The 52,772-nt window shown below is 43.4% G+C and overlaps 2 protein-coding genes across 3 annotated transcripts; one reads left to right on the plus strand and one right to left on the minus strand.

Moving 5' to 3' along the window:
* The first annotated feature begins 10,819 nt into the window (after window positions 1-10,819).
* On the plus strand, window positions 10,820-16,157 carry IGFBP1 (insulin like growth factor binding protein 1). Its single transcript, XM_017880310.1, has 4 exons — window positions 10,820-11,503; window positions 13,027-13,196; window positions 14,441-14,569; window positions 15,462-16,157. Exons 1-4 carry the CDS (start codon window positions 11,083-11,085, stop codon window positions 15,591-15,593), a joined length of 852 nt encoding a protein of 283 aa, XP_017735799.1. The 5' UTR covers window positions 10,820-11,082; the 3' UTR covers window positions 15,594-16,157.
* An 18,642-nt stretch (window positions 16,158-34,799) lies between these two features.
* IGFBP3 (insulin like growth factor binding protein 3) lies at window positions 34,800-44,007 on the minus strand. 2 transcript variants are annotated; one of them, XM_017880312.1, is made up of 5 exons: window positions 43,454-44,007; window positions 39,945-40,171; window positions 39,271-39,390; window positions 37,232-37,372; window positions 34,800-36,262 (listed from the first exon to the last, which is right to left on the minus strand). In XM_017880312.1, exons 1-4 carry the CDS (start codon window positions 43,854-43,856, stop codon window positions 37,247-37,249), a joined length of 876 nt encoding a protein of 291 aa, XP_017735801.1. In that variant the 5' UTR covers window positions 43,857-44,007; the 3' UTR covers window positions 34,800-36,262; window positions 37,232-37,246. The 2 variants fall into 2 exon arrangements, with proteins under 2 accessions (XP_017735801.1, XP_017735800.1); XM_017880311.1 differs by having other exon boundaries at window positions 43,436-44,007.
* Window positions 44,008-52,772: the final 8,765 nt, after the last annotated feature.

The following is a 52,772-nucleotide window of genomic DNA, read 5'->3' on the forward strand; positions in this document are numbered from 1 at the left end:
AGGGTTGCCCTGACCTCCTGACTTAAGGGTTGCCCTGACCTCCTGACTTAAGGGTTGCCCTGACCTCCTGAATCTCAGGTCTCTGTGATCTCCTGGCACATAGGTATCCTGGTTTGGGCATGGTGTAAAGATATTTTGTTTGTGTCTGTGAATAATATAATTGGGAAACCAAAGTGTGTTTCCACAGAGTGGTGTAGCCTGGCACTGGGTGGCAGCTGTCAGCTCCTGTCATGGCCATGATTGGACAGCCACCAGGGGAGAAGCCATGCATGCACCTGCAAGCTCCTGGGTCCGAGCTAGAGCCCAACACATTCTCTTCATTGGATCCCAGGAAAGCTCTGCAGCACAGAATCCCAAACCCCTCACTGCACAGGACATGCAGGCTCTGAATTCAGACGCGATCCAAGTCCAAGCTGCCAGTTTGGGTATGGCTGTTAGTCAGCCATGTTGAAACCCCATTAGGGTTACATACAGTGGTTTGTGGCAGTGGTGGCAGGACTAGGTTCAGAGCCCAGCTCTTATCATCTTGCTGACATGGGCCTTGGAGGGGACACACAACCCTGGACAATAAGAGCCCCTTGCTGGGTCTTGTGATGAGGTATAGAAAATCCTCAAGACAGTGCATGGCATGTGGTAAACTCAACAACTTTTAGCACCTTCTGTCACTACATCTTCTACCCACATTGTTACAGTCATGATTTTCCACCAGCATTTCCCTTCTCTGACCCCATTTCCATTGAATATGTTTTGTGGAAACTCCACCACAACAGATAACATGTTGTTTTCTACACAATCAGTGTGCTCTAGGTTGCTTTTGACCCCAGGATGTAAATAAGTGGTCAGTACTCTTTGTAAAGCACCACAGGGTGGGGAAAACTATTGTATTAGTCTGTTCTCACACTGCTATAAAGAAATACCTGAAACTGGGTAATTTATAAAGAAAAGAGGTTTCATCGGCTCATATTTCTGAAAGCTGTACAGGATTCTGCTTCTGGGGTCATCTCAGGAAACTTACAATCATGGCAGAAGGCAAAGAGGGAGCAAGCACTGTCTTCACATGGTAGAGCAGGAGAGAGAGAGGGAGAGAGAGAGAGGAAGGGGAGGTGCTATACACTTTCAAACAAGCATCATTAGGGGATGGTGCTAAACCATTAGAAACCACTCCCATGATCCAATCACCTCCCATTGGGACCCTCCTTCAACATTGGGAATTGCAATTTAACATGAGATTTGGGTAGGGACACAGAGCCAAACTGTATCATTCTGCTCCTGCTCCCTATGAAATCTCATGTACTTCTCACATTGCAAAATACAATCATTCCTTCTCAATAGTCCCCAAAGTCTTAACTCATTACAGCATTAACTGAAAAGTCCAAGTCCAAAATCTCATCTGAGACAAGGCAAGTCCCTTTCACCTTGAGCCTGTAAAACCAAAATAAGTTAATTACTTCCAAGATACAATGGGGTACAGGCATTGGATAAATGCTCCCATTTCAAAAGGGAGAAATTGGGACTTTAGGCCCCATGCAAGTCTGAAACCCAGCAGGGCAGTCATTAAATCTTAAAGCTCCAAAATAATCTCCTTTGACTTCACATCCAGGTGACACTGATGCAAGGGGTGTGCTCCCAAGGCCTTGGGCATCTCTTCCCCTGTGGGACTGCAGGGCTCAACCCCATCATCTTCTTTCAGAGGCTGGCATTGAGTGCCTGCAGCTTTTCCAGGTGCACAGTGCAAACTATCAGTGGATCTACCATTCTTGAGTCTGGAGAGTGATGGCCCTCTTCACACAGCTCCACTGGGCAGTGCTCCAGTGGGCTCTTTGTGTGGGGTCTTCAGCCCCACATTTCACTTCCACACTGCCCTAATAAAGATTCTCCATGAGGGCTCTTCCCCAGTAGCAGACTTCTGCCTGGACATCCAGACATTTCCATACATCCTCTGAAATCTAGGCAGAGGCTCCCAAGCCACAACTCTTGCCCTCTGTGCACTCGTAGGCCCATCACCACATGGAAGCCCCTAAAGCTTGGGGCTTACACCCTCTGAAGCAATGGCTGGAGCTGTACCTTGGCCACTTTTCACCATGGCTGGAGCTGGATCAACTATAATACTGGGCACTATGTCCCAAGGCTGTACAGAGCAGCAGGGCCCTGGGCCTGGCCCACAAAGCCATTTGCCTCACCTAGGCCTCTGGGCCTGTGTTGGGAGTGGCTGCCCTCTTAGGTCTCTGAAATGCCCTGGAGGCATTTTCCCCATTGTCTTGGCTATTAACATTTGATTCATCTTTACTTACGCAAATTTCTGCAGCTTTGAATTTCTCTCTAGACAATGGGTTTTCTTTTCTACCACATGGCTAGGCTGCAAATTTTCCAAACTGTTTCACTCTGCTTCCCTCTTAAAATAATTTCCAGCTTCAGATAATCTCTTTGCACATGCATATGAGCTGATGCTGTTAGAAGCAGCCAGGTTATGTCTTGAATGCTTTGCTGCTTAGAAATTTCTTCCAGCAGATACCTTAAATCATCTCTCTCAAGTTCAAAGTTTAACAGATCCCTGGAGCTGGGGCAAAATGTTGCTAGTCTTTGCTAAAACATAGCAAGATTGACCTTTACTCCAATTCCCAATAAGTTCCTCATCCCCATCTGAGAACTCCTCAGCCTGGACTTAATTGTCCATGTCAATATTAGCATTTTGGTCACGACCATCCGAAAATCTTTAGGAAGTTCTAAACTTTCCTTCATCTTCTGTTTTCTTCTGAGCCCTCCAAACTGTTCCAATCTCTGCCCCTTTCCCAGTTCCAAAGTAATCTTTGGATTGCTTTTCCACATTTTCAGATATCTTATAGCAATGCCTCACTCCTGGCACCAATTTTCTGTATTAGTTCATTCTCATGCTGCTATAAAGAAATACGTGAAACTGGGTAATTTATAAAGAAAAGAGGTTTAATCTCTTCATGGTTCTGTAGGTTGAACAGGCTTCTGCTTCTGGGGAGACCTCAGGAAACATACAGTCATGGCAGAAGGCAAAGGGGAAGTAAGCATCGTCTTCACATGGCAGAGTGGTGGGGAGGAGGAACTACACACTTTCACACAAGCAGCATTAGGGGGATGGTGTTAAACAATTAGAAACTGCCCTCATGATCCAATTACATCCCACCAGGCCCGTCCTCCAACAGTGGGAATTACAACTTTACATGAGATTTGGGTGGAGACACAGAGCCAAACCATATCAACTATAAACTTCATTAATAATGAACTAAGTACAAAATAACCTAACACAGTATTGCTTTAAAATTACTGTATCTGCTGGGTGCAGTGGCTCATACCTGTAATCCCAACATTTTGGGAGGCCGAGGCAGGCAGATCACTTGAGGTCAGGAGTTTGAGACCAGCCTGGCCAACAAGGTGAAACCCCATCTCTACTAAAAGTACAAAAATTAGCCAGGCATGCTGCCCCTGTGGGGTGGCCTATTGTGGACTGGGTGAGTGGTAGCCCTGGTGTTTGCATTGGACTGATGGCCTCACAAGCACACTGAGGTTTCTTGCTGAGAGAATCCCCATGGGGTTCATGGGGTGAGTTCACGGGGCCAACCTGGTATGGGATTTTCACCTCATCAAAATGATGGACACTTCCCACTGTCTAGTGAATTCAGGGTTAATCAAACAACACTGCCCCTAATGTAGTAGAGTCATGACTTTCCTGAAGCCCATGCATGGTCCAGGTAAGTGTCATCTACCAAATCATCTTAGTTTGTATATAGGTGGCAAAGATTCTTGGGGGAATGAGATGCATGTGTCTCCTGGGAGTGAGCAACAGGGAACTCTGGTGTCCTGGTGGCTCCTCCTCATTTCCCTCCACCACCCAGGACCTCACCACCCAGCTACAGCAATGATAGCTCTGCCTCTTCACTTCTTCCCTCAAAGTATCCATTACCCTAATCTCTCACTTCTTATGGACTTTTTTTTTGTGTAAGTGCAGGCCCAGAAGTGCTTTGTGAACTCGTGGCCTCAGAGTTGAGCATACAACAGATTCTCCTAGGGGGCTTGCCAAGTAACGGAGTATGGGATGCACCCCCAGAGGCCGGAGTCTGGGGTTGGTGTAGCGCCTGGGGATGGGCCTTTCTACTCATCTAGGTAGAAATGCCAATTAGTGAGTGACCCTGGTCTAAACCACCCCACTTTACACAGAGGTAAGTGATTAGGAGGGGTCTGTGGCCTGAGCAGCCTTGATGTGGGGGAAGCACAACAGAATGAAGATGAAGAGCACCTGCCCTTTTTCACCCAACCCACAGCACCCTGAATGCAAATGCCTCAGGATGGCCTTGGCTTCCACTACCAACACTGAGATTCAGACCCTGGTCTTCTGACAGGGCCCATTAGGCTCTTGCCTGGACACATTTGTCCTCCTCCTGTGTTTAGAAACTGGGTTTTGTTGACGTGACAAGAGCTAGGTGACTTTTCCACTTTGATTAGTGGGGAGTGTGGGCGTGAGCTATTTTTTCAAACTTTCCCATGAGTTTGCCAAGCGGTGCCCTTCATCAGCTTGGGAGATAAGGGCAGCACGTTGGGCCGTTGCACAAATTTACATCATCCCCTGTGTTGATCATGGAACATAAGCAAAACATCACCTTGTTTTTTTTTCCCCATGTGAAAAACAACTTCCTTTCTGAGGTGTCCCTGGATTGCAGCATTTCTTCCCTTTGAAAGTTTAACTTTGCCCTTGACTCTTGTATTGTTTTTCAGAGTATCGATTGCCCAATTTTCAGCTGCTGGTGAGTAAGCAGCACATTGCGTGAAGGCAGAATTGGGAAGAGCAGATGATGGAAGTGCCCGTGTGACTGCACCACCCCAGAGGCTCTCCAGCCTCTGCCCTTGGCAGTAACGAGCCACTGTGCAGCTCAGGATGACAATAGCTCCTGTTCATGCAGTACTTTCTTGTATCAGACATCCATCATTCCTATCTTATGGTGAAGAAACTGAGGCCAGGGACTTTATGCAGCATGCTAGGACATAGAAATCTAAGGCACAAAAACAAACAGTCTTGCTCCAGAGCTGCTCTGCTGTTGATACTTCCCAGCTTTCATGACCTCCCCTTCAAGGGCTAACACAATTGTCAGAGTTGAGTTGTTGAGTTCAATGGTCAACACTTGTTCTTGCAGCTCCCACAACGAAAAGACAGATGGATTATGAAGTGCCATCAGATTACTGGCAGAGGCCGTGTATGGCCCTATTCATAGGCACCCCCGGAGTGACACAATGGGACTGCTATGATTATGTGTCTCTCACCTTTTCTGAATCACTGATAGTGGTTTCCTTTTCTTTGCAGCACAGAGAATTTGCAATGAGGCAGGTGGTCTCCTGGTCCCTGATTTAACACCTTTTTTTTGCTCAGTTGATTTAATACAAATTCCATGTCTAGCACTAAAAGCTTTCCACACTTACCCCAAACCACTGTTCATCCCTGCCTCCCAAAATATGCTCCCAGTTGCCCCTGCACATACAGACACTTTTGGTCCTAGCCTATATAAAATGCCTGTATGGTATGGCAGGAAGGGTAAAGGCTTTGATTTGGGTGAAGAAGGGGCTTCACCTCCAGCTGGTGGTGATGAGACCTACTGGCAACTTTGGCATGTGTGGCTTGGCATGAGGTATGCCCAGTACAGTAAACGTTTATGAAACACTAGCTCCCCCGCCCCTCCCTGCTCTGGAGCTCTGATTCCAGTGCCCTGTGAAATTGGATTCATAGTTCTTTATCAAATGGGCATGGGGCAACTATTGGTGCCTGTGTGGTGCTGGACCGAGGGACATCTATGTGCTTGTCCCCTGTTCACTAAGCCAGGTGAGACACACACACACACACATACACACACACACATAGATAAGCATTTATTTTAGCTCTTCAGCATGAGTATAACCCAATGTGACATTAAGTATCAGGAATGCACAGGGGGCCACTGAAGTCAGGCTGTGCAGGGGCAAGGACATTTATGGTGGGTCCTCAGGGATGTAGAAGGGGTCATAGGAGGAAGGAATAGTGCCATGAAGATATAACTGAGCCCTGAATGGTCCTCAACCTTTGGGTGGCCAAAGGCCCCTTAGAGTCAATGATGACTCCCAAAGAGGCACACGGTTATGCAGGTGGCTCCAGGGAGTCCGAGGGGCCTATAGCCAAGGCATGGACCTTATATATGGCTCTCTGGCTTTTCTTATCTGTCTCTAACTCTTCCTCTCACCAGTTTTGGTCGCTATGTGGGCCATCCCATCTGAAGCATCGTTCCATAGTCCCCTTCCTGATGCTCTTTTCTTTCTTTCATGCATTAATCATAAGCTGCAGTGCATTTGTTAAAGTATTTGTTTACTATTTTTCCCCCTCTACACCTTTGAGGGTGGGTCTCTGCCTCCTTCATGGCCGATCCTCAGCTTCTGTCTGGGTGTCTGGCTCGTGCTTGGAAGGGGTGCAGAAATGAGGGGTCCCCAGGTGCCAGCTCCCTCCCTGGTGATCTTCCAGAACCAACCTACCTTCCTTCCTTCCTTCCTTCCTTCCTTCCTTCCTCCTCCTTCCTTCCTTCCCTCCCTCTCTCTTCTTCCTTCCTTCCTTCCTGCTCCCCTCCCTCCCCCTCCCGTCCCTCCCTCCTCTCCCTCCTTCCTTCCTTCCTTCCTCTTTCTCTCTCCTTCCTTCTTTTATTCAATTCTTTCTTCCTTTCATTCTCTCCTCTCTCTTTTTTTTTCTTGAGACAGGGTCTCACTCTGCCACCGAGGCTGGAGTGCAGTGGTGTGATCATAGCTTACTGTAGCCTCAAACTCCTGGGCTCACATGATCCTCTCACCTCAGCCTCCTGAGTAGCTGGGACTACAGTCATGCACCACCATGCCTGGCTAATTATTTTTATTTTCACAGAGACGGGGTCATGCTTTGTTACTCAGGCTGGTCTCAAATCCCTGATCTCAAATGATTCTCCCATGTCAGCCTCTCAGTGTTGGAATCATAGGCAGGAGCCACTGTGCCTGACTCAGAACTTCCTTTCTAAGGATGTCCACTCTCTTAGCTAGCTTATACCCCTGTGGTGGTGGCCTGCTGCCTTAATGAGGAGTCTAAACCCCTTTGCACAGCCTCCAGGCCTCTTCGTGCCTGCTCCCCTGCCACTCCCTGCCTGTTATTCCAGCTCCCAGCAGGTAGAACTACTGGCTCTTCCCTGAACACACTGCACTCTTCCCAGCTGTCTGCCGTCACTCCACCATCATATCTATTCTCCCACATTGAACACCCCATTCCTTTGCTGCTTGGGGGAAGGCCACTTACCCTCCAAGACCAGCCATGGCCAGCAGCTTATGGAGACATACCCAGACACAAATAGATCTACTATCTCTTCCCACCTCACTTATCCTAGGTAGGTTGTAAGTAGCCCGCCCTTGACAGACCATCCTTTTGCTAGATGGGGGCAAGACTGTGGCTCAGTGTAGGGCATTCCATCACCCCTTTCCCTCACACCTAGCTCAGTACCTGCCCCACATTGGAAGAGTACCTCTCCTCCACTCCACTGCGGTCACTGTTGGGTGAGGAAAAGAATGCAGACAGAAGCTTGGGAGCTTGAGATGGAGAAGCTGGAAGGAAGAGCAATTCATTCTGAGGGGGCAGCTGTAGGAGGTGGGGGCTGTCAGGATAGATTCCTGCAAGAAAGAGTTTCCGGAATGGATGGAAGAGACCATGGACTTGATGAGCATAACAGGGTGATGGAAGTTCAGGCACTAAGAACAGCAAGACCAAAGTCATGGGGTTAGGGTCAGGCTTCCCCAGCCTCCCCAATCAGCCATGAGTCAGCACTGGGAGCACCAAAGATTACAGAGAAAGGCAGGCCAGGCTGTGACCCCTGCCAGGGGGCAGTGGGGCTTGGGGATTCACGAATGTTCCCAGAAATGGCTGTGTGAGCAGTCACATCATCAGCTGTGACTCTGACCTGCCAGGGCAGGGCTGCTCACTCCCACACAGGATGGACGGATAGACAGACGGCTTACACAGGCCTGTAGGGAGGGGCCTGGCTCCATCTGTGTTGACAGAGGGTCAGGAGTAGGAGGAAAGCTCTGTCTCGATTTGGGGGCTGTTTGGTTTGCTGTTGCTATGAAGCAAGCAAGGAAAACATTTGGGAAATCGATCCTTGAGGGGACGAATTTTCACTACATGCAGGAGAAGTAAGACCTCAGGGAGGATGGGTGGGACGAATGCTGAGCAAGTGCACAACAATCCAGGGCCGAGTACACTGCCCGGCACGCAGCAGGTGGCCTCCAGATATTTACCAAAGAATTGCCTCTTTCATGTGTTTCATTAAGAAAACATTTCAGGTGTGGGCACGGATTGCAAACTGAGGAACTCAGAGAGAAAATCCAGAGCACACATTCTTCTTCTGGAAATCAAATTGCTTAGGGATCTACCCTAAAAATGTCAAAAAAATTCAAAACTGTCGGTCAGTTCCTTTACCAAATGCCAAACTCTGCTCTGTAAAGAAATAATGACAAATAATCATAAACTTCCAACTGCCATGACCTCACTGACCTTATTTTGATTTTTGCAGGAGATGCTGGGGCCATCACTCTTTGGAGACTTTAGAGGTAGAACAAAAGCCAGCTTGGCAAATCCAAGTCACTTCCCGGAGGCCACAGAAACAGGAAAGTGGTGAGAAAAGGAGGTCATCAATTGATTTCAACTCGGTTATTTTTTTATTTTTATTTTTTGAGTCGGAGTCTCGCTCTTATCTCCCAAGCTGGAGATCTTGGCTCTCTGCAACCTCTTCCTCCTGAGTTTAAGCGATTCTCCTGCCTCAGCCTCCTGGGTAGCTGGGATTACAGGTGCCTGCCGCCACGCCCGGGTAATTTTTATATTTTTAGTAGAGATGGGGTTTTGCCATCTTGGTCAGTCTGGTCTCGAATTCCTGATCTCTGGTGATCTGCCCACCTCGGCCTCCCAAACTGTTGGGATTATAGGCGTGAGCTACTGCGCCCGGCTCCTTGGTTATTCTTTAGATTGATAGTGTAATAGACAGTGTAAGTATATCTACAAATTCAGAAGGTTAAGAAAGGGTATGCAAGGAAAACCAGTCTGTCCCTCAGTCACATTTTTCACCACCACCCACAAGAAGGCATTGCTATCAATGTATGTATTCCTCCCAAAACATCCAATAAGTGTAGAATCAGTTGTGTACATTCATCTTACTTTTATTGTACATAAACAGTACCACACTCTGTACTTTCTTATTTGTACTTAGCTAGGAGATTTTACTTTTGAATCACTTTACTTAAATTTTAGAGATTTTTCCCTATCAGAAAATCAGAATTGCTCCTTCTTGTTGGTAGCTCTCTATCTTACAGTGGAAGGATGCCCCAGGATTTATGTATCCAGCACCTAGAGATGGGCATTTAGGTTGTTTGCACTGTGGCTTCAGGATAGGGATTGGCTCGTGTATTTTTTCACGTAAGTTTAAAATGATCTCTCACGTCTGTCTCATCATCTGTAGGATAAACAGCTGAGGGTGGCATTGTTAGAGCAGACCGGTCTAGCTCCAGCTTCAGAATTTCAGGACAGTTATTATTTTCACCTGCCCTTACATTTCCTGAAGGGCACAGCAGGGGTCATTTCCTTGAATGTAAGAATGACTGTCGCTTGAGGTGATTCAGCAGTGCTCTACTATTTTAGAGTGTTTTAGCCAGATTACAGAGAAAGGCAGTTACTTAGGGCTTGCTTACGGTAAGCAGGACTGTGTGGGCATCAGAAAAGTGAATTCTAGTTCAGGATGCACTATTATAGCCTCTGTGACTTTGACCTGGCAATATCCTTCCTTCTCTGGCCTCAGTGTTCTCCTCTATAAAGCAAGGGGCTGGACAAGCCACCTCCAATTTCCCAGTTTGGCAACACCACTCCTAAAGGATCTGAAGGGGCAACAGGAGACCCAGGCCTGGAGGTAGGGTAGCCCAGAGCCTGTGCCTGGAATGGGAGGCAAAGATGGTGCCAGGTCGGTGGGAAAATGTGGGGTTTGGGGATCACAGGAGAGGCCAAGGGGCAGGCCTAGAGCGTGGCATGCTCCCTGATCACAGCTCTCCCCTGGAAGGCCATGGAGGGAGTCACGGGGAGAGCCTGCAACTCCTGGAGATAAGCGTGATTCTAACTTTCTCTGAAGGATTTTTTTCTTGTGACTTCTTTCCTGTGAAAGGGAATATCCAATAAATGAGAATTTTAACTAAAGAGAAAACCATTGCATTTGCTACTGATAAATGTCTGGCCTGTGCCTGAAAGTCACAGGTGCCCTGGGATCCTGGCTCCACTGCTGACAAGGCCTTGTTAGACCTTATTAACTGCCCCTCCAAAGAGGAGAAAGGCTCTTGGAGGTAGAGATTGGGGAGCTTGGCAGAGCCCTAGGATGAACTGTGTTTTTTTGTTTTGGGTTGTTTTTGTTTTTTTGCAGGTTGGAGGCTTTTTCCTGCAGAAAGAGAAGCAATTCTGGGCTTTTCCACAGATAACCTGCTAGGGCTTGCAGAGACCCGGATTCTAACCCCATCTCGCCTTTCCTCACGCGGGACCTTGGTTTCTGCATTTGAGAACTGCTGGGTGGGCTGGTGTTACCCAGGAGTTTTTGATTTTTGCAGGAGACGCTTTGCAGGAGATCTCTAGGGCTTTTTCTGTGTCAATTAAAGAGCCTGACCAGCTGGGCCTGGGCTGTCGTTTTAACAAAACAAACGCCATCCCCCTCCCAGCTGAGCACTTGTTAGAACTGGACTTTAACTCAGGGCCTGAACCCCCTAACAACAGGACAAACAGTATGAAATCAAAACCGTTTACCCTCCTCCCACCTGCGGTTTGCGTAGGGCCTTGGGCGCACTAGCAAAACAAACTTATTTTGAACACTCAGCTCCTAGCGTGCCGCGCTGCCAATCATTAACCTCCTGGTGCAAGTGGCGCGGCCTGTGCCCTTTATAAGGCGCGCGCTGTGTCCAGCGAGCATCGGCCACCGCCATCCCATCCAGCGAGCATCTGCCGCCGCGCCGCCGCCACCCGCCCAGAGAGCACTGGCCACCGCTCCACTGTCACTTGTCCAGAGTATGGGCCACCGCCCGCCGCCACCAGCCCAGAGAGCCTCGGCTCCTGTCTGCTGCCCGCGCTTGGAGATGTCAGAGGTCCCCGTTGCTCGCGTCTGGCTGGTACTGTTCCTGCTGACTGTCCAGGTCGGCGTGACAGCCGGCGCTCCGTGGCAGTGCGCGCCCTGCTCCCCCGAGAAGCTCGCTCTCTGCCCGCCGGTGCCCGCCTCGTGCTCGGAGGTCACCCGGTCCGCCGGCTGCGGGTGCTGCCCGATGTGCGCCCTGCCTCTGGGCGCCGCGTGCGGCGTGGCCACTGCACGCTGCGCCCGGGGACTCAGTTGCCGCGCTCTGCCGGGGGAGCAGCAACCCCTGCACGCCCTCACCCGCGGCCAAGGCGCCTGCGTGCAGGAGTCTGACGCCTCCGCTCCCAATACCGAGGCTGCAGGTACCACAGTCCCGCCCCTGCCCCAGTACCTCCTTGCCCACCGGCACCTGCGGTCCCCACTCCCCTAACTACTGGGTGGGGCTGGAGCCGGGCAGGGGCTTGTCCACAATTAGAGCTTGAAACTAGAGCACGTAGTTGGGGAAGGAGCTTGGAGTGGAGACCGATCATTGCATGGTCTTGGCAGGACGTGCCCTGGGAAAAGAAGGAAGATGTTCCAGGGCACACATAGCTTAGTGGAGACTCAAGGAGGAAGCTTGCACTTGGCCCTCGTAGCCCAGTGATCTTTAGATACCCAGACAGCAAGAGTAGAGGGAGGCGGTGGGGCTGCCTCCGCGGTTGGGCTGCCACCCTGGGTCCCCCACCAGTCTCCTTGCCAGCACGTGGGCAGACCCAGTGGCTGGAGCATCCGGGAAGGCCTAAGAAGGGAATCCCTCCTGCTGGCCTCCCCAGGAGGTGTTTGGAATGTCCTTTGTAATATACGTCCTGGATACAGTATGTGCTACCCAGATGTTTACAGAACATAATGTGAGAGTTGAGGCTAAAAGCTTCACTTCCATTCATTGCCATAGAAAAACAATGTTTGATGTGTATGTTGCCCCCTAAGAACATGACAATCAGGTTCTTTCCTGGATTTAAGCAGGCATTTGTTTGTAGCGGGAAGTGGAGGAAATGCCTCTTTCTCTACTCCAGCCCCTATCTCCTCATCTGGGCTGCTTGCACGTCCTGTGCCATTCTGGGAGGAATCAGGACTTCCATACCCTGATAGGGTGTTAGAGTGAGTGTGTGAGAGTCAGTGACCCTTCCAAGGAGGGAACAGGGTTTTCCTGCGATTCTCTGCCCTTTAGAGGAAATGAAAGGGAGTCCTCTCACTGATCCTCAAGGAGAGGAATTTCCACAGGGGGTCCCTTATAGCTGGTTTTCTGATTCTGTTCATGCACCTTTGGACTCTATCTGCAAGATCCTCTTGGCACGAGGGTGGGTTGGCGTTGTTGCAGAGAAGTCCCTTAGGATGTGGGAAGGCAGGGGTCCCAAAATAGAAGAGGGTAGTACTTTGGGTCAGGAGAGCTGCATTCTAGACTCCTCTTCTAGATGAACTGTACCATTCATTCAGGGATATTAGTAAAATCCCCATTTTAAGGATGGGGAAGCTGAGGTTACAAGGCTCCCCACTAATGCAGTTAGGAATTGAACTCTAATCCTGGCTTCTTTAGGGTTGTTCTCAGCCTCAGCAAATGCGTTTGTTGCTCTGCTCCTCTGCTGCTTTAAAAGCAGAAACGTGGGGCATCCTTGCCAGTCCCCAAAACTTACTATTGTCAGGAACAGAGCTGGCATTGCTGTTGTCATTCCTCTTCCTGGAAACCATGACAAGGTCCTTTACGGTGAGAGTCAGTGAAAATCGGGTTAAGGAATGTGGCCATCCTCATGATCCAGACTGGTTTTGAGGGAAGGAAGTGATCTTGTGGGGGCCCAGAGGTACAGATGCTTTGAGAGGGCTCATGGGGTCTGCAATGTTTCCTTTCCAGAGGCAGGGAGCCCTGAAAGCCCAGAGAGCACAGAGATAACTGAGGAGGAGCTCCTGGATAATTTCCATCTGATGGCCCCTTCTGAAGAGGATCATTCCATTCTTTGGGATGCCATCAGTACCTATGATGGTTCAAAGGCTCTCCATGTCACCAACATCAAAAAATGGAAGGTGAGGCCCAGCAGGTGGGTGGTGGGAACTCTCCTGTCAGAGGCTGTAGCTTGAGTCAGCTGTGACAAGCAGACCTGGTCCACTCCTTCCTGGTCCTGATGTCCTGGAAAGAAATGCTTTCCCCCCAAACCTAGTGGCCATTTCTCAGCTAAACTTTCTCAAGCTGTGAACACAAGGACTTTCAGGAGAGATGCCTACTGGATGCAAAGAAAATGTAGTTCCTGATAATAGGTTACTTCATGTCTCTGAACTCCTCTCAATAAGGGTGTCAGAACATTGAATTACATTATTCCAAAACGTAGTACAAGGCCCTGACTGCTTTCACCTCCATTGTATCATTTGCTTCCCTTTAAACAATTGTCATAAAATAGACATAAAATTTACTGTTTTAACTATTTTGAAGCATAGGTTTCTATGGCATTAAGTAATATACATCATTAACTATTTTAAAGCATAGATTTCTGTGGCATTAAGTAACAATAAGTAATGCACGTTATTCTGCAACCACCACCAATATCTACCTTCAGAATTTTCATCTTCCCAAACATCAACTCCCCATTATCTTAATTAATGTCTGTTTTGAATTCTACCACTTGAGGGCGACAGAGAATCAAAGTCGGAGTGACTTGATTTGAGAAAAAAAATTACTTCCACAAACATGCCCACCCAGAAAAAGGGAGGATTAAACCATTTTCTCAACACTTTGGAATTTAATCTGAGAATAATGATAAATGGAGGAAAGTTAATTCTTAAATTATCCAAATGAATGCCTTAATCCTCATTTGATTTAGTTTATGTAAAATAACCTTGTAGATTGCAGAGGAAAGTTATTCAAAATCTAGAAATCTCTTCTGCTAAATTCTTAATTAAGAGCTATGCCCACTCTTCTTCTAACCAGACAGCAGGTGCCAAAAGTATTCAGTAGGTGGCAGGAGGAGTTGGGAAGAGTTTTGTGGTGTTGGTGAGGTTCTTGCCTGGGGATGTCTCTGTGCAGGTGTTGAGAGAGTGCTTGGTGAGGGAGAGAATGGTGTTCTTGTTCTTTATCTGAACAACTCAAGACAGACTAACCACAGGTGGGAAAAAGAGGCCCAGCAGGAGCACATCACGTGACACCTAGTCGCAGGTCCCCATGGCCAGATCATAGGGCCACTCCTGCTTCTACAAAACCTCTTCCATCTGTCATTGTCTAAGCTGATAATTCACTGTGTCTTGTTAGATATCCTAATGTAAAGTTATTCTCTTAGGAGCCCTGCCGAATAGAACTCTACAGAGTTGTAGAGAGTTTATCCAAGGCACAGGAGACATCAGGAGAAGAAATTTCCAAATTTTACCTGCCAAACTGCAACAAGAATGGATTTTATCACAGCAGACAGGTAGGTGGCCTTGCCAGTGTGTGTCGTCAGGGTGAAAGGGACTCCTGCCCTATATTCCTGCCAAGCCATGGTCATTCATGGCAAAGAATGTCCCCTCCAAAGTAGACACCAGAACTGGTTGTCTTGAGCCAGATCCACCCCTCTGGGAACCTGGAACATCTAGGCAAAGATAGCCTATTGAACAGGTCAATGTGTCACCGCCAGAGGAGGAAAACCTGTACTGGACCAGGGGCCCTGGGGCTAAGCCTGAGCTCCATCACTCAGCAAGCCAATAGCTATGGAAGACTTTCCTAGGCTCCATAATGCTTGGATCTCAGGTTCCTCACTTATACAAAAGAGTAAGGGAACATACTTAACATAGAAAAGCAAGTATCTATTTGTACAGCTTTATCACTGTTTTCTCTCTGAATTGTCTAATAAAACACAACAACATTTTTGTGGCTTGCCAGATAATAAATGAAATCAAACAGACCAAGATTTCATGTTGAGTTTCAGGCCTCAGTGAAGTACAGGTTCTGTAGATTTTATTGAGAGAAACTGAGGACTAGGCCCTGCTTCACAGGCAATGAACAGTGGGGTACACATGAGACATGTTCCCTCTGGGTTGGGCTCCCCTGACATTGAGCTATGAAGCAGACAGCTGTGCACACGCTGCGCTGTTTAACACACGTGAGAAGTCATTATTGCATGTGCCACTCAGTCACTGTCTCTATTTTATCATGAGAACCAGGAGGGTGTGAGATTTGCTGGCATCATTGGCAGCTGGTTTCACAGCCAGGACTATTGGCTTGGCTCTGCAGTGCTTGGCTGCACTGAAAAAAGGACCAGCTATGGCTCTACATTCCCGTCAGCTTGTCATCTGCTGATCTTGACCTTGGTCTTGTCTTTGCAGTGTGAGACATCCCTGGCTGGAGAGGAGAGGCTCTGCTGGTGCGTCTACCCTTGGAATGGGAAGAGGATCCCAGGGTCTCCAGAGATCAGGGGAGACCCCAACTGCCAGACGTATTTTAATGTACAAAACTGAAAACAGATGAAATAATGTTCTGTCACGTGAAATATTTAAGTATATAGTATATTTATACTGTAGAACACACACACTTATATATATGTATATGTATATATATAAAACTACTTTTTATACTCCATATATGACTTGATACATAAAGCTGTTAGTTTATTTATTCACTGTAAGTTTATTTTTTCTACACAGTAAAAACTTGTACTATGTTAATAACTTGTACTATGTCAACTTGTATATCATGAAACACTTCTCATCATATTGTATGTAAGTAATTGCATTTCTGCTCTTCCAAAGCTCCTGCATCTGTTTTAAAGAGCATGGAAAATACTGCCTAGAAAATGCAAAATGAAGTAAGAGGGAGTCATTTTTCAGGTAGTTTAATGCAGGACGGTTAACTTGTATATTCCACCATTCACACTTGATATACATGTGTAGGAAAAGTTAAAGTGTTGATTATGTAATCAAAACCTGTGGTGATGTTGCCACCGGTTAAAATGTACACTGGATATGTTGTTAAACACGTGTCTATAATGGAAATATTTACAATAAATATTCTGCATGGAAATACTGTTATGTCTGTGGATGTTTATTTAGTGGTATTATCTTTGTTTCTGAAATCCCTTTGTCCTTCACCCTCACCTTCCTTATACATTTTGTGCTTTTGTGATATCAAGATGGTGTTTTGGGTCCGCAGAGCCCCTTGTCCCAATTACCCTAGATCTTGCCCCGGCTGCCGCAGGGTTTCCACTTCCCAGTGGCATTGGGACCTTCCTCCTCTGCCCCGGCAGGCTGGGCATTCCTGTGTCCCACCTCTCCATTAGTCCCCAACCTCCCCAGGGTCCTTAGCCTCTTCCTCTTGGTTTGGTTTGTCCCTTCCATTCAACTTATAAATAGGAACATGGTTTCTTTCCTCTTAAACACAAGACAGAGTGCTTCCTTGTTTTGCTCCCTAGCCTTTCCCTTGCTTGCCCTCCCTTCCTGCTAGCCTCCTTCTTCCACAGGGCTCCCAGCATCCTTTTGTCACTTCTGTTTCCATGACTGAACCCTGATTGCAGCTCTCTTTTCTGCTCCTCAGAGCTCTTCTTCCTTAACACTGTGCCCTGCTTGGTGTGCCCAACGCTACCCCTCCTAATTCTTGAGCACCCTATTGATTGCTGCTTTCCTCCCCTCCACATCCCTCCACATCTTTCCTGGCACCTTGCGCATCCCAGGGGATTCCGTCCTGGTCTGTTGGCTGCCTCCAGCCCTGTCTCCTGGACTCCCCCTGCTCTTTGTCGGGGGGAAAGCCCACACTTCTCCTTGCCCCAGGCCACCTCTTGGAGGCTGCTTCTCTCATCTGTGGGGCTGGAGGCCTCCCTGACATTCTGATTTTTCCTGGAGCTCCAGCTCCCTATCTTGGGTCTCCCGTTTAACCCTACAACCCCACAGCTGCCAGGCTGCCATCCTCTCTGCCATGCCCATAGGGCTGGTCTGTAAACTCAGCACTCAGACTCATCAAGAGGAGCAGCCAGACTGATGTGGGACAGGGACAGACTGATAGCTGCAGCCCAGGACCAGGAGGTCTGTTCATTTGCTCAGGTAATGAAACCACATCTGGCACAGCAGCTGCAATTGGAGTCACCACTCCATTAAGCTTATAATAATTCACTGTTATTCTCCAAGATCCTTCTGTCTTCTGCACAGGCCAAATAGCAGAGTTCAATGGGGTTGTGGTGAGAATTACCACTCCTGCATCTTTCAAGTCCTTGATGGTGGCACTAATTTCTGCCATCTCTCTGGGAATGCAATATTGTTTCTGAACTGATCAGTGTCAGTTCAGAGCCAGTACCCTGTAGTTCCTGAAAGGTCTGATTACTTCCTTTCCCTCAATCCACAATTGCCCTGGTGAAAGCCTCTAGGTCCCTTTGGAGAAGACTGGGAGAAATATTTGCAACAGTGTACTGGGGTCATTTCTCAAGGAGGCCCAGCCTCCCCTTCATTCCAGGGGTTCTGGGTCTATAAACTGGCCTGAGAATTGACTGAGATGCCAAGACCCTCTGCTTTTATGATTCAAATTAGATTTTTGTTCACTTGTCCTTGAACTTTCCTGCTTATATAAGTCAATAGCAATTTAGTAGGTTTCCTATCAGTTTCACTTCTAGGAATGTCATGATCAAGTAGCCAACACTATAGATCCACAGGAGCCTGACTATTCTGAGTGCTGCCTTGGCTCTGCTGTCTGTTAGAGTAACTGCACCTACCTTGCCTTTGTTGGTTGAGTGCCTCCACTTGGTCTCTGCCACCCTTGGGATCTCATTACTTCCATTGCATTTATGTTTCCCAATTCATCAGCTGTGGTTCCCACTGTACGGTCTGGCCTACACAGAAGAGCAATGCCAGAGCTCTTCTACTATGCTGAGGCTCCCCTCACAAATGTATTCTTCATGGTCAAGGTACAAGGTGTGCCGTTTGGACCTGCCCATGGTGGGTAAGAAGGTCTTAAATAACAAATTCTTTCTAATTCAATTCCTTAGACATTCCTTCTAGTGTCCCTAAGCCTTTGAGTTCATTTCTACTATAAATCAAGGCAGATCTTGCAGTTCAAGATCTTTTGGTCTATGCTACCTTTTGGTCTATGTTTCAGCCAAGTAACTAAATAAACTGTTGGAGCCGTTTCTAGCTTCCTGAATTGCAACCTTAAACACAGAATCTCTGCTTAGTAAGCCTATATCAATAAATTCAGCCTGATCCAACTTTTTGTTCCTTTCACTATTACCCCACACTTCTAATATCAATTCCAACACATATTCCCTGCATTTCTATCTATATATATTAGAAAACTCAAGTAGTTCTTTAGGAATGTGGTGTGCCTCCTCGTGGGTTACATTTTGTACTTTTAGGGGTTATGGAACCTGGTCTAGAACCAAAGAAGGGTGGTAGGGGTGAGTCCTGAGGAGAAGCAATATTGTCTTGCATGGCAACTGCCTCAGGGGAGGCCATTACAGTATCCTCAGGCAACACAAAGTTTATCCCTTCAGATGGGGGTGGAGAGTCTGCTTCTACTGGAAAAGAAAACTCAGCAGAAATTAGTGTCTCTATGTTTCCACCTTTATCAGGATCTTCCCATACGTCTCTATTCCAACTTTCAGGATCCCATTCTTTCCCTATCAATGCCCTCACTTTAACAGAAAGCACTTTAAAAGTGGAGGCTGGCAATTCAATTTTTGTTGTAAGTCAGTCACTCACAGGGTTTCGTTTTCGCCAGTCCTGGTCGTGGAGCTACAGGAGACAAGGGACTCCTTCCGAGTAGATATCTAAGCTTTCAGGTCATTTATATAGTGCTTGAGCTGGGAATTTGAATCCCTGAGCTCCTCCTTTTCTTTCCCCACTTTATCCAGCTTAATTAGAAACAACCAGCCAATGTCATTACACTTGTTTGTTAGACAAAAATGTTTGAAGATACTATATACATAGTCACCCAGATCCTTGCCTCTTACAAGCATTTGAGAATATCCAATGGTAATATTTTGTGTATCTCTGCTGCAACATTATGCCGTGGACTATCAGTATTCTCTTTATTACTGGAAATATAGTTATTAGTGTCTTTAAATATAATCAAAATAGGTAGCCAATTCCAGAAATCCCAGAACCAATTCAGAAAACTCACCCTTAAGATTGAGTTCCTTATAAATATCATTTGACCCAGCTATCCCATTACTGGGTATATACCCAAAGGATTATAAATCATGCTGCTATAAAGACACATGCACATGTATGTGTATTGCAGCACTATTCACAATAGCAAAGACTTGGAACCAACCCAAATGTCCATCAATGACAGACTGGATTAAGAAAATGTGGCACATATACACCATGGAATACTATGCAGCCATAAAGAAGGATGATTTCATGTCCTTTGTAGGGACATGGATGCAGCTGGAAACCATCATTCTCAGCAAACTATCACAAGGACAGAAAACCAAACACCACATGTTCTCACTCATAGGTGGGAATTGAACAATGAGAACACTTGGACACAGGAAGGGGAACATCACACACTGGGGCCTGTTGTGGGGTGCGGGGAGTGGGGAGGGATAGCATTAGGAGATATACCTAATGTAAATGACGAGTTAATGGGTGCAGCACACCAATATGGCACATGTATACATACGTAACAAACCTGCACGTTGTACACATGTACCCTAGACCATAAAGTATAAAAAAAAGATTGAGTTCCTGCAAATGCCATTATTTCATCCCTTTTTGTTATTGAGCAGTATTTCATGGCATACATATACCACATTTTCTTTATCTACTTGTTGATTGAAGGGCTGTAAACTCAGCACTCAGACTCATCATTTGGGCTGGTTCCCTATTTTTGCAATTGCGCATTGTGCTGCTATAACTTAGATAAAATTGGAGACCATTATTATAAGTGAAGTAACTCAGGAATGGAAAACCAAATATTGTATGTTCTCACTCATAAGTGGGAGCTAAGCTATGAGGACACAAAGGCATAAAAATGATACAATGGACTTTGGGAACACAGGGGAAAGGGCAGGAGGGGAGTGAGGGACAAAAGACTACACATTGGGTACAGGGTACACGGCTCAGGTGATGGGTGTACCAAAATCTCAGAAATCACAACTAAAGAACTTATTCATGTAAACGAACACCATCTGTTCCCCAGAATCTATTGAAATAATAAATAAATAAGTAAATAAACAAATAAATAAATACTTTGAAATCTAAAAAAAAAGATTGAGTTCCTTTAGAACCACTCCAGGTACTAAAATCTGTATTAGTCAGGATTTTCTGGAGAAACCAAACTGATGAGATGTGAATATAGAGAGATTTATTTTAAAGAATTGGCTCATGCAATTACGGAGCTGGGAAGTCCAAAATCTACAGGGTGTGTCAGCAGGCTGGAGACCCAGCAGGGAGCCACTGCTGCGGTTAGAATGCAAAGGCAGTTTGCCAGCAGAATTCCTTGTTGCTTGGTCAGTCTTTTGTTCTATTTAGGACTCCAATTGATTGGATGATGCCCACCCCCATTACGGAGGGACATCTGTCTTACTCAAAGTCCACCAATCTAAATGTTAACCTCATCCAAGAACACCCTCACAGAAACATCCAGAATAATGTTTGACCCCATTTTTGTCATTGTGGTGCAACCAAGTTGACACATAAAATTAACTATCACAACCAGTTATAATTTCCACTAAATAAATACAATCGATATGTAAGAGAGGACAGAAAATTAAATTATATGAAACGCTCAATTAAAACCAGAGTTGGTAGAAAAAGAGGAAGAAAAATGAACAAATAATAGTTCAATGAATAGAAGACATTTACAAATGTGGTTGGCTTTAACAAAATATATCAGTACTCCCTTTAAACGTACTACATGTCCCAACTAAAATAAAGAGGTTGTCTGTGTGCTTTAAAAAATGAAAAATAAAATCAACATACATGTTGTTCATAAGATTCCTACTTAAAATAAAATGACACTATAGGTTAAGAGTAAGGAGATGGAAAAATATATATTACCCGAAATCTAATTACAAGAGTAGAATTAGCTATGTTAATTACAGACAAAGAAAACTTCAGAACAAAGACAATTATCAGCATTAAAGCGAGGCATTGCATAATGAAACAGATGTCAATTATCCAGAAGACACAATCACCCTTAATGTGTGTGTGTCTAATAACAGAACATCAAAATATGTGAGGTTAAAACAAGTAGGACTGCAAAAGAAATAGATAAATCTGCTACTATAGTTGGAGACTTCAACACCCTTCTATCAAAAATGGACAGATCTAGCAGGCAGAAAATCAGCAAGGGCATCGTTGAACTCAACAGCATCATCAATCAAGGATATAATGAACATCTTTGGATGACTTAATCCAACAACATCCAACAACAGTAGAATACACATTCTTCTCGAGATTGCATGGAATAGTCATCAAGATAGACCACATCCTGGGCCATAAAACACATCTCAACACATTAAAAAAATAGAAATAATAACAATGTCTGCTCTCAGATCACAATGGAATTAAACTAGAAATCAGTAACAGAAAGAAAGATAGCTAGAAAATCCCAAAATATTTGGAGATTAAACAATACATTTTAAGTAACACATGGGTTAAAAAAGAAGTCTCAAGGGAAATTAAAAACTATTTTTAGCTAAATGAAAATTAAAATACAATTTATCAAAACCCGTGCGATGCAGCTAAAGTAGTGCTTACAGGGAAATTTATAGCACTAAATACATGTAGAAATTAAGAAAGATCTAAAATCAATCATTTAAACCTCCACCTTAGGAAACTAGAGAATGAAGAGCAATTCAAGCCTAAGGCATGCATAAAGAATAAAATAAAGCAACCATCAATAAAATCCAAACCGGAAAAACAATAGAGAAAATCAATGAAACCAAATATGGTTATTTGAAAACATTAATAAAATTGATAAACCAGTAGCTAGACTAACCAAGAAAAATAAAAGATGCATTTTACCTACATCAGAAATAAAAGAGAGGCCATCAGTTCTAGTACCATGAGCATTAGAAGGATAATAAAGAAACACTATGAAAACCTTACACCCACAAATTTGATAGCATAGATGTAATGGACTAATTCCTTGAGAACACAAACTACCAAAACTCACACAAGGAGAAATAAATACCTACATAGAATGATATTTATTAAAAATTAAATCAATAATTAGTTTTCCAAAAATAAAGCACTAACCCCAGATTGTTTCACTGGTGAATTCTACCGAACATTTAAGGGAGAAATCATATCAACGCTCCACAATCTCTTTCTCAAAATAGATACAAATTAACACTTAACTCATTTTATGAGGTCAGTATTACCTTAATACAAAAACCAGATAGAGACATTAAAAGAAATTAAAACTACAGATCAATATCTCTCATCAACATAGGTGCAAAAATTCTTGAGAAAATGTTATCTAATCATATCCAATAATGTATAAAAAGAATACTATATCACCAAGATATAATGCTAAGATCCAGATTATAGTAAGATTGCTAGTAGTTTTACATTGGTTCTGCAGTGGAAAACCACAGGCTGAAAACATTCAGATTTTAGCTTTGTTTGTGTAGGAGCATTAGGGCTGTGGTGGCATTTCCTCTTTCTTCTCTTTTCTTCCTTGTCTCCCTCCCTTCCTTCTATAAAAATTATCTTAGTTACAGTACTGTTATATGAGAAAAATACATTTACAGTAGAAATAGAAAACAAAGAATTTCTCATAGACAGTCATTACATAGATACCAATTATGTGTATTTATATATGGTATTTTAAAATGTCATGACAAGAAGAAAGAAAAATTTTAGAAAATAAAATTAATTTCATAAGTCTTGTTATATTGTACTTAAGAATACTTGACTAAATGTTTGAAAAATCATGGTGAAACTCAGAGACTCACGTTAACAATTGTCCTTAAGGCCTTTGGTTGAAAGCTTTAGACTTTACCGAGGCTACTTTGAAAACCATTGCTCTACTTCTCTTAATAATTCTTTGGCTTCCACAGGAAGCATGTGCACTCACACCTTGCCTTTCTCTTGCTGCTTCTTTGGCCAAGACAATAGATTTTGCACAACTCCAGGGGGCATCTTTCATGTTGTGTTCTATGGGCTCCAGGATAGGGCATTCACAGGGACTACAATGTGAGTTGTGTCCCCAGCATGGTTCAGGGGCTGAGTACCACTGCTGAGTAGGAAGGATGCTGTCAGCTTTAGTCCCTCCATCTGGAAGGGGCCTTGGAAAGAGAATGAAGAGATACTGGCTTGGTCTGAGAACAGTGACTTGGAGTTAGAGCCACTTTTCTAGACAAAATGGTTGGCCCTCCTTCATCTGCGTACTGTTGGCGCAAAGGATTTCCACCAGAGATGTAAGACAAGAGGACAGAGCAGGATGCTCTGGGAGATCTAGGAGAAATAATACAGACTGCCCCTGTGGCATCTTGGAAAACGTGGGAGCTTCTGTGAGTCACTGCCACTCTAGTCCAGAGATGATAGAGGACTAATATTTAGTCTGAAAGATCTCATTAGTGTCATTACTCTATTGTCCTATTAGAATGGTATGTCAGGAAATGCTTACAGGACACATACATTAGCTGAAATACTACAAACAAACAAACAAACAACAAACAAACAAACAAAAAAACTCGTTCTCTCCTTGAAAGAAGAGTGCTCCTTCACAGTGGGACATACTAACCTTCTCCTGCATTGGTGTTCTACTTTGGACTCTCAAAGCTTTCACCTAACCTTCAGCAGTCCTGCACTCTCACCTCAAATTTCTTTTTTCCCACATGATATTCCACATGGTCATTGTTCTCTCTCTTGAAACTCCGCTTGTCAAATCTGAACTCCCGGCCCTCTAACCAGCTTCTTCTCCAAACTTCCATACTTCATGTCTACAGCACAACCCTTCTTCTGTGTGAGAAGATGTTGAAGTATGGTGTTGTTTTGCAAGACAGCAAGTAAGATGGACAGACATTAGCAAACTTTTGGGCGAGGTAAACGTGTTCAAATCCAGAATTATCCACACATCATGGCTATAGAGAGAGTGAAAAATTATCCAGTATATCCCTGGCTTTAATGTTTCCTTGTAGTCTCCCTCTACTCTAAAACTGAGACAAAATCTTGCTGATTTTGTTCTTTAATGACTCTTACTTTGTCTTTTTACACTCTGATTTGAACTCTTACCATGTCACAACTGGACTGTTGCAGCAGTTCCTTCTTGGTTTGCCCTGTATTTACCCAATCTCATTTATGCATGCATGCATATATCTCTTATGAGTATGGACACACAAATTCTCAACAAAATGTGATCAACTTGATTACGGCAACATATTAAAAGAATCTTGATCAGTGTGGAATACATCCCATGATCAGTGGAATTTATTCCAGGAGTGCAAAGTTATTTTAGCTTCTGAAAATTAATTAATTAAAATAATATTAATCATTTTAACATCTAAAATTTAATTAATAAAATTAATAAATCATAGGATAAAAACCAAAAAATTACATGATCATCTCAGTAGATGCAGAAAATAATTGACAAACAAAATACCCTTTTATAATAAAATATTCAACAAACTAGGAATAAAAGGAAACTTCCTCAAGCTGATAGAAGAGATCTAGGAAAAACCCACAGCTGACATTATGAAAGACTATAGGCTTTTTGCCTAAGATCAGGAACAAGACAAAGATATCTGCTCTTGCCATTTCTATTCTACCTGTACTGGAGGATATATTCAGGCTAGTTAGGCAAGAAAAATAAATAAATGGCAGTCAGATTGGAAAGGAAGTAAAAGAATCTCTATTTGAAGATAATACCATCTGCTATTTAGAAATTCCGAAGGAATATACTAAAAGTCCATTAGAACTAATAAATGAGTAAAACACCATTGCAGGATATGAAATCAAGATTAAAAAATCCATTGTACTTCTATATGCTTGCAATAAACAATTCAAAATAAAATTAATCAATTTTATTCATAACATCAAAAAGACTAAAATATTTAGAAATAAATTGAAAAAAAAAACTGCAAAATTTATATTCTGAAAACTATAAAACACTGCCAAAAGAAACTAAAAAGGCTCTAACTAAATGGGAAAATATTTCATGTTCATGGATTAGAAGACTTAACATTGTCAAGATGGCAACATACCCCAAAATGATCTGCAAATTAAATGTTGTCTCTATCAGAATCTCAGCTGACTTCTTTGACAATCTGACTTTACAATTCACAGTGTATGCAAGGAACCCAGAAAAGCCAAAGCAATTCTGAAAAGACTAAAACAAAGTAGGAGGACTCATACTTTCTGTTTTCAAAAATTACTACAAAGTAATGGTAATGAACATAGTGTAGTGCTGGCACAAGGATAGACAAGTTGAGAGTCCCTTGATAAGCCCATACATTAATAATTAACTGATTTTTAACAAGGATGCCAAAAGTAATCAATAATCTTTTTAACAAATGATCCATAGGCAAAAGAGTGAAGTTAGTCCACTGCTATAGACCGTAACAACAATTAACTCAAAAATCCATCGAAGACTTAAATGTAAGACCTAAAACTAAAAAAACTCTTAGGAAAAAACATAAGGGTAAGTCTTCAAGACTCTGAATTGGCAAAGATTCTTAGATGTGATACCATCAGCATGAGCAACAAAAGTGTCATAGATAAATTGGACTTCCTCAACTTTAAGCCTTGTGTGCTTCAAATGACACCATCAGCAAAGTGAAAGACAAAAATATTTGCAAATCATACATCTCATAAGGGACTGGCATTTAAAATACATAAGAAACAATTACAACTCAACAATATTAAGACAAACAGCCCAATTAAAAATAGGCAAAAGTTCTGAACAGACATTTCTTCAGAGAAGATGTATTAAATGGCCTATAAGCACATGAAAAAGTCTTTGGCATTATTAGCCATGAAGGAAGTACAAATCAAAGTTATCACTTCACATCCACTAGGATAACTAGAACCAAAAAGTCTGATAACAATAAGTGTTAATGAGGATCTGGATATATGAGAACACTCCTAGAGTACTGGTGGGATTGTAAAATGGTGCAACTGCTTTGAAAAATAGTCTGGCAGTTTTCCAAATGATTAAACATAGAGCTACCAAATGATCCAGCAATTCTACTCCTGGGTAAATGCCACTTCTAGGTATATGCCCAGGATAAATGAATATGTATGTCCATCCAAAATCTTATATGCAAATGTTCATAGAGGCATTATTCACAATAGCCAAAAGGTGGAAATAAATCAAATGTCCATCAATGGACAAATAGATAAACATTTGTCAATTGTGGTACATCTAGACAATGAAATATTATTCAACCATCAAAAAGAATGAAAAACTGATAATGCTACAACCTGGATGAACCTTGGAAACATGCTAAGTGAAAGAAGCTAGTTATATGCAATTACACATTGTAATTCCATTTATAGGAAAGTGCAGAATAGGGGAATCTATAGAGACAGAAAGTAGATTAATGGTTGCTTAGGGCTTGGGAGGGAGGATGGAGGATGACTGATAAAGAATTCAGAGTTTCTTGTTGAAGTGATGAAAATGTTCCACATTTGCCCGTGGTGACGGCTGTACATTTAAACCTATACTAAAAGCCATAACATGGGTGAATCTTATGTTAATTCTGTCTCAATAAATTTGTTAAAAAGAAAGATTTTTCAGTAGGAGCAACTCTGTCAGTGTCGAGATTTAGAAAGAAGACTCTGCAAGCAATGATTGTCATGGGATTCAAGAAAATAAAAGAGGCTAGAAAGCTAGACAGAAGTTGGTTAAATTATTTATGTTGCAAATGCTGAAGATCAAAGTAGAAGGAGGCAGATTGGGGTACACAAGGGACAGAGAATCAACCTCTGGAAAGAATCACCTGTACTTGCTGACTCCACCTTCCGTCCTATTCTCTTTTGAACACTTCCTAATCAACTGCAAGAGCTGATCACAACTGGTTTATGACACACTCTCATTATTGAGCCACATCTGGTCCTCTCTTGTTTATTTGTTCTATTTTTTAATAGTGCAATAAGGACCCATCAACTACCCATCCAACTTAACAACCAGAATTCTGACAACCTATATGGAATTAATCACTCACTGCTTTTCTTTGCGTATGTTTTATCTTATCTATATCTATTTTTTAAACATATATTTTTATTTTAGATGATTTTAGTTATTGTTTTTAACATCATAAAAGTGTACCATGCAGAAAGTGATCTTGAAGGACTGGCTTTTAAACTGATGCTGTAAAGCTACAAGTCTCTTAATTGTTTTATGCACCTGCTGTTTATTTATTTAGGTTTCTACAGGGTCCTCTCTCTTGAAAATACACCACACTTTATTTATCCAGGCTTCTGATGATGGGAGCTAGGTTATCTTCAGGTTTTAAAAAATTGTCTACAGTGGTGCAAAAATATTCTTGTACATATGTTTCTTAGATTAGATCCCCAGAAGGCAGATACCAAGAGAAAGACTCACGGAAGCAACTTACTAGGAAACATTCTCATGAAAAATCAATATGCGTGCTCGCTTCGGCAGCACATATACTAGAAAAATCAATATGGTTATGAGGCAATGGGACCCAGAAGGTGGGAAGGCCAAGCCAGCCAAGCCACGCTGAACACCACAGAAGGTGACTTGGGCTCAATGCATCAAGATAGGGAGGGTCACACCTCAGAGTGCCCCAGGCAGGGAAAAGGGGGCTGGTATTTCATGTTCTCAGAGATGATTTTACATTAAGTCTTTTTTCATATTATAGTTGGTTGGCTGTTGCTGGTAGATAAAAATAAGATTCACGTTTGCATATTTTTATACCCGGTCATACTGCTAAATGCTTTTATTATTTAGAACAATTTGTAGATTCTGTTATTATTTCCATGTAAATATCTGCAAGTAGTGACAGTATTTTTCAACTGTCAAGTCTCTTTTTTGTCTTACTGTACAAGCTCAGTTCTCTCATACTGTGTTGAATGGAAATGGTAAGAGGGAATATACTCGTCTGATTTATTATTATTATTATTATTATTATATTTTATTTTATTTTTTTTTGCAGGATTGGAGTCTCGCTCTGTCGCCCGGGCTGCAGTTTGGCAAGGTTGGGGGCCGGATCTCAGCTCACTGCAAGCTCCGCCTCCCGGGTTTATGCCATTCTCCTGCCCTCAGCCCTCCCGCGTAGCTGGCGGACCACAGGTGCCCGCCACCTCGCCCGGCTAGTTTTTTTTGTATTTTTTAGTAGAGAAGGGGTTTTCACCGTGTTTTTGCCAGGATGCGTCTCGATCTCCTGACCTCGTGTATCCGCCCGTCTCGCCTCCCAAAAGTGCTGGGAATTACAGGCTTGCGCCCGGCCTGATTTATTATTTTAAAGAGATTGTTTCTAATGTTTCTCCATTTACAATGGTGCTTGCTGGGTTTTGTTCTTCAATATATACACATCATCAGATAATGGACGTTCCCTTGCATTCTTAATTTATTAACAGTTTTTGTTGGGTTGAATTTTGTAAACTGCTTTTACTGTTTCCATTAAATATCACTCTCTCTTTAATAGGTGACATATATATGTTTTCTAATATTAAATTATTTTATAACCTGGAGCAAACCCAAGTTGGAAATAGTGAAATACCTTTAATAGGGACAGTGGAGTTTGCTTTATTAATAATTGCCTTGGGGTTTTTCATTGATGAGCAAAATAGGCCTGTATTTGTCTTTGCTTGATTTTGGCTCTGGGGTTATACCGGTTTTGTAGAATAACTTGACGTATAGTCTTCCCTTTTACAGCTTCTTAAAAAGTTTTTATTGAATTGGATGACCTGTTTCTCAAGTACTTGGTAGAACTTGAATAATTTGGTGTTTTCTTTGTGAGAATGTTTATTTCTTCAAATGTGCCATAGTTACAGGAATATTTATGCTTTCAATTTATTCTTGAAAATAATATTTTCTAAGAAATTTTACACCGTGTTTACATTTTCAAATTTGATAATATATAGTTTTGCTAATATTTTCTTGTAATCTGTTTATTCTGCTTTTTCTGCTATATCCCTTTCCTCACTGATAATGTTAATAATGGTAACTTTTCCTCTTGACAACCTTTCCAATCTTTGCCTATTTTGTTAGATTTTTCAAAGAAGCAAATTTTGGTTTTGTTGGTCTTCTCTATTGCATTTTCTTTTTCCTCTGTTATTGCTTTTTACTCTTAGTTTTATGAACTTTTTTACTTGGATTGATTCTAACCCTTTGAGGTGATCACTTAGCAGTTTTCAGACTGTCTTCACCTAATGTAGGCTTTAGGCTTCTCTTTCCTTTGAACCTCAGGTCCTGCTTGCTTTCATGATCATCCTTAGCATTATCTAGAGAGTTTGAATTTCAAGGCAGTTCTAAATTTCTGCAGTTTTTAATTTTAGTATTGATTAGTCCTTTAACCTTAAATTATTATTTATCTGTGTGCTTTTTAAATTTTTTAAAATGTGGGAATTTAAAAAGATTATCACTGTAATTAATTTAAAATTTAATCACATTGTGGTTATAAAATATTGTTTACACGGCATCTATTCTTTCCATTTTTGAAGTTTCCTTTATGATCTAATATGCAATTGATTTTAAAATTCTTTATATGTTCTTGAGAGGAACATACATTCTTTAATTGCTCTAAATGTATTCCTTTGATTAGGCTTGTTAGATCTTCTAAATCCCCATGAATATTTTGGTCTTTTTAACCATCAATAATGAAAACAGGGTAAACATTTAAATTTCTTCCTATAATTAACTTAATTCTAGTTAAAATAGTGTGAAGATGTTTTATTAAGTGCACACATGCTTAGAATTGTTAAATGTCCCTGATTAACTTATCTTCCTATTATTTTGTAGTAACTTTTTCTAACTCTATGAAAATATTCTTTGTCTTAAAATGGTTTTGTCTGATATTAATAACTACCAGCTTTGTCTTGAATAATTTTTGTCTGATATGTGTTTTCCATCATTTTTCTTTCAATCATTGTCTGTTGTAATAAAATACATGATTTTTAGCCATGAAATCTGTCTTTGTAGTGGTCAATTTTAACATCTGTTTAAATGTAGGTTTCTCAATCTTGGCACTATTGGCAATTTGATGGGATAATTCTTTTGGGGGTGGTGGTTTAGTGTGGATTGTAGGTCATTTAGCAGCATCCCTGACCCCCTTGATGCCAGTAACATTGTCAAGTTGTGAAAACCAACAATGACTCCAGACATTGCCAGTTGTCCTCTGGGGGCAGCATTTTCCCTAAGGATCACTAATTTTTTAGTATTGACAGTGGAATCTTTTAATGTCACTTTGGTTTATTATTTCTGTTTATCCTAGTCTCTTTGTCTCTTTGTATTTATAAATTTTTGACTATGCTTTTTTTTTTTAATTTTTTTGTTTTTTTTTTTTTTTTTTTTTTTTTTTTTTTTTTTTTACTAGATAAGCTGTTTTTGGTACCCTCTAGAAATTTGGTGTACCACATTATTTATTCTCTTTCACTTAACACATGTCTTCAACATTTCCAAGATTTGTTCCCTTCTTATAGAAGGTCTTCCTCAAAAACATTTTAAATGTGCTTCTTTTGTGTGGCAAACATCCTGGATTTTCAGTGCCTCAGAATAGTTGATCATGCCCTCACTTTTAAATACAGTTTAGCTGGGTATAAAACTCTAGCTTCTAAATTATTTCCCTTACCTTCTTGTGTCTAGAGTCACTTTTTAAAAAATGTGGTGTCTGTGATACGTTCTTTCTGTGCTGAAACTTTGCTATTTTAAGATTTCACCATAATTTACCAAGCAATGCTTTTGAAATTATCTCTTTTTACATTCTATGTGGTCTTTCAATATAAAGTCTTCCTTTTTTTTTCAATCCTAGCAAAAATTATCTCTGTAATTTCTTTAGGTATTTTTTAGGACTTCTGTTACCTATATCTGTTTTTGTCCTTCATTTCTCTCAACTGATCTTTTGTATTTCCCAGTCATTCTTCTCTCTGCTTCCTTCTAAGAGAGTTCCTCAACTTGTTCTTCCCCTTTACTAAATTGTCCTTTAGCTGTATCCATTTTTTTTTTTTTGAGATAGGGTTTTGCTTTGTCACTCAGGCAGGAGTGCAGTGGCACAAACATGGTGGGCTCAAACAATCCTCCCACAACAGCCTTCCAAGCAGCTGGGACCACAGGTGTACACCATCATGCCTGGCTCTTTATTTTTATTTTTTGTAGAGATAGGTTCTCACCATGTTGCCCAAGCCTGTCTCAAACTCATAGGCTCAAGTAATCTTCCAACCTTGGCCTCCCAAAATTCTGAGATTACAGATGTGTGCCACTCTGCCTGGCCTAGCTCTATCATTTTTTAAAATTCCATCTGCTTTATTCTTCATTTCAACTGTTGGATATTTCTTACTGCTATGACTTGAATGTGTTCCCGCCAAAATTTGGGTGTTGAGACTTAATGGCCAATGTGATGGTAGGAGGTGGGGCCTTTAAGGGTGATTAGGTCATGAGAGTTCCTCAATAGTGCATATATCAAAATAGTTCTAAGAGAGGATTTTGAATGCTCTCACCACAAAGAAATGATAAATGTTTGAGATGATGGATATACTAATTACCGTGACTTGATTTATTATACAATGTATACATGCATTACATACATGCACACTGTACCCCATAGATATGTACAAATAATCATTTGTCAATTAAAAACAAACAAAAGAGTAACCTTCTGAATGAGGCCTTCCTTGGCTAACTTCTCTAAAAATGAAAGAAAGGAAGGAAAGAAGAAAGGAAGGAAAGAAGAAAGGAAGGAAGGAAAGAGAGAGAGAGAAGATGAAAAAAACCCCTTGCACTAACAATACTTGACACTTCACATTTCCCTTTATTTTTTTCCCCATAGCACTTAACACTATTGAGCACTCTATCTATCCCACTGACTAATCTTGTTTATTGTCTTTCTTTACAAGGGCAGTGATTTTATATGGCTTGTTCACTGCTGTGTGCCCTTCTAGAATACAAAAAGTGGATAAAGAATTATGCCTGCATGTGGGACAAAGAGAGAAGCCAAGACAATTTCCAAGGTTTGGGAAGGTGGCTGGACCAGGAGGTCAGGGCTGTAGGAGACACCCATACTTCTTGGAGATGACCAGTGGGCTGATGGAAATGTAAGCTCATTGCTCAGTCATGAAGTAGAGGCAGGGACACAACAAATGCAGCAAGTTTTTCTGAATGAAAAGAAACAAATCATGTTCACTGTGGAAATTGAGACTGTATCAAAATAGAAATAAAACAAGGACATTATCTACACTCACATAGCCATGGTTAATATTTTGATGTATTTCATTTTGGTTTTATGTGTGTGCGTATGCAATATAATTGCATTCTGCTTTTCTTTCAGCCCATCACAGACATTTTCTTATTGTAACTCCTATTCAAAAACATTTTTAGTGGTGGCATAATATTCCTTTGTACCAATGCATTTCAGTGTAAAATGCCCTTGTACTTAACTGTCTGTGCACGTCTCTGATGATGTCTGTGGGATTTATTTCTGCAGTGGGATGACTAGTTCAAGGAGTTTGATCAGATCAGAAACATCCCTCTAGACAGGCTGCCACAGCAGAGAACCTGGAATCCCATTAGGACACCCTCATTAACACTGGTGATTGTTATTTTTCCTAAAGTGTGCTGATTTGATAACTGAATCTTAGGAAGCTATTGTTGTAGCACCTGCATTGCCTTGACTCCCATGGAAGAGACCACCCTTATTTGTTCATTTCTGTGTGTTTGTGTGTGTGTGTGTGTGTGTGTGTGTGTGTGTGTGTGTGTGCAGGTTGCTTGGGTACACGTGACCTTAGGGGTTAGTGGAAGCAAAAGTCCGAGGGAGCAGAAGTTGGTTGAGGAAGATAGCAGAGGATCAGAAGAGGCCTCATGAGTCTACCTGGGAGGCCAAGGCAGGGAGGTAGAGGAACTGGAGGATCCAGAGGAGAATGAGAATATGCAATTTTAAGGTATTTACTGGAAGTGGCAGGAGAGCATTTAGAGGGAATAGGTGATCATAGGTATTGTGTTAGTCAGGGTTTTCCAGAGAAACAGAACCAACAGGTTATATCTGTCTATCATCTATCAATTATCTATCTATCTATCTATCTATCTATCTATCTATCTATCTATCTATCTATTGATCTATCTATCTATCATCTATCTAATCTGTCATCTATCTAGTCTATCTACCTACCTACCTATCTCTAATCATCCACCAAAAAAGATTTATTACAAAAAATTGGCTCATATAAGTATGGAGGCTAAGTCTCACCATCTGTAATCTGTAAGTGGGAGAACCAGGAAAGCTGGTGGTGCAATTTTGCCCAGGCAGGCAGATAAAAGGCACGAATTCTTTTTTCCTCTGCCTTTTGCTCTATTCAGAACCTTAATGGATCGGTGGATGCCTGCCCTGCCTACACCGGGGAGGGCAATCTACTTTACTGAGTCCACTGATTTAAATGCTAATCTCATCTGGAAACACCTTCACAGATACTATGCTCACAGTATCACCCTCACAGATGCTGTATCTGGGCACCCCATGGCCCAGTCAAGTTGACACATAGAATGAATCATCATGAAGTGTGGGAAGCAGCAGAAGTTAAAGGTTAAGAAATGAGGACAAGAAAGGGCACATGAGTTGGTGGCTCCCAGGAAAACAAACCTAGTGGGCTTAGAAGGCAAGCATTATTTTGTAGCTCATAGCTCTTCAGCAGCTCCCAAGGGGTTGCCATGCTCTGGTCCTGGATTTCCAGACACTTGGCCTCGCTTCCTAGGTGCTCCAGGATTCTGCCACATAACTCTCCACGGCGTTTGGTGACTGCTCCCTGCAGTGGGCTCCCTCTGCTCACTGTCTCCCTCCATCTTCACAGCTTTGCAGTCACAGCACCCCCAAGGGGCCTGCCTTCTCAGTTTTCCTGGTTTCTCATGTGATCAGCCTGAGACCACACCCCATAATCCCCGTCCTCTGAACACTTACAGAACCAACTTGCTGCTCATCACATACAACACATGTGATAAGGGTATTTTAGATGTTTCATCAACAAATCAGACCTGGTGCTAGACAGGAGGTAACTCTTCGACAGCAATTTATCCTTGGATGTCCTGAAGCCACAGGCTCAGTGTTTTGTCTAAAGTGGCTTTGACAAGTAACAATTGTTCCAAGGCTGCAGATAGGGGACTTAGATCCCAGAACCACTTCTACTTGGAGCAGAGAAGGGCCACTCTCTGCTTGGAGTAAAGGGCATGAGACTTAATTGCTGAGTGTCTGTTCTGGTCCTTCCCTGCTTGTCCGTGGACGGCTGCTAGTGTTAGATGGGACAATACAGGACACAACCCCAAAAAGGCAAGGACCAGTCACATAGGTGCACATTGCTGACCTGATCAAACCTGGGCCACAGACTGTCCCAATAATACAACCTCCTAGAATTGGACCATCTTGCAGATATGATCCAATGCCTCCATAGGTTGCCCACAAAGCCATGGAAACTGACTTGGGTTCTTCTGCTAGAGAGGAAAGCAGGGAAACGTTTGTGTTTATGAAGTTTCCCACTACAGCTAAAATATTTTCCCCTTTCAGGATTATTTTATTAGTGATACAAAGCCCAGAGATGGTCAATAACAGAGGGAAAGAGATTTTATTTTAATGGTAAAACTTTATTTACTATTTATAAATACATTGCAAGACAAACTTCTCAAAATACTTTTCCCCCCAAAATTAAAAAAATAAAGAAAAGCTAATAGGTAGGCAGAATGTCTTGAGACCCCTCTGTTTTCAAGGAGAGCTCTGTGCAGCGTGTGTCCACACCGAGGGCTGCAGCAGGGCAGAGTCTCCCTGAGCCTGACTTTGCCAGACCTCCTTAGGTTTGGCCTCTGGGAGAGCAGCCCAGCCTCTGGGCACGAGCTCCTTTCCTCAGTCATGGCCACAGTTGTATCATATAGCATCTCTAACATTTCATCTAGGATTATCTAGTATAGATCTTATTATATTTGGGGCTATGTTGTATACAATGTTAACAAGGACATATCTTCTCTGCATATATGTGTGAATTATAAAGAAAAGCATGAGAATGACTGTAAATTCAACAAACATGGGTGAATCTCTATGTGCTCCCAGTGTCCTGGATGGGCTCCCCAGCAAGCCATTCCTCCTTCCTGTTCTGATATTACTATTCTTTTTTACATTGTGCCAAGGAGGACAAAAGATGAGAGATGAAAATAAAGCTTTGACTTTAAAGAGCTTATCCTCAGAAATAAGCTTTGTCTTCAGTTGCTGAACTATGAAACACTATTTTCTGTAATCATCTGAAGAATCATGCCATTATTTGTGATGCCTCTGAATGTGGAGGCTGACTCTCCCTGTCTCTCTGTCCCTCCTACCCCATGGGGCCACAGCAAAAGCCATCCTGGGCCTTCAACTAGGCCATGTCTTCAGGAAGGTTCCTGAAAAGGAGGGCCCATAATATCTGCCTTTATAGGTCCCCAGATTGCCCTAGAACATTCTTAGAACAAGTAGGACTCCACCTTATTTTCTCCAATAGTCCCCAAGCAGTATAGGCCATTTGAAGATATAAACATTCTTCTTGGTTGAGCGACCCAGGCCCTTGTTTCAAAAATGACACCACAGAAGGCTGTGAGCTCCAGGAGCATGTGTCGGGATGTCCAGATGACTGGGGTTTAAGGGTTTCCCTATTCTCAATAAAGCCTGTGCACACTGTACAGGGAGTGGGGATGAAGCGTGTTCTCTACATAGGCAACACAGCCGCCTAAGTCATGAAGTCAGTGGTTGGCCGCTTCGACCAACATGTGGTGAGCATTCCACAGGGGCATGAAGTCTGGCTGCTGTGCTCGAGTCTCTGAGTATTTTGATAGGAAGCGACAAGAAAATTCAAACTGCTTTTTGCTGACTACTGGAAAGTGAAAAGATGCTCAAGTTTACCATTCGAAGAAACCATAGGCATTTCAAAAACCTCTTTCTAAACTTTGGTTTAAAAAAATATCAGTTCACCACAAACAGAAATATAAATCGAGGCTGTAGCCAGCTGCTGGTCATGTCCTTGGCAGTCTTTTGTGCAAAATAAGGCATATTTGAGCTCCACATTAGCTAAAACAAAAAGAAAAAGAAATATATTGAAATAATCCCCCAAAATCAAAAGGGCTTGACTCTTGCTCTGAGATATCCAATACAGCCTGCAGTCTAATGGCACTAGGCCTGCAAGTGCAGGGCTGGGGTCTCAACCCATGTTTTTAAATAAAGCAACAAGTACCATCTGCTGCTTACAGTGTTCCCTGTCAAAGAGTTACCCTCAAATTAGAATTATGTTTTTCCCACTTGTAAGGAAAAAAGAAACCCTTCTAACTAAACATGCAAATTTCTTCTGCTTAGTAAATTTGTCTTAGTAAAATGAAAGAAAATGTATTTATTTCTTTCCCCAATAGTTCCCTCATTTATTAAAAGAAAACAGAATACTGGGTATAATAGCATTCTCTAAAATGATTGTTTAAAATTTCATTTTTCTACTAGATTTAAATGAACTTTATTAAAATTATATTAGCCACAGACTAACAGAATATTCATAATATATTTTACAGAAAAAAAAAGCCACATCTTCAGACTGATGCTCTCCCAACTGAGCTATTTCAGCTGTCTCACATTGACATTTTTAATTTAGATACACGTATCTGTAGCAGGTTCTTGCGGATTAAAACAGTTTGCCTGTTAAGATAAATGGACCTCCAGACTTCATGGGTAAAGCCTAACTTTGAAAATCTTCACTTTGTATGTGGATGAACGACAGCTTAGGTGCTGTGAGGTGTCTGAAATAAAGCAGAGCATCCCTGAGGCACACTGGCTGGCCTCCTTCCCCACACTTGTTTGGTTGAGTTGATGGGGTCTCCCTCCCCCTGCACCCTTCTGAGGGCTCTTTTCTATTTGCTTTGCTCTTTCTGGCCCTGAGCTGCAGCTCCTGGGTCTGCAAGCCTGGGGAAGGGCTGGTGGCCACGCCCAGCCCCCGAAGCTAGTCCAAGAACAGTGAGGCCCTGGAGCCCCAGGCTGCCCCTCCTGAGTGCTCACCCTCGCGGCAGGCGTCTACTTGCTCTGCATGCTGTAGCAGTGCACGTCTTCCTTCCCCTTGGTGGTGTAGCCTGGGAGAGGCTGCCCGTACTTATCCACACACCAGCAGAAGCCTCGCTTCCTGCCTTTGGAAGGGCGACACTGTGGGAGAGAAACAGAAGACAGAGAGGTGAATGGCCCTGGGTCTGGTGTCAGGTCGGTGACCAGGGCCCATGATGGTTTGCCAGCATGACTCTGCTACGCTAAGAAAGCACAACAGAAATTTCAGCTAAGGCTGCGTAAGAGCCACGCATGCCTAGGCCCGCTGACTGTGCACCTGCGCATGTGTGTGGGTGTAAGTTCCTTCGCCAAGAAAGCAGGGGTGGGGGCAGTTTTACGTTTCTAGGACTGTAAGGTGGACACCAGTCCTTGCAGAACCTCTTGGGCCTGCCGACTTCTCTGCCAAATGTGGGACTGAGAACATCACCTCTGCCTGGGAATGCCACAGCTGTGCCTTTGGAGCCCACATCCAGCCTCACACGACACCTTCTCAGTATGAATTTGTTGAATGAATGACTGATATAAAATGTGGGTAGAAATAAGCCATGGCAATGGAGGAAAGCTTAGGCTTTCTGACTGTGGACACTACTACGAATCCTGGTATATGGTCACCCTGAGGCCACTGTGGCTCGCTTAGGTCTCCGAAGGCCAATTCTGTAGATACCAATTAGAAAGCCAATTGGAACAGTGCTATCACATAACACAAAGTCTACAGAAGCATATTTCTTACAGCTTCGTATTACGACATCTTAAATTTGTTTGATCATTTTCAGCTTGTTTAATTGGGACTTTAGGCATGTGACTACATTTGGGACTGATGTATAGACAGGATTCTCACTCAATTCCTTTTCCAGGAATAGGACTGTGTTGCAATATAAAGATTTTGAAAAGACTGCTGTTTGATGTTGATGACTGTCATGCCTTCTTCTCACTTGGGCTTTCTAGGGAAATGCCAGTGAATCGCAGGAAGACCACAACATGGCCAGTTTGGAGAGCCTGGCCGTCCCCAGCATGGACCGAGTGTCTGATTTCAAGTTCCATCCCCTCCATGTAAGACAGACACCGGGTGTGTGCTGGGGATGGCCGGGCTCTCCAAGCTGGCCATGCTGCAGTCTTCCCCCAACTCACTAGCATTTCCTTGAAAAGCCCAAGGAAAAGCCCAAGGGAGACAGATCTAGCAACGGTCTTTTCAAAATCTTAATATTGCAACCTGCTCACTATCAGGAAGGCATCAGTAGGAAAGGGGACAATTGTGGGATTTCAAGGTAAGCTTTTTGTGGTACGACCTCATGTCACACTTCTTGGAAACTGACTGTAATAGTTATTTGAAATGGGATGCAGCATTAACAAATGTGTCAACATGTCCACCTGCAGTTTATAAAGGGTGCCCCTGGGCAGTACCTTGTCCACCCTGTGGGTGAACCACTGAAAAGGCAGGAGCAGGAAATGGGTGGTGGAAAGGCACTAGGGTTGAGGATTATGGCCAATATAGCACCACTCAGAGCAACAAGTCAAAAGAGCCTTTGGTCTTACCTCCTGAGACTGGCACCAAGTCCTGGGCACTGGTGCTGCACGGGCTCAGAGTTAGAGCTATGGCCAGAAGAGCCTTGGGGCTGGTGACATGGGTTTCTACTCTGTGTCAAAAGAACCCGAAGAGGCCGGGCGCAGTGGCTTAAGCCTGTAATCCCAGCACTTTGGGAGGCCGAGACGGGCGGATCACGAGGTCAGGAGATCGAGACCATCCTGGCTAATATGGTGAAACCCTGTCTCTACTTAAAATACAAAAAAAACTAGCCGGGCGACGAGGCGGGTGCCTGTAGTCCCAGCTACTCGGGAGGCTGAGGCAGGAGAATGGCGTACAAAACTCGGGAGGCGGAGCTTGCAGTGAGCTGAGATCCGGCCACTGCACTCCAGCCTGGGTGGCAGAGCGAGACTCCGTCTCAAAAAAAAAAAAAAAAAGAACCCGAAGAGGAAGAAAACACACTGAGGACCTCACTTACCTGCTTTTTCTTATAAAATCCCTTCTTGTCACAGTTGGGAATGTGTACACCCCTGGGACTCAGCACGTTGAGGAACTTCAGGTGATTCAGTGTGTCTTCCATTTCTCTACGGCAGGGACCCTGGGGATCAGGAAGGACCAGAGCAACAGTCATGGTTATTACTCTAGAATGTGTGTTTTAAAAATTTAAAAATCTTTGGGCCGCACGACTGCCCAAAGTGGGACCTGTAATTTGCTCCTCAGATACCTTATGTCTGATTTAGCAAGAAAGTCCCTCCAATAAGCTAACCATCACTCCCTGTCTCCCTTTTGCTCTTCCCAGAGTAAGTCACAGAAGCTGGTATAGAACCAATAGCAGGTCAACAAGCAGAGAGAATGAAGTACATAAAATAAAACTATCTTTATGAGAATATTTTTCATTATCTCTAGAGGTCTTTATGACATCCCATATGCTTTTAAGAGTGTTGTTTCAGCTTGATCCTCGTAAGATTCTCCAAAAGGGTCAATATTCTTTATGTAAGGAGAGGAGAGATGTGAGGCACAGAGGGGCTAGGGACTGCCCACCCATCTGCCAGATGCTGGGGCTTGTTGAGTAAGAACTGCCCTCAAGAGGCTCTGAGTACCCAGGCTTGGCAGGTCTTGCCCTCCTTGTTTAACAAGAGGAAAAGCTCTCACGTATTCTGTCTCCCGCTTGGACTCGGAGGAGAAGTTCTGGGTATCTGTGCTCTGAGACTCATAGTCGACTTTGTAGCGCTGGCTGTCTTTAGCATGCCCTTTCTTGATGATGATTATCTTTGAATGGAGGGGGTGGAACTTGGGATCAGACACCCGGTGCGTGCTGGAGACGGACGGGCTCTCCACACTGCCGGCGCTGCGGTCTTCCTCCGACTCACTAGCATTTCCTTGAAACGCCCAAGGGAGACAAACACGTGAGAGTCATCAACATCTATCAACAGTCTTTTAAAAATCTTAATGTTGCAATCAGGTCACATGTAAATGACAATATTAGTTGACAATCCAAATAAGTTTTTTTTTTTTAAATACCTCGATGAAGTATTAATCCATAGTACTACTCGCTACATGGTAGTTGCTCTACCTCAAGAAGTTATCTGTTCGAAAGTCAATCTGACAGGGGCTCTTCCTAAGTAGCTGCAACTAAAGAAGGCAGACAAATGCTTAAGTGCCCCTCAGTAGAAGGTGAAGGCAGTATGCTTCATCTTCCGCCGGCAGGGGGCAGACACGAGTCACAGGAGGCTGCTGCAGCTGCCGGCTCAGAAATTTTGCAGTGAACTCCAAGTGTGGTCCTCCCACCCGTGGGAGCAGCGGCAGCCTGGGGGACTTGGAAGAAATGCGTATTCTCCACTCCGGAAATGCTGGAGTGGCGGCAGCAGTCTGAGTTGTAACAAGCCCTTATGGGAATTCCGAGGATTGACCAGTACCGTCCTCAATGCTACCAGGTAAACAGGCTTATAAGAGCTTGGTGTCCAGCTCAGATGGGAAAACTGAATTATTACCTGCAAAGTGTTTTGCCTCAGGGGCTCAGAATCATGCAAGCATATTGGTGGCTTGTTTTCTAGATCCCTGTTACATCTCTAAAACTCAAGGTCTACACAGACCCTGTGCATCCAGCTGGTACCTGCCTGAGTCAGTCCTCTTTACCCCTGGTGAACACAGGAGCACGTGGATGCAGACAGTACCAAAGTCCTACTCACAGCTCAGACTTCTAAGTGCCAAAGAGCTTTTCCTTCCCTGGGTGGGGATGGGGTAGGAGAAATCCCCCTCCAGCGGATCTCCCTTTTATAATAAAAAGTGCTAAATGAAGAAAGTCTGATACTTAAAATGGATGCTGGAATGTTAACAGTTGAATTAGAATTTTAAGTATATGACTAAATTTGAGACTGGATCTGTGGCCAGGATTCTCACTCCATTCCTTTTTCAGAATGAACTTGGAGGGGCTGTAAGACACCTATAGGGATCAAAGGCTACATTCAGAACCCATGCTCCCAGAGCCTGTGGACCATGCCAAGCTCAGCCCAGCACAGACCTCTGAAGGGCTTCGGCTTAAGTCCACAATTGAGAGTCATGAAATTTCTCTACTACAACAAACAAGACTATAATGTGTAACCCTAGCAGGGAGCTCAGGTGGCCCATCTGGTCCACAATCTATTCTAGAAAGCTACCAGGGCTGCAATGATTTGGTTGCAGATGCTCTGCTCTCCCCTGGAAGTAGCTACTGGCAGGTCACTCACCAGGGCCTTAGTTTCCTCACCTGCCAAACAGCTCACTGAGGTCCTGCTGTAAAGTTCCCCAAGGGGTTTCATGCCTTGGGAAGCACACATTTCCAGGGTCCAGGCCAGAGCCTCACAGAGGAGCGCCCTACCTGCGAGGATTTGGTTTCAATTTCTTTTAATCTTAGCTTTCTTTCTTTTTCAAGGAAATACTAAGATAAAAGAGATACTAAGAATGTAAATATTCTAAGAACATGTAAATAAACATATTTATATTTCTTTTCCAAGAACTTTGAGTAATTTCTTAAATTTCCTTGGTTTCTTCTTAATGCCTCGGCTGCAGACTAGGGCATGAAGAGAAAACAGTTCTATTTAAGCAACAGATAATTGTGACTTTTGACTGTCATAAATTCACCTTTTTTTGTCAAATGGATTCTAGAAGTCACTTAGATCTTTTTATAATCTTATAGCTCACCTTAACCTATACAACAGAGCTACTAAGATGGTAATCATGATTGCTGAAGCCTAAGAATGACAATGTGTATCAGTATTTCTAAGATCACTTTTTGAATACTCCAACATGCACAATAATGTACAACACTTGGCAAATGACATAACTTTGCCCCGAGAGACAAATGCCTCCAGCAGCTTTAACAGCTGACCACAGCCAGTGTATGTTTTAGGCATCTGGAATCTTGCCTTTCCATGAATCCAGTGTTTCTCAGGGGTGAACACGGCCAGCCTTGCCTAGCAGAAAATAACTTTACCTGGGCATGGAACTCCACAGCTACATAAATTATAAAGAGACTGTTCATCCTGCTAGCCCTAGATGGGGACCTGCCTAGTGACATCTGTCCAATGTGATCGTTGGGGAGTTGGGGGGATTAGGATGGGGAGAATTCTCTCAGCCTTCAGCTGTGCAAGGCAGGAACTTTATTTCCTCATATAACTGAGACTGGCTAAGAATGCTTGAAAGATGAACGGCTGCCAAATCCACTTAAACAACGCCCCCCGGCCCCCCGCCCCACTTTTTTAAGGGAACAGTGTGATGCCCTTACCAGAGTCGCTGCCTGCCTGATAGACTGATAGTGGCTGAGCCAAGAGGGTAACTCTGCCAAATGTTTGCATTTTTCCTCTTCCGGGGCTCCCTTTAACATCTCATTCCCCACCCCCATTTCAGATTAAGAAGGGAGACAGCCCTAGGACTGATTCCAATTCCCTTCCCTGTCATTGAAATTGACTTAGTCCACATTGCCCGCACCCGCCACGCACCTGGACGTTTGTTTGAGGTCGGCACAGGTGCGGAGGTGGCCTGAGTTGTAAGAATGTATGGCACTAAAAGTGGCACGTGGGGTTCAAACCTACACTCTGTTGCGGCCTCTGGGTAACCTTAAGAAGTTACTTCTTTTTCAACTTCAGGTTTTCCAACCGCAGAAGATACCAAAACCCGAATCCACTTTACTTGTTTTTGGACACACCGGGACTAGACATCGCTTTGCAAACGAAAAGGCTGTTCAAAGTCAGTATTTTAACAGAGAGGTACTATTTCCTACAACCTACCTGCCCACCTTCCTTGGTCCAAATCCGCCTATGTCCCCCATCCCCAAGCATCCCTGGGATTGCGGTCCACACCCCCGTGCGGGGCGAGGAGAATCTCCTGTGTCCAGGATCTTTCCAACAGCTAAACATCGGTACCGCTCCCCTCAGCTCCGGAAACCTTTAACCCATTTTCACTGAAAGCGCTTTGCAATTTACAGGTACTCTGCACTTAGAGAATCAAGCAAGTAGAGGGCCGGCAGGGGAGGGTCCCTCCGGTGAGCGCCTTCAGTTTCCCCACATACTATCTCCAGTAAGAAGAAAACCGTAGTCTCCGGCAGCGGCACCCAGCAACCCCCAGGCCCTTCGGCGCCAGTGCGCGGGCTGCTGCGAGCAACGCACCTGGCGCGGGCGGCTCACCTGGAGCGGGCGGCGCTGGCAGCAGGTAGGCGCGCAGGCGGCTGACGGCACTAGAGTTGACGCAGAGCCCGCGGCCGTCTAGCAGCGCCTGCAGCGGACGCGCCTCGTCGGGCGACGGCTGGCAGCGGAGGCCGGAGCCACAGCGCTCGGTGTAGATGCCGCACGGCTGGCCCTCGCTGAGCGCGCACGTCAGGCAGCAGCCGCAGCCCGGCTCGCGCACCAGTTCGGCGCACACGGCGGGCGGAGGCGCGCACTGGGCCAGTGCACGCGCGTCGCACGGCTCGCAGCGCACCACGGGACCCAAGCCCGCCGAGCTCGCGCCAGCCCTCGCCACCGGCGGCCCGCGGAGCAGCACCAGCACAGTCAGCGCAGCGGTCCAGAGCGTGGGTCGCGCCCGCTGCATGACGCCCGCCACCGGGGCACGCTGCTTGGCAGGCCGGGGCTCGCAGGGATGGGGCGACAGTACGCGGCGGGAGGCTGTGGAATCCAGGCAGGCAGCGGCCGATCTTTAGCGCCCAGCCGCAGCGCTCGCATCTGGGCGGTCCGGGCGCGCCGGCCGCTATATAGAAGCCGGGGTGGCCCAGGACACGCCCCGGAACGGCGCGCCCAGGAGTGGGGGTTGGGGAGGGGGGCGGGTCGGCGCAGGCACGGCTGCGGGGGCGCGTGCCTCGCCCTGAGCAGCCGGGGCCGAGCTCGGGGGCGTGCAGCTCGCGACTCACCCGGGCACCTGCTCCTCTTGCGCACGCCCGGAGCCCGGGTCACCTTGTCGTCTACAGGAACCAAGATGTACCCGGTCACCTCGGCACTCCAGGCCACCTCAGTGCCCCCGGTCACCCCAGTCACTCCTGGCTAACTCAGCACCACCGATCTCCTTGACCCCGCCGCCTTTCCCCCTTCCGTTCTCAGGGTGAGGTCGCCCTGCGGCGAGCCGGTGTCGGGGAAACTTTCATGCATCGCTTCGCATTCGTGTGTACCTTGTGGAGCTTTCTAAAATTTAATTCCGCTGGCAGGGGAAGTCTTGGGACATTTCTGATTTGCATTTGGGTCTCAGGGAGCCAAGGCACTGCGGGATTTAATTTACACCCGCTGGGCTGTTTACGTCGCCGGGGCCCACAAATACGCATCTGAAGATGTCCCCGGGGCCCACAAATACGCATCTGAAGATGCGCCCGGGGCCTTCGCTCCACTCCAGGTTTGCTTCTCAACACAAGAAAACTCACACGTGTTGCTACACCGCAAGTCCCCAATTAAGAGTGGACAGGCAAGGTAATGCGTCCTTAAGGCAGGGCTTTTCACCTATTTTAAATGACAACTGTTCTTCCTGTTTGGGATATTCTCCCTGATTACCTGATTTTCAAATAGAGTTTACACCCACGACAAAAGAATAATAAAGACAATAAAGTGGGCACTGCTGAAGCGTAATTAACCAAATAGTCCTTAAAATAGGCAATTTTCATTGTCATTTCTTGAAGGCGACTTCGTAATACTGTTTGATGCGTTGGGATTCTCGTTTATCTCTGCAATCTAAGCATTTTTCAGTAAAGTTCGGGGAGCGCAAATGCGCGCTGAGGTCGTTGTAACTCCTGTCGGCCTTCCCTGGCACTCGAGCGTCTTCAATTTTGTCTGCACACCCCCTCCCTTCGGTGACCAACAGAGGACGCTGGTGGTCCAGGGTTGGATTGAGGATTAAATTTTTCAAGGCGCTTTTCCAAAGAGTTTGTGGGGGTGGAGTGGGAAGCTGTGAGACCTCCGCGGGAGGAGACTTTCCTGAACGCTATTGAAATTGGACGCTTGCCTTAGGAGGTGGATAGGTGACTTGAAGGAGTCCTTTGCAGTTTGGGGTAGCAACAACAAATCAGGAGCTCCTCCATTCCCCTCCAGCATAAAGCCTTGGGTGAAGTTAATCTTCATTCATCATTTCTGTCTCTCCTAATCGATCTCTCGCCCAGTGTCTCTCCTTGTTCCTCTCCCTCCCTTTCTCTCTCTGGTCCTCTCACCTTTGTCCCCTGTCCACCTCTTCCCCCATATCTGTACATCTTCCTTTTATACATATATATTCTCCTTTTAGAATGGAAAGACCAATTTTGTTCCCTCTTGTACTAAAGAAATAAATAATTGGACCTCTACAAAGAAAAAGAGACCAAAGACAAGAACAGTGGAGGGTCCCAGGGTGACAAAGGCCCAGCCCTGTCATTTTCTTATGAGCTCTTCCCCTACAGTGCTCAGGCTGTGGCTACACTCAACCTTGTTTACAGGAAACCGTGCCATAATCGTCACTTGCTGTTTCCTTTCTCCTGTATCACCTCCTTCTAGTATCTGCGTTGACACTCACGAACAGGATCTCTGATTTCGTTGAAAATTTGAAGGAAACAAAACGAATCCCGCAGGTTTACATCCGTTCCTTAAATACTTGCAGAGACCTTGACTCTGAAATTAGAGCTGGGTTCAAATGCAATTCTTGGGGTCCCAGGTCTGCAGTTCTGGTTAGTGCAATGTTACAGCGGAGCCTGGACTGACTGGTTAGTGTAGCACTTTTTACTCAGCTTTATCATCTGGAGAGTGGAGAGGGGAAGATAAAAAACAATGTCTTTTTGGAAAGGATTTAAAAAATAAGTTTTATTCTTGGTTCTCTTCTTTTTTCCCTCGCATTACAGTTGGAGAAACTTGTTCAGTGCCGAATGGCTAGGGGGCGCCAAAGCGCCAGACGTCCAGCCCGGCCTCAGGGACCACCGGACAAATGCAAAGACTAAGTCACACTGCAACTTTCAAAGACTATTCCAATAACAGTGTTTTATATAGATTGCCATCACCTTTATCGTGACATCTTGCAACAGCAGAGTAAATTTGAGGCAGTGACACGGGGAGAATTGTGTTTTGTTATTTAGCCCGTTTTATTTGATAACTGCAAGCTCCCTGCCCCTTCCCGGAACATAATTGTTGCAGGAAGGATTTGGGCTGGATAAAACTTAATTTTGTGACATGCTCGTTAATTCTGTTAAACTTCCAATTCATCTGGTGTTTGTAGTTTTTAATATAAACTAGTGTTTAGTGAGAAAGATGTTTTACCCCCTGTGAAGGTGCTTGGCATACAATTGCTAATCATTGCAAAAGTAGCAAATAACCATCCGAATAGAGGTTAGGAGGCTGCATAGATCTCTTTTCACTAACAGAGTCCTGCTGACCTGATTAGAATTAGTGTTTCCTGGGGTCAGCCTCGTTATTTTCACCAGGTGACCTAAACCACTCATTTCTTTGAGCCCACTCCTGATGCTAAAGGGCACCTTGTCACTGCGTGATACTGGCTCCCTTGCTTTTCTTCTGCTCAGGCCCTGGCTGGACAAGCCACCCGAGGGTCTCTCTCCTTCTGACAGCGGTACTGTTTCTCAGTGTCCTCTGGGGTGTGGCTGTCAGGCTTACTGACCACCAATAGTCTTAGAACAGAAAGAGCCAAACTTCTAAAGGCAAGCAATGTTGGGGACCCAGTTGCTAGGAGTCAGTGGCTCTCAGCCTATAAGCTTCAGTTTTTGTTCCCCTTAGGGGAAGTATTGGTGGGGACAGGAAGCCTAATTTTCTCTCCATCAGATCGCCTGCTGGGTTAGCCTCCTGGAATTACATATACTAGGCTTGGTGATGCAATGGGAACCATCAACTGCTAACATCACGGTGGCTAACAACACTGCATATGACTTTTACTCACAAATAACATCATTAAGAATTCATCTGTCCACTTAGTCCATAAATGATTATTAAGCACCTCCATGTGCCAGCTGCAGGGTTTCACAGACTGGCTGGAGTGACTCACCAGAGACCAGACAGTGGTAGGCAGTGTAACAGCGGAGAAAACAGAGGGGTTTACCGGGTGCATTTATAACCCTGCTGGAGGGATGGCAAACCTGTCCATGTGGTCAGAAAAACTTCTGAGAGGTGGTGGCAATTGAATTGAGTCTTAAACAATGTGGGAGAGTCCAGCTGAGAGATGCAGGCAAAAAGAAAGTGTGGGCATTCACGGAGAGTTTTTCTGTGTGCCTGGAGGGGTGAGGGGGAGGGCTCAGAGGGATGGTGTTGGCATTATGCATGTGACCTGTGGAAGGCAGAATTCTGAGATTTGGAAGAGAAGAGAAGGTAACTGGATATACTGGATTGGGACAGTGGTACCTGTGGCATAGGAAATCCATGGTGCAGAGACAGGGACTCCTCAGAGTTAGTGCTGTCCTGTGTTGTCAGACAATTTGGAGATAGATGACAGGCCTCTTGAGAAGGGGCCTGGACATGTTCTGAACAGAAGACCAGCTCTCCTGGGACCCCACCTCATGGAAGGGAGGTTTCTGCTCAGGACAATGATACTCCTGTCATGGCTTTCTCTCTCACGATAGTGCTACCTTCTACATGTGGGCACCCACACCCTTGCCTACACAGTCAGAGGTACATGACATGAGCTACCTCTCTGTCTCCTGGCCATTCAAACAGAGGCAGTTCCTGACTCTGTCTAATATCCAACTTTTCTTCAAGGTCGAAACTTCAGAACAGTGAGAGAGACTGGGGACTTCAATCACAGTAGACTAGAGTTTATTCTAGCAGTTCTCCTCTCAATAGCTTTCTGACATTGGGCAAGTTCTGCAACTCAATTCCAGGACCAGGTAAGGGCACTAGTACCTATCTTACAGCACTGATGGAAGGCTGAATGAACTCTTAGATACAGTGTTGCCTGGTGTATGGGAAATAAAAGTTCATCCTTGTGTTCACATAGCCTCCTGAACAATCTTAAATTAGAGGTTTTATTCTCAAATGGGCCCTAGTGCATAGCCCACATACCTTGTCTCCTTAGTTCAAATGTCAACATGCTGGTAATTGAGTCTACCTGTGGGCATGACATACAGTCTTCAAACTGGCCAAGTGTCTAATATGGTCTTTCCCTGCCCAGTGAGGTCTTAAAAGGGGCAGGAAAGATTTTAGGAGCACTTTTCATTCAGTTGGTTTATCCCTGGCACCAGTGTCAATCCTGTGTCTTTACCCAAGGGCATCTTTGGTGCCACTTCAAGCTCCTTTTCCAGCTTTGCAAGTCCAGGTGGAAAGGAGAAGATTCCCAGGAGCTCTCCTATCATAGCTAGAAGAGTCCTGAGAGTCCTGTTATCTATCCCTTTCACTGGAGATGGAGAGACGGAGGCAGACCCTTTTTGCTGGATTTCCTAGATCATAATCCACAGATTATTCCATGGTGCCTTTCCAATTTGATAGACAGAGATAGATTTTTCTTTTTCGTTGATGTATAATTAACACACAATACACAGATTGGAAGTGTATGATTTGATAGGTTTTGACATATGTATACACTTAGGAAATCGCTAACATACAGATGAACCTTTCCATCATCCTCAAAAACTTCTTGATCTTTTGTAATCTTGAGCCCTCCTTTTCTCCATTCTTATCTCCTGGAAGCTGTTGATCTCCTCTCTGTCACTCTAGATTAGTTTGTATTTTCCAGAATTTTATATAAGTGAGATAATATGGCATCTACTTGTTTTCTCCTGGGTTCTTTTACTCAGCATAGTTATTTTGAGGTTTGTCCCTGTTGGGGCATGTGTAAATAGGCCACTCCTTTTTGTTGAGTTGAATTCTGTTGGATGGATATATCACGGTGTGTTTATCCATTCATCCATTAATGGACATTTGAGTTGTTTTCTTTTTTTTTTTTTTGGCTATTAAACAGAAATAAGCTACTGTGAATATTTGGGTAGAAATCTCTTGAATATTTTTTGTAGAAATCTCTGCATGGATGTATGCTGGTGGAATGTCTGGATTTTTTAAATATATAAAATATAAAGCAATATATATGCTTTATTTGAAATATGTGTTATATATTATATATGTGTGTATGTGTGTGTGTGTGTGTGTGTTTGGTGTTTTCAAAAATGTCCAGTGTATTGTACCATTTTACATCCTCATCAGCAGTATATCAGAGTTCCAGTTCTCCCACATTTGTGGCAATACTTGATATGGACAGTGTTATTAATTTTATCCATTCTATTAGATGGGTAGTGGCATATCATCTTGGTTTTAATTTGTTATTGGCCTCATGACAAAGCATGTTGAGCAGCTGTCATGTACTCATTTTTTTTTACCTGTGTATTTTCTTTGGTGAAATGTCTGTTAAAATTTTTGCCCACTTAAAAAATTAAGACATTTGTTTTCTTATTTAATTTTGAGAATGCTTTGCACATTTTGGATATAAGTCCTTCTTTACTAGAGACATAAATTGCAAATATTTTCTCCTACTCTGTGGCTGGTCATTTTTTTAATGAGGCCTTTGAAAAGTGAAGATTTTAATGTTGATATGGTACAATTTGTCGTTTTTTTTCTTTTATGAATCATGCTTTTGGTATTCTGTTCTATTCCATTCCATTCCATTCCACCCTGTTCTGATCTATTATGTCATCTGTCTGTTTTTATGCCACTGTTACAGTTTTCATTATGATAGCTTTATTATAAATCTGAAAATCAGGTGGTGCTACTCTTGCAAATTTGTTCTTTTTCAAAGTTGTTTTGGATCTTTTAGGTCTTTTAATTTCCGTATGGGTTTTAGAATCACTTTTTAAATTTCTACAGAGAAGGCTACTGAAATTTTGACTGGGATCGTATTGATTCTAAAAATGAATTTAGAGAGAATTGACCTCTTAACTACACTGAGTCTTCCTACCCATGAACGTGACATGTGTATTCATTTATTTAGGGCATCTTTCATTTCTCTCAACAATGTTTTGTAGTTTTCAGGGTATAAGTCTTATACTTCTTTTGTTAGATGTATTCTTAAGTATTTCATATTTTTGGTGCTGTTGTAAATACTATTTCTTAAAGATGGAAACTTCTAAGTTTGCATTGCTAGTATATAAGAACACAGTTGATTGTGGGATACTGATCTTGTAGCCTGAAAAATGCAAAACTCACTCATTCGTTTTTGTAGTTTTATTGTGGATTTTGTCATCTCTGAATGAAAACAGCTTTACTTCTATCTTTCTAGTCTGGATGCCTTTATTTCATTTTCTTACCTTATTACACTGATTAGGACTTCTAGTATAATGCTTCAGAGGAAAAGTGATGAAGACATCCTTGTCTTGTTTCTGACCTTAGGGGGAATGCATTTGGTATTTTACTGTCAAGCATGATGTTAGCCGTAGGTTTGTCATAGATGACATTTAGCAGGACAAGAAAGTTACTTTCTCTTTCTATTTTGCAGATAGAGCTGTTGATCAGGAATGGATGTTGATCTATGTCAAATGCTTTTACTGAATGGATAAAATGGTCATATAGTTTTGCTTTTAAGGTTATTAATTTGGTGAATTACACAGATTAATATTTTGAATATTAAACCTTCCTATATTCCTGAGATAGAGTGACTACACACACCTGGATCAGGTTGTATCATTCTATTCTTTGAAAAAATGTATTGCTGAACTTAGTTTTTTAGACTTAAAAAAAATTCTAAAAAAAAATTTCCATTGGTGTTCATGAATGACATTGATCTGTAATTTTCTTCTCATGTCTTTTTCTTGAAGAGATATGCAGAATTCTTATTTTTTTCCTTTACATGGTTGGCAGAATTCACCAGTGAAGCCATTTTGGACTGAAATTTTCTTTATAGGAAATTTTGATTTTGTGCTTGCTTTTGTTTTATTTTGATTTTGTCTCTGCAGATCCAGAGGGTGGAGCATTAAGCAACAGAGGAGTGTCGCTATGTGTCGAAACCTAATGTAATCTTTCCTGCTAGGTTCTGAATTTTCTTGGAACACATACATCTTTTATTCCTTCCAATTTCTCCCTTTTGGAATGGGACTCCCTATGCTATGCCTGTCCCACTATTGTATTTTGGAAGCAGATAACATGTTTTCTAGTTTAGAAAGTCCACAGATGGAGAGGAGTTTTGCCCCAGGTTGGATCATACCCAGAATATCACCCATCTGGGCTACTTAGACAATTAGATGATGAGATTTGGGAATTTTGAAGTGATGATACTTAAGTGAGACTCTAAGAGTTGATGTCACAGTAGGTTCAAGGGTTGTTAGGCTGGGGTGAATATATTGCCCAATGTAAGACACATGTCAATTTTTGGGGACTTCTAAGGGTAGACTATAGTGGATGGAATGGTACCCAAAAAGATAAGTTAAATGTGACCTTATTTGGACTAGGATCTTTGCAGATGTAATTTAGTTAAGATGAAGTGATATGAGATTATAGGAGGTCTTAAATTCAATGACTAGTCTCCTTACAGAGAAAGAAGAGTTTGGAGACACACAGACACACAGAAGGAAGAAGGCCATGTGAAGATGGAGGCAGAAGTTGGGATGTTGCAGCTACAAGCCAAGGCATGCCAAGGACTTCCAACAATCACCCAAAGCCAGGAAGAGTCGAGGATGGATTCTTCCCTAGAACCTTCAAAAGAAGCACAGTCCTGCCAACACCTGCATTTCAGACCTATACCCTCCAGAACTGTGAGAGAGTAAATTTCTGTTCTTTTAAGTCACCCAGTTTGGGGTAGTTTGTTAAGATAGCCCTAAGAAATTAGTGCATGTAGTAATTATCACCACAATCAAGATACAAAATAGTTCCGTCACCCCCAAAACCTCTCTTATGCTGACCCATTTCAATCACATCCTACCTCTCCCCTAAGTCTCATTAACGAGTGATCTGTTCTGTCTCACCATAGTTTCATGACAGTCTTAAAACGTCATGAAAATGGAATCATACCATCATGAAAATAGAATCATACAGTACCTTCGAGACTGCCTTTTATTTTGATTCAGCATAATGCCTTTGAGATTCATCACATTGACACATATATCAGTAATTAATTCCTTTTTATGGCTGACTAGTGTTCTGTTTTATAAAAATACCATAGTTTGTTTATCCATTCACCTACTGAAGAACATTTGGGTTATTTTCAGTGTTCAGTAATTATGGAAAAGCTACTATAAACATTTGTGTACAGGTTTTTTTTGTGTGTGCAAACATAAGGTTCCACTTTCCAAGGTAAATATCTAGGAATGCAATTGCTGGGTTGTATGGTGAGTGTATGTTTAGCTTTATAAGAAACCACCAAATCATGTCTCAGAATTTGTACCATTTGCATTCACAGGAATATATGGGAGTTTTAGTTGCTCTGTATTTTCCTCAGCACTTAGTATTGTCAAATTTTTTGTTTGTTTTTTTAGCCATTCTGATAAGTATGTAGTGGCATCTCACTGCAGTTTCAGTTTTCATTACTGTAATGGTAATGAATTTTAACAACTTTTCATGTGCTTATTTGCCATTTGTTTTTTTTTTTGTT

Source organism: Rhinopithecus bieti, unplaced genomic scaffold (assembly GCF_001698545.2).
Source record: "Rhinopithecus bieti isolate Rb0 unplaced genomic scaffold, ASM169854v2 scaffold_12484, whole genome shotgun sequence".
Lineage (NCBI taxonomy): Eukaryota > Metazoa > Chordata > Mammalia > Primates > Cercopithecidae > Rhinopithecus > Rhinopithecus bieti.

Bases quoted from the DNA above. Each gene is read 5' to 3' on its own strand.
- IGFBP1 (XM_017880310.1), top strand. From the start codon at position 11,083: ATGGGCCACCGCCCGCCGCCACCAGCCCAGAGAGCCTCGGCTCCTGTC. The intron at 11,504-13,026 runs GTACCACAGTCC...TTTCCTTTCCAG, and splicing joins TCCCAATACCGAGGCTGCAG to AGGCAGGGAGCCCTGAAAGC. The intron at 13,197-14,440 runs GTGAGGCCCAGC...TTATTCTCTTAG, and splicing joins CCAACATCAAAAAATGGAAG to GAGCCCTGCCGAATAGAACT.
- IGFBP3 (XM_017880311.1), bottom strand. From the start codon at position 43,856: ATGCAGCGGGCGCGACCCACGCTCTGGACCGCTGCGCTGACTGTGCTG. The intron at 40,172-43,435 runs GTGCGTTGCTCG...GGGCGTTTCAAG, and splicing joins AGGTGAGCCGCCCGCGCCAG to GAAATGCTAGTGAGTCGGAG. The intron at 37,373-39,270 runs GTAAGTGAGGTC...TCTCTCCCACAG, and splicing joins GATTTTATAAGAAAAAGCAG to TGTCGCCCTTCCAAAGGCAG.